Source organism: Electrona antarctica (assembly GCF_951216825.1).
Source record: "Electrona antarctica genome assembly, chromosome: 5".
NCBI lineage: Eukaryota > Metazoa > Chordata > Actinopteri > Myctophiformes > Myctophidae > Electrona > Electrona antarctica.
In genome coordinates, this window is record NC_136810.1 from 27,241,754 (window position 1) to 27,313,842 (window position 72,089).

Sequence of the window (72,089 nt, forward strand, 5' to 3'; positions counted from 1 at the left end):
AAAACACTTGATAAGGGGACTTGGTTGTTTTCAGTCAAAGTAAAAAATAAAGATAGAAAAAAGTACACACCTCTTTGACCTTCTTGCCTGGAAACTGTAAAAGCTGCAACTGTAGCTGCTGTTTCTGGTAAAAGTCCTTTAAATGTTGCTGCACAGAAGAGACATCATACAGGTACAGTATCTCCCAGGGACATTACAGGAGATTTGTGCGCAGCAGTATGGGTTTATGGAAAGGAAGAACACTGAGTGTTGATGGAGAAGTATAGAGAAGGTCAGAAAAGGAGTTATACTCTGTCTTTGTGCACCTAGAAAAGCATTATCGACTCTGTCGGGTGGAAACCTCATATGTCCAAAACTGTTACAGTTCAAGATTAAAAATGAATGCAAAAGTAGATCTACAAGCTCGAAACGCGTCGCTTCGCACTGCGTTTCAAGCTTGCAGATCTGCTACTTTTGATGCTTTTGTGTGACGTTTGTGTAGTTCAGTGTAGTATAGGATCAGCCGGCGTTAATTTACAAAAAAAACACAAAAAGTTAGAATATGGAGATAAGAAATTTCTGCCCGACAGCAACGATATGATTGGGTGCCAAGAGCCTTGAACACAGTTCATGTGGTAAATGTAACGGTACCTGCTGCAGCAGTAGGGCTTGTTGCTGGTGCTGCAACAGAGCCTGCAGTTGAGGAGGAGACAGAAGCTGTTGCATGGCCTGCATGGCCAACACAACCTGAGGGGGGAGGGAGAGGGAGAGAATTGGCATTCAACAGGCATGATTGCTCATTCAGTTTTCTTTTCTTTTGTTAATGAACTTATTCATGATGATGATTAACCTTATATATTTCAACCTTTTAAGTTTGTTTTAGAGCGCTTATGACGTAAATCATTTGCGAGCCAATATATGGACTTTAATATTTGTTTAGGCCACTAAATGACGACGTAAGACGCTGATCTAAATACAGTGGGCGGCTGGGCGTCTCACTTCACACATTATTTATTTGTAATTAATGTCTTGTACAAGTGTCACACAACAGTAGAAAAATAGCCGATATAAAAGCACATAACACCACACTATGGGTTTTATATTGAACCTATGAAAAGTATTAAAAAAAGAGCTTGTGACTAAATAATAACTACATTGGATCCATTGGAACACAGACTGTTCTTTTTTCCATTTCCTGGAAAATAACAATTTTGGACATACATGGTTTCCATCTGACAGCGACGATATGTTCTTAAAATCTCCTGTTTTTGTGCTCTGTGAAATAGTGTTAGTCACAAGCTGCATCGCTATGTCACAGTCATTTTGTTTTATTACTGGATATAATAATGGTTGTTGTGCAGGCGTAGACCGTATTTATATGTGTACTAATGCTCATTCTCTGCATTTATCATAAGCGCACTAAGACAAATTCCTGGCAACCTCACATGGAAAGTAAATTACAGAGTCCCTAGAACAGAAGGCAAGTGTCAAGTATCAAATAATAAGCATCACAATGGGAGTGATTGGGACACAATTACAGCGGTGTGTTGTCATCTTATTGTGAACATCACCATGATAGGCCGTGTCACTGACCCTGAATGAGATGGGAGATAGGTTGAACACTTAATTAGCAACACAATTACATGCTTGTTGTGACTCCTAATGGAAGTTTATGGATATTAATGAAGGCAAACACACACAGAATAATAAAACGACAAATAAGATAGAAGCTAAGGGCAGTCCTACCATGACTGAATTATTCCAAACGTGTCCGTTCAGTATCAAACCGCATCAAATGTGTGACAAAAACCCAAGATGAAATATCTGTGTATTAATTATTAAGTAGAAATATTTTATGAGGACCATATTACTGCTGTCGGGCAGAAACCTTGTATCTCCATGTTTTAACCTTTTTTGTCTAAATTAAACCTGCTATAAGCAATAATATGTCAAATATTTTTTTTCTTCTTTTTTGTTTTTGGTATTCAGACAGCCAGCAATGGTAGAACGCTCCCCCCCAAAAAAATTGTCTCTGTGACACATCTAGGGGCCGCAATCTGCATTCAAAGATTTTCCTAGAAGCTTTGTCATTGGTCGATTTCCCTGTCTACTTCCTGATTGGTTAGTCATTGCGACCGGGGTTTTTTCCGACCAATGACAAAGCTTCTAGGAACATCTTTGAATGCAGATTGCGGCCCCTAGATGTGTCACAGAGACACATTTTTTGGGGAGCGTTCTACCTATTGCTGGCTGTCTGAATACCAAAAAGAAAAAGTCATTAAAATTTGGACATATTATTGCTTATAGCAGCTTTAATGCTTTAATTTAATGCTTTTAATTAAATTTAAATAGCCGATCTACAAGCTGGCGAAGATGGTGAAACTGGTTGAAATGTATCGGTTTCGTAAATATTTACCCAATGAAAAGTAGGCCTATTAACATTACCTTGTGACTAAATAATAGCTACACTTCATTTTTCCAGTTCCAATTCTGTCTTGCTCATTTCTTACTGTCATCACGTCCAATTTAATTTGTTTCTCCTGTATACTGTATGAGTTCTCTCTCCTGATTGGATACCTGAAAATGTATTTTCTGTTTACTGAAGAGCTGGAGAGACGGGAGAACCATATTACTGAACAAACACTCTAATGATACTAATGATTGCTATCATAATATAGAGCTAAAGTAATACTTATTTTAACAAAAAACATAGAATATACTCCACCTTTAATTCATATAAGATAGTAACTTCATGTGAAAAATGCTGTGGAGGAATAGTGTTTTTAAGAAATACAATTAAGTTAAATATACAGTAAGTCTGCCTCCACTGGGACTCCGACAGCTTCTATAAGAAGCATGTTGTACTGCATCACAAACATCTGCACGTGCACGACACGTGTTTGTGCAGGAGTAATATCTCAGCTTCTTTCCAGACGGAGACTTGTGGGACCTGCATGTGGTTTTCCCGTCTTGGTCTTCGCAGTCCTTCAGGAGATCAGGACCATACTGTACCTGTCATGGAACTCCCTATCTGCGACGCAATATAGAACACTGCCATTGTACACTCCAGAATCTAGTCTAAAATGTTCACTGTGGCTCCTAATGTTTATGTTAAAGAACATGCTGTTGTTGAAACTGTTCAAACTACTAAGGGTCATTTCTTAACATATGTTTCATGTCAGCCTTGTACATAAATAAATACATGATGAGATTGTCAAATGTCACTCACAGTGGTTATGTTCATTGAAAATGAATCATGCCAGAATATGCTTGAACTCAATACATCACTTCTAGAACCCTTCACTGTGGGGGGTGGGCGGGCGTACGGTTTTCCGTATTTTGGAAACCTAGCCTGTAGGTGCACAAGATGATGTAAACATGCACGACTTCATAGTGAATCAAGAGAAGAAAGTAGAACAAAACTGCCAAAATGAGTCAAAGGTACTAAACGAGGGCTGGTGACCCTGTGCTGTGTACTGTGGCTTGTTTTAGTAATCTCCTAGATTACATTTCCCTTAGATTGACTTGTGACAGACAACCATAAAATTAGGTTGCGCTTGTGCTTATAGTTATTTGCCTTTCTCTAGCATCTATTTGGCCTGGGTGATCCTGTGGACATTTATTCCTCCTCTTCTGCACCGACCGACTCACCAAACTAATAACGAAGGACAAACAAGAGTTCTGTGTGTCAACTCCCTGGCTGGGTTCAGATCTCATATGAAATCCCTGCCACTGTCAAGGCTCCAACGGGGTTTGCTTGTGTCCTTCCTGCCTATGGAAGTTGAGATATGCCACATTTCTCGTGACATCTGTTTACTTAAAGCTCGTTCTATTCTATTTCCCCACTTAGGATGGATGGGGGAGGAGGAGGAGGTAGGCAACTGAAAGGATGGAGATGAGGGTGCATAGGAGGATGGAAGAGGTGGGTGGATGAAGATTACCTGTTTACACTGGAGTCTCTGCCAGCTTTCTGCGCTCACTCCGCCACAGGAGTCCCCATTAGCCGGTGTCTCTCCCGGAGCGCTGTCTGAGTGACTGAGGAGGCTGCTGGTTGCTGCCGGGGTTTGACGGGCTGAGGTGCTGCTGCGGCTGTGGTTTGGACTGAGCAGAGACTCAGGCATTCCAGCTTCAGGTCCTAACAGAAGACGTACAACCCCCAGGAAAGAGCAGTAAAAGTAGCAATACCACCATGTAGAAATACTCTGTTACAAGTAAGAGACCTGTATTAAAAATGTCACTTAAACGTATACAAAAGTATATTGGCATCAATATGTACTTAAAGTACCATAGTAAAAGTACTCAGATTTGTCCTTATATATATATAATAATAGGAGCTCTAGAAACTCATCGCACACGGGTGTGAAAGTGGTAAAGTGGGTCTGTGGGTTTTATGAATATTGTACCAAGAGCTTGTGACAAAATAATAACTACATTAAATCAAATGGAACACCATTTCCTGGAAATAAATGTTTTATTTTTATTTTTGCACATACAAGGTTTCCACACGACAGAGACGACGAGGAGTGCATGTGGTGAAGTATAAGGTGGGCATAATAAGCTTCGGCTTCAGCCCAAACCTTTTCAGTCAAACTGTAACTTTAAAGTCCACTTCTTAGACTTTGGTAATAACCCAAATCATTCAGCAGATCAATCGTGTGACGTCCGACTTGAAAGAAGAATGCCCTGCTTTTTTATTTCTGTTTTGTATACTCTTGGTATGTGCCATCAGCCAGTACTTGAGTTGGTTTTTATTCATCTCAGTCATTTTTAAACAATACAGTTGAACATTCAGAATGAGGGTTACAAAGTTTGTAACCCTCATTCTGAATGTTCAACTGTATTGTTTAAAAATGACTGAGATGAATAAAAACCAACTCAAGTACTGGCTGATGGCACATACCAAGAGTATACAAAACAGAAATAAAAAAGCAGGGCATTCTTCTTTCAAGTCGGACGTCACACGATTGATCTGCTGAATGATTTGGGTTATTACCAAAGTCTAAGAAGTGGACTTTGGTAAGTAGGACAATGTAGGCCAGGGCATTCATTTAAATACATTTTTGAAATATGGAATTACAGTATTTATATATACCCAACAGCAACAATTTTCAAAACGACATTGCTGTATTTATATTCAAGCTCTTAAGAGCTTTGAGAGCAGAATAAAAAATTAGCTGCGCTACACGTTTGGAAAATCTCAAAATCAAAAAGGACTATTTTATTTAGATTTGGTAAAAAATAAATTAAAGGCACTAACTTCAGTCGATTTCTTACACGTGCAGAATATTTTATTTTTCGGGGGGTTATTATCACGAACAATCTTTTATGCACTTTGACAGCATCTTGGTCTGAAGACCAATCAGTCCAGTCTCTCAGATGCTTTGGATATAAGATTAAAGCCGTGGTTCTCAAATGTTTCGTGTCCTGTATTGATTGGACCCCCAGATAAATATACCCTCATCTGGAAATATTTTATGCCAGGGAGGAACCCCCATACAAGATTGTTGTTAAAATGTTTCAACAATATTTTGTTTTTTAAAGAAAAAAATAAGTTTGATACTATGTCAACCAATTTTGCTTTGGACCCACCGGAACCCCATCAGTTCAACTTCTCATGCCTTAGTGTATCAAAGAAAACATCCATACATGAAAGAATCATTTACACTCCCATATCTGAACTTTTCTGGCAAGTAGGCCTAATACAAAATATTACATAATTATATTCCATTCAATTGAAGAAAACTGGCTATGAGTACAAAAAAAGACAAGATACAACTCGCAACATTCAAATTTGTAATAACATAACATGACAATGAGCGGTTACGTTTTAAACTCTATTTGAATAACTAACCACCAAGTAAAAACTGGTTATTGTTGCTTTCCATTTGAAATCTTGTATATCCAAAACTATCACTATCACAAAAAAAAGAAGGAAAGGAAACACACACACACACAGACACACACGGACACACTCAACGACTTTCACTTTTAAAAATAAATAAAAACTAATAGCAGTAGTATAATGTAAGGCTTAAGTGGTGAACATGTGTTTTGTAATGCTAATCTAAATCTGCAAAGTATAACTTGTTTTTAAGTAATTGTAAAGTATTAAAAAGTACAATACTTGCCTCTGAGATGTAGCGGGTGAAAAATTATAGTACCTCAAAATTGTACTTGTAATTGTAATTCTACTTAGCTTGTAGATTGGCTGTAGTAAGGCATTAATTTACAGAGCAAAAAAGAACACCCATAAAAAGTTGAAACATGGAGATGCCCGACAGCAACATTATGCAAATAAAAAACTGGTTATGCAATAATGAAAGAAACAACAACTTTCTAAGAATAAAGACTAGTACTATTACAGCACCATTCAGTATACAAGACAATATTAAAGGTATACGTACCGTTGTGTAGAATAGTGTGTGTGTGTGTGTGTGAGGCAGCCAGGCATAGATGTACACAGTTTGCTCACAGAGGATGAGAATCCACTGACACAGACTATCTACCTGAGAGGGAGGAGTCAGCCTATCTGTCAGTTAACCAGTGCTGGAAGAAGTACAGTAGCAATAACGTCATGTAGACATACTCTGTTACAAGTAAAGGGCCTGTAACAAAAACACTTCAGTTGTCTATCAAAGGATTATCAAATAAAACTATTTACAGAAGTGCTTGTCTTCTCTTATTTGAAGAGGATGTCTTTGTATCTAATTAAATACACATTAAACTAAGCTATCTATAGCCTAGTATTAATTAGAGGCATGGGCAAAAAGCCTAAATTGTGTGTACATATACCCTACTTCAAATGACTACTTCAAGTGAGGAGGCAGTTGTTGTTTTGTCTTTGTATAATAGCATATTATTATCGTCTCTGTCAGGTGGAAACCTCATATGTCCAAAACGTTTACTTTTCAGGATTCAAATATAAATAAATAGCCGGGGAGCCAGTCACCCAAAATTTGAGATGACCTGTGATGTCATGAAATACTTTTTATTTGTGTTTTTTCTATTAATTTGGTCATTAAGGTCCACCGAATGAGAGGTCTGCTCTGCCGGAACAGTTATGGCCATTTTTGTATACACACCATAGACAACCAATATAAGGCACAATCTTCCATCATGCTTTAAGTAGCATGTGACATGTCAAACTAGAGGATTTTCATGATTCTGAATCCATTCCAAGCATTAGTTTTGCACGAAAAACACTCCTTGGCCTAAAAACGTCTAACGTCTTGGCCTAAAAAGTGGCTATGGCCAAATTTAGGCCAAGGAGTGTTTTTATTTTGCATGTGTGTATGCGACTGTGCGCGCATGTGTGCGACCGACACTGCGTGCGTGCGTGTGTGTGTGTGTGTGTGTGTGTGTGTGTGTGTGTGTGTGTGTGTGTGTGTGTGTGTGTGTGTGTGTGTGTGTGTGTGTGTGTGTGTGTGTGTGTGTGTGTGTGTGTGTTGGCCTTTGGTTTAACTGTGTTGTACTGTACAGTATGTGTTCTACAATGTACAGCGCATATGATAACAGCAACAGGCCTCCAAAGCTGTCAGCAATTCTACTGATCTTACATCCTAACCACACATACATAGGACAGCAGGTTCATTCAATAAATATTAATGGCAGTGTGGACTTTGTAATCATTGCTATGGAGTATTTATTCAGTAAACAAGATCAAGATTTATTTTTCCAACTGTAAGCATCCTTAGAAATTGTTTCTTCTAGTTAAAAAGACAATTTACAATTTAGGCATTTACATCATATACATAAAAAGTAGTTATCATGAAATACATCATGTGTATGATGTATGCAGTTCTGATTGTAATGGGAAGTGCATTCCAAAGTTTTGGAGCCAGAAGGGAGAAGAGTTTGGGACGTGTGGAGAGTTGTCCCATCGTTTTTAGTGAAGGTACTTCCAGCTTCCCTGCGTTGGCTGATCTGAGTGTGTGGGAGGGTTTGTAGGGTTCGATCATACTTTTGGTTGCTATGCTGTTATTATTACAACACATATTAACCAATTAAGCCCTATTGTAGAATTTTACTTGTAACAGAGTATTATTACATTCACGTTGTGATATTGCTACTTTTACTTAAAGGTTTCATGACATAGATTTTCATTTATTTTTATTTTTCGTTTTTCTTTTAGGTTTATAACCTCATTTACACCCACACAACCTGAACATTGAGTGGATTGAGTGTCCTGGAATTTTCTGTGTGTGTTCTGAAGCCTTTTGAGCTGCAATGAAAACGGGCAAAACTGAAATTTGCTGGCAGACTCCTATAATGTCATATATGGGATTTGTGGACTCTTACCTCACAATCCACAGGCAAATCAAAGCACTTGTTTGAGCCAGAAAACATCAGACCACAGAAAATCTACTGAATATTAAAAGTTCAGGTTTTTTGTGTGCAATTTAGCTCAGAAAAATTACAAAAACCTTTTTTTAATGTCATGATCTCTTTACTTAAGTGAACATTCAGAGTACTGAGAGAGACAGTACACAGGCTATAACAAGTTTCTATTGAAGGTCTTTTGTGACTTTCTGCCCCCTAGTGGATCATTTTTACCTATCCTTCTCTTGTGCTGCATGTGAAATAAAGCTGTTCGCTAAAGTTATAAAGAATACAGGAGATATGTTATGCCTCTGCTTTTGCAAATTTCCGACACGATTGCTATATTGTACCTTTCTTTAAGACAAGACCCTAACCATAACATTCCAATATTAATACCCTTTTGTTTTTGGCCTTTTTTCAAGTACAGACCAGTACAGTACAAGGTTAAAAATAAGGTGCAAAAGTGGTCACACATTGGTACTACTACCATGGCCTTGTTGCTGTGCTGTATTACTAAGCAGTTGTGCGGAACAGGTCTCACCAACATTGTGCTGCTTGCAGCCTAGTAAAGTGACAAATAAAACCCTTCTTCATGATTCGTGATAGTTAAATGGTTAAGTGGCAGCGGTGGCCGAACGGATAGCGGCGCGGTCTTGATACCGGAAGGTTCCTAGTTCGAATCAGCCGTCCGACACGTTAAAATTACCACCGCTGAAGTGCCCTTGAACAAGGCATTGAACCACTACGATGAAATGTGTTCTATGAGCAGGGCCTGGCTGGAAACAAGTTCTTGAGCTTAGCCCAGATACCCTGGGTAAATATAGATTTCATTTCATTTCATTTCATTTCAAATATTTAGTGTTGAAATAAATAGTTGACATTATAGGGCCACGGTTTGAGTGTGTCTTTGAAGGTTTGCGTCCCACTCCCACTCCCAGGCAGATAGGTTTGCTGCAATTGTGTAAAGAACAGGCTGTCATGTGAATCCTTTGCGGGTCGGAGCTGGGGGTCATACATGTCCCAGGTATGCAGGCTGGGGTGCCATCTTCCAACTATAGCTCTATCATGTGAGTCTTGGGACCTCTGGGGAGGACGGTCATTTCTCCAGCAGCCAGGAGAATATTCCCAGCCCTCCTTGATTAATCTCCCAGGCTGAGAGTAGCACCCTTCTATCCAGTTCATAGACTTGTTCTGACAACCCTTAGGAGTATTTTAAAAGAATAACTACTTTGTGTAAAAAAGGAAAAGAGAATAAAATGCCGTTGTTTGAAATCTGCTCTGAAATCCAGTATTAATACCCTTTTGTTTTTGGCCTTTTTTCAAGTACACAGCAATAGACCAGTAGATACAGCAAGGTTAAAAATAAGGTGCAAAAGTGGTCACACATTGGTACTACTACCATGGCCTTGTTGCTGTGCTGTATTACTATAAGCGCAGTTGTGTGGAACAGGTCTCACCAACATTTTGCTGCTTGCAGCCTAGTAAATAACCCTTCTTCATGATTTGTGATAGTTAAATATTTACAGAGTTGAAATAAATAGTTGACATTATAGGGCCACGGTTTGAGTGTGTCTTTGAAGGTTTGCGTCCCACTCCCACTCACAGGCAGATAGGTTTGCTGCAATTGTGTAAAGAACAGGCTGTCATGTGAATCCTTCGTGGGTCGGAGCTGGGGGTCATACATGTCCCAGGTATGCAGGCTGGGGTGCCATCTTCCAACTATAGCTCTATCATGTGAGTCTGGGAACCTCTGGGGAGGACAGTCATTTCCCCAGCAGCCAGGAGAATATTCCCAGCCCTCCCTGATTACTCCATGCCCAACCTTGGTCACACAAACCTGTGCTTTCTATTGTTAAAGAGGACCTTCCCTCTAGAAAAAGGTGGCGTAGTATAGTAGGTGTTGTAATCTAAATACTGGACCCTCGTCTGATTCTGACAGACAGGTAGTGTGTGCAGGCTGGGTGGTGTGTGACAATCCAGTTGAAGTATTCCTTTGGTACGGCGACTGCGGCGGCGGCCGGCGGGTACCCGGGAGAACAAATTAACGAGACACGAGACAGTATCACGCTAAGGTTCACAAAGTTTATTACACAAACAGGAAACATATATAGTGCTGGATCATAATGACGTAACAATAAGATATGAGACAAAAGAACGTGCCTACTGCAGCAAGGCTGACCTTGCTGTCGCCTAGATGTCTCTCGTAGCCTATCTATAAAGTATGCTACAGTACCGGCAGTACACAATACATATCACGTACACTGTATCTCAAGTTCAAGTACATAGACTAAGATGTACTGTGCATGGGCTAATATCATAACAGATCATAACAGTAGGCATTAAGTATATTTTATTATTATTCTCTCAAAAGTCCCCGCTGCTACATACAGTTCAGAATATCCTGTTTCAGAGCTCGTCTTGCCTTCATAGATCTTGCTGATATTAGCAGTGAAAAAAGGTTGTCATAGTTTGTCGTTTTATCCTGCTCCTATTCATGCTATGGGAGGGACAACCATTATTTGGTTAAGTATGCTGCTCATACAAAAGGTATTTTATTTGCTCAACAAGATTCCAGCTTAAGGCTTTCATGCCACAGCCTCAGAGGTGTTAGGTAAACACTGCTGCAACAGCAGTGCAAGCCAAATGTATTAACTGTAGATGTAACAGTAAATGTAAACTGAGTAATTCTTGGTCATTCTATTCCTATACGGTAGTTGAATTACAGGAATGAGCTTCTCTGTATGTTATTTTTTTCTCAGTGACTGGCGTAAAGCAACTACCGGGTATGTACATTTACTCTAGTAGGCTACTCCCGTTTGCTATTGCAGAATGTAGATCACAGGTTTTGAAGTTCCCAAGTATAAATTAGCGAGTAATCAAATTACTCATCACTAAAATTGTGTTAATGAGAGATAACTATAGTCCAATGAGTCATTTTTCTTCTGCTACTTTTTATTTAAGTATATTCTTGATGCTGATACTTTTGCGACTTGAGTAAGATTTTGAATGCAGGACTTTTACTTTATAACAAAGTATTTTTACATGTGTGGTATTGTTACTTAAATCTGAGTACTTCCTCTACCACTGAGCTTATGGGGATTTGCTTTTCTCTCTGACTTTATCAAGTGTTATTCTGATTATTTATTGGTATTACACAATCAAGCTTAGTGTCATTGGTGTTAGGTGTTCATTGTTGGCCAACAATAATGTTGGTGAACCTGAAAGTCACAGAGCTTGGACCCATGCAGTGACCCAGTATCAGCCAAAACAAAACATACAAACATAGAGTACTAGCTGAATAAATAGTACGTCTTATGACTCTCTAGGGAGAACCAAGGACCCAAAAGAGAAAAAGGATTAGCTTAGAAAGACAACTTAGAACTTAGAACTTGTAGTTTCTGCTGTATTCTTGAAACAGTATGATGCTTATGAGTTTCACATACATTATAGAACTAAAAAAATGCCATTGTAAAATTACAATGCCATTTTCTTCAGTGTTCAACTGAGCTTAGAGACTTCTGCACATAGTTTAAACAGCCTTTCTGGCCTATTTATAGTGTTGGCCCCGGTTACAGCGTTGTGCTCTGTAACTCGACTCCATCTGCTAAGTCACAGCTTGTTGAATGTCAGTTGCCAGAAACAGGGACACTGCAATTTGTCTCCTCACTCTCTTACAGGGAGCCCAATGGAGATCGTGGGAGAACCGAGGTCCTTCCCCGGGCCATGGAGCCTCTTGGGGGTCCCTGGACCGGAGTTCGGCGCCATAGACGTGGAATATGACGAAGCAGGAGAAGTGGTCATCAGGATCAGACCTAAAACCTCTCCACTCCCGCGGAGAAGGAGTGGAGATCTCTCTGATGGCGACTCGGAGCCCGATATTATGCCGTCCCGCTCCAGAAGGGTGTCCTTCGCGGACGCCAAGGGCCTCAGTTTGGAGCGTGTTAAGGAGTTTGACAAGTGGGACATCCCAAACCTTCCTGGCTTTGCTTCACTGGACAGTGACATCAAAGATCCAGAGGAATTCTGTGTGTCTGCTCCGTTCTCACTGCCGCTGCTCTCCGAGGAGGTGGCCACGAGAGTTCAGGAACGGAAGCTGGGGCTGGAGACCGTCGAGTTCATCCCTGGGACCACAACGCTGCGAGGGGTGATCCGCGTGCTCAACCTGTCCTTTGATAAGACAGTGTACGTACGCACCACCTTGGACGCCTGGGCCAGCCACTTTGACCTGTTGGCTGAGTATGTCCCAGGCTCCAGTGACGGGGTCACGGACTGTTTCGCGTTTAAGCTTACCCTGGTTCCCCCGTTCGAGGAGCACGGGGCCAGAGTGGAATTTTGTCTGCGGTACGAGACTTCAGTGGGGACCTTCTGGGAAAATAACAGAGATAAGAACTACGTGCTGTTCTGTCACCAGAGAGCTAAAGAAACCAAGGAGGAAGTCCCCAAAGAACAACACGTACCGGTATGCAAGAAGAGCTGTCTCAAGACCAGCAGGTGAGGAGCAGTGGGTTTGATTGAAGTCAGAAATGTCATCAGCACATGGTACAGTGAAGGATAACACATAAAGGGGATCTTATAATAAGCAATCAGATTGTTTTATGCTACTTATGTGAAAGTAGCAATACCACAATGTAGAAATACTCTGTTAAGTAAAAGGCCTGTGTTCAAAAAGTAAAAATGTATTGACATAAAAATATAACGTAAGTGAGTCTTTATTATGACCCATGACTTCATTATTACTTACAAAGTTGACGTGCTTGCATTACTAATAGAATGAAGGGACTTTAGATTAGGGTCAGGTCTATATAATCACATTTATAATGCATTAGGATGCACTTATAAGGATTATAACACTTGCTTTAAATGTTTATGATTGTGTATAACAACTTATAACAAGGTTTATGAAGTATTATAACTTTTAATAATCTAATATATAAGTACTATATATAGAGGCCTCTATATAGGAACCTCTTTGAGAAAGGAGACCTGTTTGTCAAGTTTGAGGTTCAGTTCCCTCACAAGAACTGTATTAGCCCTGAAAAACTCACTGAATTTGAGGATTTGCTGCCTGCTCGTGTTGAGGTTCCTGTAATCTCTGCAGATGCTGAGGAGGTTGACATGAAGGATTATTACATTTATGACAGAGGTCAGGGCTCGGTGGCGCCAGGAGAGAGGCATACAATGCATTATAATCACATTTATGGATCATAATGCACTGCACTATGTTATTATAAATGTTTATAATTATACAAAACAACATTAAAAGTCAATTAATTCACAAAACTAACGTCATTTGTATTGTTGACCTATTTCTAAAATATTAGTGCAACTTTCGTTCAACTTTGACCTCTCTATCACATGGAACTATTTTTTGGGCGTAGTGATATGGACACAAAAAACATAGTTCTGTGTGATAGAGGGGTCAAAAATGAACGAAAGTTGCGCTAATATTTTAGAAATAGGTCAACAATACAAATGACGTTAGTGGATTCATTTACTTTGAATGCGTGGGCCCCCTGTGCCCCCCACAAAATGACCGGAACTACTTAATATTTCACCAAAACCAGAGCAGAACTCACACCACGGGACTCGGGCAATCAATTAATACAGTTGCAACCACTATATTAATGGCAAGTATTTCATACAGCTTAGGTTAAAATAATCTGAACAATCCCTTTAAGTGTTACCGAATTTTGAAGCTTCACCACAAGCTGGGCCAGTTGTCCTGCAGAGAGCTTTCCGTAAATGAACCCACTCATTCAAGTGTCGCAAAATGTTTGTGAAAATAGCAATCCTACAAGCTTTTGTGAGTTCGTAAGTGAGTGAGTTCAGCTTTCACTATTTTACTTCTCTTTTTTAATAGTATTAATAATAAAGGATCTTTTTTTGGACATAAAAATCCAGTTTCCACCTGACAGACAGAGAGTCAATGACGTAATGTCATGAACTAAACTAAACTAAACTAACTAAACTATAATATATTCTATCAATTGGTCATTTCACAGTCACATCTTCGCCACTGTGGAACATGACTCATCGCTGGAAAACTCATCACCGGGTGACTATTTTTTTGAACAATGAAGTAGTAAAATATATCAGTCAATCTATGATCACATGATAAATAAGAAACACTTCCGTCTTTATTCTCCAGGTGTATCAACGCACGAGGCAGTCACGTCCAGTGTAACAGCTCAGCAAAGCTCGGATTCTCTGTCAGGAAGTTTGGAAGAAAGTCGTCAGAAATTGCTAGTGAGTAATACCCTCAGAGTATGGTTACTTTATTCAGCTCTGGGGTTGTATTTTCTATTGATGTTTTTATTTTATTGTTTGCCTGTGTCTTTTATGTCTTGCATATTCTAAAATTCAAAAATAAAGAGAAAGAGAAAAATACTTTTGAGAGACACCATGAAGATGTCATGTCAATAACGGAAAGATATATTTAAACAATTATATTGTTTTGAGGAATGGAATACTATCGAAGTAACAATTGACAACAAACTCGTTTGAAAAAGGCTGCTACGTTACCATTCTAATGCCACTAACTTGGTACAACAGGACCAGTGTAGAGGATCTGCTTTCTGCTTCCAATGCTATCCGCATTGGGATGCCAGACCTAAAGTTTAGCCTATAAGTGCAAGTACTGTAAGTATCGACGATCCATCCTGAAGTGGTGCCTCACCCACCTTGTATAGCCGAGTTTTAAACAAACTGCAGTTATGAATTAGTCCTTTTCTGTATTTTATAACAATTTTGATCTGTTTATAAAGACAGATACAATATTTGCCCTTGATTTGGGACTTGACCCCTCAAACATATTTGACCGAAGAGATGGGTCTATACTGGGCCTCCTAATCGTTTTCCCACTACACTACTTGCCCAAAATAGCTGATCTCGGAACGTTCTCCCCAGAATGTGGACACTAGGATTCAAGTGGTTAAACTACGTAGATTTGTAGAAGCATGATGGTGCTGTACAGTATGTCTATATAAGGTGCAGGAGGAACAGGATATTCATCATGCCCTTTCACAGAGAATCTCACACCAGAGTCATGTGAGGGAACACTGACATGACACACTGACATGCAGTCAAGTCAAATGTATTTATAAACATTTCGTCCAACAAGTGTCACATTGTGACGTGTTGTGAGCTTGTAGATTGTCTAGTTTGACAAAAACATTTAAACCGTGTTTTTGTGATTGATTCATACATTTTCTTTGTGTACCGGGAGTCCCTTCCTAGAAACGTAGTCAAAAGTACAATATTTGTGATTACAAAGTCATCAAACTAATGAGAGAAAAAAAAACATGATCAAGTTAAGGTAGGCTACAGATACTGAGAAAATGTACTAAAGTAGGCCTACAGTACTCAAGGTACTGTACTTTGTGACTGTACAGTACGCCAATGGTCACACTATGTATTTCTTTTTTAACAGCAGCAGAGTGAAAGGTCAATTAGAGTAGTTTACTGTACACATAATGTGCTGCTCTGATACTGTGCCATAGTTGTTATAATAACAATTGCCATTCTAATTAAAAATTAATGGAGGGCTATGTTTCATACTACAGTATTTAGTCTGGGCATGTTACGGTTTGGGGTTTCAAATGTCACCCTCTCCATAATGGCAAAGTTGTTGTGTAAGCACATTGACTTGAAACTTTCAGTATTTAGTCTGGGCATGTTATGGTATGGTATGGGTCTTCAGTTCAAATGTCACCCTTTTCTAAATGGCATAGTTATTGTGTAAACAAGCTAACATGAAACTTGTTCCTCTCGTTGATGAACAGGTGGAGAACAGCCGCAACAGCAAACAAAGAAACAGACGGAGGGCAGCGAGACTGGCCCGGGTGAAAGACCACTTTACTCAAAGAGATGGAGAGCCTGGCGACATAGAACATGAAGAATCCCTTCCAGACACAACGGCGACGGCTCAAGGAGAAAAATCACCAGAAACACATTCAAACGAAACATCAATGCAATCGATTCCAGAGGAGCTCGACAAATATAGCCATCCTGAACCCATTACAGACTCTCTGCCAACATCCGGTAACCCAGATGTCCAGTGTAAGACCTCAACAATACAGGCTGACATGTCACACATTGACTCGGGGAGATCTGAGAGCATGGAGTCATTGCAAAACCAGAGACCATCAGAAACCTCAGAAAATGGAGGGAAGCTATCTGCAGAAATCCAGAATCACATGAACAGTAATAGCAGAGTTATGAGTGACAAATCTCATACAGCAGATACTTCATATAGAACTGTCAGTTCAGCAGAGAGAATCGAAGGCTTTTTGAATCAGGCCACTGGCTTTACGTTTGGAACTGTGGTGGCTCCACTGTATCATCAGGTGGTGGGGACAGTAGGAGGGGAGAGTCGGAACTTGGCAGATATGGGAAATCCGGTGAAGGGACGGGTAAATAAAGGCATCTCATCCTTTTATACAGCTCAGACGTGTCTTCACACAGAAAGAAGAAAAGCTAGTGAAAATGTCTCAGCAATTCAATGTGGCAAACCTGCAGGAATTACAGGGGGACTTGGGAATGAAAATCAAGAATCACACCAAGAATTTGTTTGGAGTGAGGATCATTCAAAGTGGTATCGAAATACCTCTCTTAATTATCCTCTCTCCAAAACAATAGAAGCTACTATGAGTGTTTCACCAAATGACAGAAGTGAAGAAATTACAGGGCACCCCATTAATATTCTAGAATCACACCAACAACGTATTGGTCCTGCAAATGTTGCAAATGTTTCAAATGCTGAGGAGTTAAAAATGAACAGCATCCCCAGAGAGAGTTCACATTTCCAAGGAAAAGATCAGGAGGACATTCTGACTAACGATGTGGAAAACAAGGCTCTTGTCCAAACACAAGTGCAACATCCTGATAACAAACATTCACAAATTAAAACAGTACTGGATTCAACACTTTCAAAGGAAATTTCAGATGCAGCCTGTATACAAACCCTTTCCTCACAGCCTCAAGTTTCCCAAGTGTCAGACCATTTCAATGGCTGGGTGGACCAACAGACAACCAGTGATGAACCAATAGACCATGAATATATTCATGAGTCAAAAGAAGATGAAGACATTCATGCCACTGTAACTGCAGGGACACTGTCTGAGCAGGAAACACAAATGGTCTATGTTGAACATTGCAATGGTGACTGCAGAGATGATTTAGCTACAACATCAGCTGAGAATAGCACTACTTGTATTTTGTCTTCGATTGAAACCATCGAGGGACAAGATCTCATGGATATAGCACTTAACTCATCACTGGTGTCGAAGATGGAGACAAACAAGAGAAACGAGGTAACAGACGACTCAAGTAAAGAGGAAACAAAAATGTCACTCGAAAATGTCGACAGTGGAGAGATAGCTGACCTGATGACAAAAGACATGAATAGTACCTGTCACTTATACACTGAGATTACAGACAAAATCACTGTAGATGACAATGCAAATATTATGCCAGGAAAACCAGAATCTACTCCGGTTACAGATGTGGTTACTAAACCGATGGAGGTCAAAGTGGAAACGGGGGGTAAAAACTGGGAGATGATGGTCGAAGAGGAGGAAGTGGACGTATTGAGAGACGACGAGGGACGTGAGACGACAGGGAACCAGCCAGAAAAAGTGACGGAGGCGCTAACCAAAGAAAAAGACGAACAGAAGCAGGAGCTGTCACAAGAAAGAGTGTTAGAGAATGTAGAGTCAGACGTGACAGGGAGAGAGAGACAACATATACAGGAAGAAACAATAGAGGAGATCACAGTTGCAGATGCTGAGGAGAATGTGAAAGAAGAAACAATGGCTGAGGAATTCATCGTTTGGGAGGAAGGGAGGATCGGAGAGGAGGAGCAGACAGGGGAGGTCTCTGTGGAAGAGGATGTCCCAAGGATGCAGGAGGAGGACGTTATTTGGAGAGGGGAGGTTGAAGAAGAGACTGAGGCCGAAGAGAAGGAAGGGGACGTGAACGAGGGAGAGGAGGCGAGACAGATGAAAGCGAACAGAGAAGATATGGAGGAGGTCATCACAGAGGAAGGAGATGGAGAGATTGTGGTTGGGAAGAGAGACGAGGCACCAGCTTTAGACCAGAGCTTATCCACACCGATAAATAAAGTGCACGAGGTTGCAGGTGAGAGAGAAGGTGACACAACAGAAAAGGATGAAATGAACATCGACACAGAGGGATACGATCAGAGCAACACCGTCCCGACAGGCCTATCAAAAGCTGCGTGTCATTCGGAGAGTGGGAGGGACCATCCTGCCGCCACAGACACAGTGTCACCCAACTTAATGGAAGAAACCGAAAGCGACCAAACGGACGGCGAGGATGGTGCTTCTTCAACGGATTCGCAGTCAGACGACGAGGTGGAGCTGTATATGCACTGTCTGCGGGTCACACACAAGCAAAGCCTCAGGACGGCCACGTTGAATCACAGCAAAGAGAAGAGCTTGAGTGCCGGTAAAAGGCCCTCCATTGGGAGGAACAGATCCTTGTCTATGCCGTCTATCAGCGAGTCTGTGGACGAAGAGCAGCCCTCTGGCAGTCTTCAACATCACACAGAAAACACAGAGCAAGAGGAAGCCACGCCTGCAGCCACACCTCTAGGCCTACCTGTGACAGGTGGACTGGAAAGAGCCAACACAACGGTTGCATGGTGGAGGGAAATATTTTCTTGCAGTAATATCTCCAAAGCATTGCTCTACACAGGCATAATAATGTTTTTTTTCTTTGTGGCGTACCACTATAATTTTCTCGCCTATTTCGCTCTGTACTTGCTGTCCGTGATCTGGCTATACGGGCAGAGAGAGAAACAGCCAGTTAAAAAGCAAAGTTTTGTTCAGCAAAATGCGTTGGACAAAAACTGTTGAGTTAATCTGGAAATCGGTTTTGAACCGTTTCTGCAACTATAGATTATTTTCATACCTATGATTCTATCGATTACTTTTTTGATTAATCAAATAATTGTTAGAAGCACTTTTTTTTGGATAATTTGTTAATATATATAAATAAATATATAAACTATTCGACGAGAAAACTACACCTTAGGCGATCTACAAGATCACAACGGGTGGCATTGCTACGCACAACGCATTGTGAGCTTGTCGCTCACCTATTTTAGACATTTTCAGACAAATTTAAAAGAGAGAGAAAAATGATTTTCATTTAAATTGATTATCGATTATGTTGTATTATCAATTGAATTGATTTGTTTGATTAACTGTTGCACTCCTGGTTGATCCGTGTCACAAATAGCTGAAGATAGCTTTCACATGAGGTGACAAAGCACTCACTGAGCGTGTGTGTGTGTAAACAGGATGTAAGAAGACCCCTGCCGACCCCTACAACCATGTGGTCATAGGGCCAGGGGTGAAAAGAACACTAGCTTATTTATATAGAATGACTCACTGTTAATGTTTCTGGACAATAACTAAAAGGAGACGGATGACCATTGATTTGAATGATCTAAAACCGACAGCGATGGTATCACTTTTAAAGTGACTAATGTATTTAAAGCTGCAATGTAACTTTCCTGTTCTACCCCCTTTTTACCACTGAGTTAATAGAGCCTTGCTTGCTCGGGGTAGAAATATAATTTTGACCTTCAGGTCATAATTTGTGTCAAACCAGGATTGTGTCAAATGTCTTGTCTAATCTAGACGCAGGATATAAATGTCTCAATAGAAGAGCAGGGAGACAACCATGCCCCAATACAGATTTTATTCAGTAATAAATGTAGATAGTACAGCTTTAATTATTTGAATAATTTGGGAGTGGTGATGGGCATTACACATACAATGAATTGAAGACATATCCACAATATACTGGTTCTCAGTGTGGACTGGAGTCCTGCAGAGACCTCCAGGGGTCCTTGAGGGGGTTCTAGGGGGTCGGTTATTTTTCAGCCTTTTGAAATTAGCTGATCTACAAACCCACAATGCTTCACATGTTGTGAGTTTATAGATCCGCTGTTGTCAAAACAACATATATATTTTCTTATGGAGGCCCCTGGCACAAAATCTGGGGTCTGTGGCCAAATACATATCAATTTGGGGGTCCATGATGTGAAATGAAAACCTTTGTATTATATATAAGTATTTTGTTCTGTTTGTGCATGCGGTAACTTTCATGTTTAATGGTAAACAGTCTACAAAATCTATCATCAGTTAAACAAAGAACATTTTCTCAAATGACACGTGTTCATGCTATTGAGTTTACCTCTAATGTCAGAGTACATTTCTAGGGCTGCAACAACTATCGTTTTGTTTTGTAGTGAGTATTCTATCAATTACTTTTTCAATTAACGAATACTTGCGAAGCACATTTTGATTAGTTTTTTATTTATTATTTATCAGCAAATCAACGCAGACTACATTAATTAGTCTGATTTAACACTTAAGCCCTGTTAAATCATTTAAAAGTACAGCTATTAAAAATAGTAAAAATATCTATATAGAGCGTGTAGATCTTCAAAAAAGAAATTGAAAGAAAAAAGTGAAATGTTAATTATTCCCTCCCTTATCAATTATATTTTTTTATTAAAATTGATTAAATCGGTTAGTTGGATTAACTATTGCACTCCTACTTATTTCCCTTGTACGCTGTACAAAAAAACCTTGTTTAGTCAAACCAGCAAGGTTGTGGACCATTGCTCAAGCTGATTAGTACTACACTGTTTCATATCATTGATTGATTGTTTGATTGAAGTATTTATTAACAGTTTGCAGAATTACAGTACATTTCAAGCACAACTCAATACAAAAACAATTATTACCGGTATGCAAACCTGTAAGAGACTGTTTGGAACTTTGGATCAATGCCACCAAAAACTTTAATTTGTTGGAATATTTGTGTGCATTACATTTACTTTGATTTGTATCAAATGAGTATCAATAAAATATGACGTATTGTGTTATTGAATTAATATTCACTTTTGGAGTTGGCTTTATTGTGTTGAAGTCTTGATGTTGGTTTCATGTATATAATTATTATTCTATAATAACGATGTGCTGTGATTGAATACAACACACTTTAGTATATTTAACGACGCAATACAAATGTGTTAGTGCCATGACAATTATAGCGAAAATTGCAGATTTACAAGCTCACAACATGTTGCGGCAGGTTGTGAGCTTGTAGATCGGCTATGTTGCTACGTTTTCACAATTTTAGATACTGGTAGTTTTTAAAATATTTTCACATTTTCACCTACTGTATACTGCACATGCCCAATATAAGAAGTAGCCCATCAGTAGAGCACTCACCTTTGGGCCACAAAGGTGTCTGGGTTTGATCTTGGGCACTGCCAACTCAGTGTGGTCTGGGGGTCCTTGAGGGGGTCCCTAGTGACATTAGTTATTACAGTATGAACACCACTAAATACATTTTAACCATACAAATTCATTTGGGGGTCCTTACAATTTACAATTTACAATTTAGGCATTTAGCAGACGCTCTTAATCCAGAGCGACTTACAATAGGCAAGAACAAAAAGCATGGGAATACATCACATATGTAACAAAATGCATTTATCGCGAAACATGCGTAAGCTAAGACCGTGACTAGAACATATCTATATAATGACACTATACATATAAACTATAACTAGAACATATCTATATAATGACACTATACATATAAACTACACATATGTGCTATACTATGCTGTACATATATACTATGAAGTGCTATGACTACATACAATGCACTTATTGTGCTGTCTACATGACATGCTATAAGTCTGTTTCAAATGCTATATAAGTCTAAGAAGTGCTGTCCTTGCCTCTCCGAAGCAAAGTTGAAAGTGGTTTTGGATGCTTGCAGCGCAAACTCTATGACTGAACAGCTACAGTTGCACATCAGTTTGCTACAGTTTATCAGCTCGCTGGACTACAGAAGTGAATGTTATCAGTGGCATGGCAGGTGGTGAGTTACAAATCTAAATCCTTATCTGATGCTTAGCATGTATTTGGTACAATACAGTGTCTGTTCTCTGTTGTATTTCTGATATACACTTGCCAGCTTGAATAATTTGAACATGAACCCAACATTCAAACCAGTTTGTGGTGTTAATGTGGTTTTCAAAGTGAGGTCCACATCCACAAAGTAAATATTTAAATCAGTGGTGAAAAGCATTGAAGTACATTTAATCAAGTACAAGTACAATTTTGAGGACAATTTCAGTACTTTTACTTTGGTACTGCTACTGTACAGTAAGTATATTTTGATGCGAATACGTTTGTGCTTTTACTTAAGCAAAACCATCTTCTTTTGGAGTGCTTCTTTCTCTACTGATTTAAACCTGAACAAACAGGCTTCTTGGTCACCAAATAGTTCTTAGGGATTATGCTAAATCCTGATTTTGCTCTCCCCTTCTGTCCTGTGACTCTCTCAGTCTGTCGTTATTTCTCAGAGAATCAGAGGAAGAGCAAACTCTTGCCAAATGGAGGACAAACCCTGAGACGTGGCCAAAATGCAGGGACATTTCTGACATGGCACTGAACAACTCCTCTATATGTATGTCTCTTCTGACAGCTTGCACTGACCACCTGTTAAGATGACACTGGTGAAGGAAGTAGCCTATGAAACTTTGCCCTATGTTTACATAGCAAAACAATATCGGCCTAAAATTTACTCATCATTTCCCTCTAGTCTAGGGCTCTAGGCTATAGACTAATCCACATAATGGCAATCATAACTGCAGTGTCAAGCGACAATAATAAGTGTGCAACTACAGGGCAGCGCTCTGTGTATTTGTGTATACCAGCAGTTGTCAGCCACTGAAGGTGGTGTTTACTTCTGCAAAGTAAAAAGTAACTAATACATCTAAATAATTGCAGTGGGTTTAATAATAGAAACTGAAAAATAAATGTCAGTATATCCTTTTAATCCTTAATGGACATACTCAAGTAATGTAAATGTACTTAGTTGCTTTCCACCACTGAATTTTAGGCTGCTGAAGAGACTTGATTACAGCTCCAGCCCTCTGGACTGATCCCTTTTGACGTACGTTGACGTACATGGTTTAAGCACTGCACAGCTGCAAGTACTATCCAGGGGATTGTTGGAGTCCTCAGAGGATTATTGACATTTATTGCCTTTTGACACACAACTATGCATACTTTAAGCTTCTAGGAGGAGCACAACAGAATGGTTAGCTGGGCACATATGCACATTGATATTGATACTCGGAGTACCCACTTAAAGAGAAAATGATACTCTACAACAGCAGTTCTAAGTGGGATCCATGCATGGACCCTCAGGGTTCCTCGACAGGGTTCAAAATAGACCCTTAAAAGTCTATAACCCTGACAGTGTACAAATGGACCTTAGCCCCTTTCGGGACCCTCGGTTACCTTTTCTGAATTTTGGACGGTGGTACCCCACCGTAAAATGGACCTATAAGAGCCCAATTTTGGTTCCCTATTTGTACACTCTTACGGGGTCCTTGAAATATGAATGTCTGAGAACCACTGGTCTATACAACACTGATGGTAAAAATCCAGCCTGTTAAATAAATAATGAGTGTATACAGTATCACACTGCCTAAAGTAATTCAGCCGGCCCATTTAAAAACAGTGATAATATAGCCTTCCTTACTTATACTTTCTCCGTCTCCCCTGCCCACCCCAATCCCCTTTCTTCTTCTCAATTTCGGGAAAAACAACAGAAGTGATGGAGCTTTTACAGCTGTAAACCAGTTATTTAAAGTTGTCACATGATTCTGTTTTGTATTATTATTTTCCGTTTCCTCCTCTCCTTTTCAAATGGCCCGCCTGGCATGGTCCTGGCAGCCATATCATTGAAAACCTGTGTACTGGCTCAATATCAGAGCTACTAGCCACCTGACCAATAGTAATAGTTAACTGTGCACTCATTCCATGCATGTGTCCGTGTCACTGATATGTTGGCTGACCCAGGGCTGACATTTTACACACTCCAATAATGACTGTGTGAATCCTGCTCAACATTCCAAATGATTACTGTTTGATGATTGACTTTCTCTTTCTTCAGTGGAGTAGCATGGCATTGCATATCTGTCAACAACACTGTTTCCATCCTCAATATTGTTTAGTAATTATTTGACTACTTTTACAGTTGGGTTTCTTCTACTTGGAAGTTTGAACATATTCTTCTGTTAAGCTGCTTACAAAACTTAGTGTTGAAATTGATGATTCCTTTCAATCCCTTTAAACCTTAGCACCTTTTGGGCTTAATGTTGACTTTGACCTTAGACCATTTAGAGTAGACAAACCTTTTGCATCTTTTTTTTCTGTGAGTACAGTAGGCGATCTACCTCACCTTGCACATCCATCTTTGATACTGTGTTTGATGATACTATAGTGTCTTCATTGTTACTCATGACATTTACTTGTATATATTTTACCTTCTTCAGATCTAGTTGACTTTGTTGGCAAGGAATTGTTTTCATGATCTTTTGTATAATGGTAATTCATGTTGTAATCCTCCTTAATTGTCTGGGAATGTGAGACTGATTTCCTTGGTACCTGGTATAGCTTTTTGTATTTGGGATGATAGACGACGTCCAAATACAAAAAGGCATACTGTGTTCCGAAACGGGCTACATTTTAGCACATTGATTATGTCTCATCATTACCCTTGTTTTTATCCTCATGTTGACTGGTTAGTTGAACCTGTAATTGATTATCTCAGTCACCACTCACCTGTATATTTAAGTGTGACTTGCACGGTGTCCTTAATACCCTGAAGAAGGCAGTTATATCTGTCCAAAACATTAGCCTTTTTATCGCTGCGCATCCTCATGCAAAAGTTGTATATTGTCTTTGGACACTTTTGCAACACTTACATACATCCTAAAGAGAGTTTTATGCCTGACTTCAACGATATTTAGATACTCAGCAGAAGCACACATGATTCTGACTCATCGCAAAAGTATTTCATCAGCATGGTGTAATTACACAGATCTTGTCCCCACAGGGAGTCAGGGACACTTAATCTGAGCAGTGTGTCACTGCACGCTGTAACATCAGAGCTAATATTTCTCCGACCCTAAATCCAGTCAACCTAAATATGCAGAGTGCTGCAGCTACCATCATGTGCTTGTTATTTTTAGGACTGCGAGTAAAGGGATCAGAGGGGAATTTATAACTTTTCTGGTCTGAATGGCAGGGGGTCTCATAGTGGGGTCCGGGGCCCCCAGGGGTAGGGGTTTCAGCTAACTAATTGGACTTGGATAAATTCATCCCCTGGATGTCTACCCATTGTACCCAATCTACCCATGCAGTCCAATTAGTTAGACAACACACTATTTCTGTGTTAAGTCGTTTGTCCTATGTGTGTTCTAAACAGTGGTGGAAAGTAACTAATGTACAATCTTAAGGTATTTGGACTTTATATTATTATTTAAATAAATAGAAATAAATACAATTATTTCTAAATATTATTATGTATTGTATTTAGTTACTAAAGTTATACTTTGTAGATTATTTATTTGATTACAAAACATATTTCAACCCACTTCAGCCCTATATATAGGCTACAGTACATATTTCGACCATTTGAAAATAGCCAATCTACAAGCTCACAATACGCCACATTGGGCATATAATGAGTACTTTCTACTTTTGGTACTTTAAGTACATTATGATGTTGATGGTGAGACTTTTATACTTTACTCAAGTAGTAGGCCTACAATTTGAATTCCAGACTTTTACTTGTAACATATGGCGTAGGCCTAGTTCTACGTATTGGTACAATTGAGTACTTTTCCCACCACTGATTCTAAACAGAACATATTATGATTTATTTGTGTGGTTGCTTGAATAGTCTGTTGAGTGTTGTATTGTGTCATATTGTGGTCTGGACCACAATGGAAAGAATCTTCTGTTTTTTTGTGTCTAATCCACAAATTGGCGTTTTTGAATGGTGACACTGTTGTTTTTTTATTACTTGCCAATAGAGTATTCTAACTAGGTAAATTATTGATAGTTAGGAAACAAATTGACCCAAATGTGTACACTCTGTGTATAGATTATGAAATAAATTAAAATAAAGTTCAGATTGGGGTCTGTGGGCTCTAGGCTGTCCCATTGTTTGGGAAACACGGAGGCCAGATTTCCTGTATTCATTCAAATTTGCTAGATTAGGTGTGAATCTATTTTTAATCCAGATGACTCGTAGTGAGAAATTCATTTGAAAACCTTTTGAAGACCTTTTGAAAACACTAGATGGCACTATGTACATTGATATGATAAAACACTAGATGGCACTATGTACATTGATATGGCTCTCCTGAGGAATGGATAGACATTTTACATGACTCAAATTACCCAGTAACCCAGGGGTCCCAAGCCCAGATTAATTAGAGATAGATAGATAGATAGATAGATAGATAGATAGATAGATAGATAGATAGAGATAGATAGATAGATAGATAGATAGATAGATAGATAGATAGATAGATATAGCGTTGTCCCTGCGGTGTGATATGTCTTGTTGCACGTTGACCCACGTTGACCCTAGTGATTCAACGCATGGAATTCAATGACAATGGCCCAAACCACACCAAAGGGTCGAGCCGGTTCACCTATAACGTCAATGTCCTAATGTAAAATCACTGCTGTTTGTTTATTAGAAGAATATAAAACCCAGAGCCATAGAGTATACTATAGGCTCTGGTTAAACCTATTGATATTTTACTATTAGGCCACGTATTGTTCGGCTCTTACTGAATTTGAATTCCACAAGATGGTTACATATTTGATATTTCGACCTGTTTTCACGGTAACCCCGCCGAAAGGAACAGATCTACAAGCTAACAACATGTTGTATCGCGAGGGGTTGCTAGCTTGTAGATCTGTTCTTATGGCTCTCTGAAGAACCAACCAACCAGCAGCGGCGGTGTTGGCTGGTTGCACCATGGTGCGAGAGTATCGCGTGCCAAAAATAACGGATCTACAAGCTAACAAGTAACAACGAATAGCGATGCCCCAAAAGATCTGTTCTTTTGGGGCATGCAGCGACAGCGTCGTCGACGTGTTATTATGTATCCAGGGTTTGGGCAACCTTGATGATTCAGAGGGCCACTATATATTTCCATACTCCAGAGGGCCGTGTTATGGCAGAAACCTCTTACTGGGATCCCTATTTTAACTTTTTTCGTAATTAATGCCCTACTTTGTCATTCTATGACACAAAAGTAGCAAAAATAGCCAATCTTACATTACAAGCTCAAAACGTTTTTCGTTATTTCAAAAGCATTTACTGTACTTTACTTCTGTTAACTTTTATGAACTTAAATACATATATGAACATAAAAAAGCTACTAATATAGACTGAAGTAATTAAAGCGGGTCATGTTTGCATGTTTGGAATTGTAACATCTGAAATCAATAATATATCAGTATTCCAATATTAACCTGCGGGACAGATTAACAGTGAAGGTGGGGGCCGCATGTGGCCCCCGGGCCGCCAGTCATGCCCATGCATGATGTATCCCAATTCCCAGTATCCCACCAACGTTCTAGGAAAGCCCCGCTGTGATTGACCAGTATAGTCGCTGTGATTGACAGTTCTCATTTTTGCAACTATGCCTAAACCTAACCTCAGTAAAACTATGCCTAAACGGCTAAACCTAACCTTAACCCTGACCCTAACCTCAGTAAAACTATGCCTACCCGGGAGCCAATCAGACACATGTTAAGGCGGGTCTAACCTAGAACGTTGGTGGGATTTATAATCACGCGTCAGGGACACCGTCGCACCAATACTGTGCGTCGGCATTTGTTGCCATGTCCGCTTATTATGAGCGACGTTGGGCTTCTTTTTCTGTAAAGCTGGGGGGGCTGCTTGCTTATAAAGTGTATAGTTGCTATCTGGGCCTGCTTCCTAAATGTTGTTTCAAACATATACAACTTTCATGTCAAGGACCCCCAAGGCCAAATTGTATTTGTCTGTTTGTGTGGACCGGTCCTTACTATTATCATTATTATTATTATTATTATTATTATTATTATTATTATTATTATTATTATTATTATTATTATTATTATACAGCCAACGTATTATCATTTTAAGGGTTCCCATCTTTTGGGCTTGTTTTCATAGACCTGGTCATGGTTGGTTGCTTGTTTTCCTCTCGCAAAACCTGGCAACACTGCCGGTGGTTCCTCTCTCCTCTACCGGTGTGTGAGTGCAGCTGCCTGCGGGGAAAGGGGAAGCAAGCAGCGGCCAGGCGGCAGGCTCGTCGCGGTGCCATGGACCCCACGAACAACGTAGAGACCGGGGAGACAGAAACAACAAGCAGCCCGGAGCCGCTCTTCTACGTGCTCATTCCCAACAAGCAGAACCACCACCACCACCAGAACCCACCGCCGCCGTGTAAGAAGGAGCAGGACAAGCTATCGGGGGTGGTGAAAAACGTCCACAGAAAACTGCGTAGGAAATACAGAGAAGGTGAGGAACAGACTGACTCCTTCCCTAACCCTTCTTCCCAGGCCTTTCACTGGCTGGCTGTGCTGTGGAGCTAAACGAAAGCAGAGTTAACGTTAGCTATAATCAATGGTGTAAAGTAATTAAGTACATTTACTCAAGTATTGTACTTAAGTACATTTTTCAGGTATTTGTTACGGACTATTTCCAGTTTTCAGTAATTTACTACTTTTACTTTTACAATTATTACATTTACAATTATTTGAAGTTTATTTTAGTACTAATACTTTGTACATTTTGTACCCCCCCCTGGTCTGTCTGTCCAAGCACGAAAATAGCGTTATAGCGTTTGTATTGAGTTGTGCTTGAAATGTACTGTAATTCTGCAAACTGTTAATAAATACTTCAATCAATCAATCAATCAATCAATAGATCATGTATTTTATCGATTTTGGCATTTGCATATAAGACAGACTCGATAAATTAAAATACAAACCGGTATAGATATATGATAGTCTTGATGCAAGGCTAGGATGGCTAGGACCCCAACATTTTCCAAATTTCTTCATAGATTTTCAATATTTGTCTTTTTCTAAAATAGCAGATCTACCCACTTTGAGCTTGTAAATGGGCTATTTATTTTCGAATAGCCAAAGTATAAAATGATCCCCAGACCCCACTTCGAGAACCACAGCTATGAAGGCAGACCATTATTTACCTTACAAATGTAGTTATGTTAACAGTATCGGTGATTGATTTAAATTTTTATTTCACAGTATGTAGACTGGGTACACAATGAAATCACAAGTCAATACAAAACCTGTTACTGTGGGTGGAGGTCAACCATCAGTCCACTGTCCACACGTAAAAATCTATAATTGTCTCCACCAGGCCAAAGGCATGGGGAGAGAGTATGTTTTGCACTGTATGTGTGTGTGCCCGTCCGTCCGTCCGTTACCAGCTAATCTCCGGCAGTTGGCCTGGCCGATGCCAAACTCTGCACACACAACAATGAACCTCGCGCCACGCCGCCACCATGAGGCCGATGTTTGCTAAACACATTTGTGACATTTCATTACATTACTCGTACACATTTTATCGATACATCACGGAAATCGTTATACAAAGACTATCTCTATAGTCATGTGATCAACACGGACCTGTCCACTTCCCAATATTCCATCCCCATTGGCTAAGATTGTCTTCCAAAGTTTGCAGGATTGGTCCGTTTTGAACAAAATGCCACAGCGTATGATTTCCGTGAAAATATGCACACACACACATTCCCACTAGGCTGAGGAAGAAATGCCACTTAAAATAATCCAAATCAGCCTCATGGTGGCACTATAACAGGCTAATTCATGTTCTTACCTACCAGTGAGACGCGAGAAGCGACCTTACAGATTTTATCCATACACCACGTAATTCGGTATACACTACCTCTATAGTCAATAGTCATGTGTTTAACACAGATCTGTTTGATTTTTCATATATTACTCTTAAGAATCACATCACAAACGCTATTATCCTGGTGGATACCTGTGCCCCGAGGGGAACTTGTTCTAGTTTGATTTGTGAAGCACATTATCAAATTGGATGCATGGTCAGCAGTCAGCAGAGCAGCAGCCAGTGCAACACATGAAGGCTCATACAGTATAAACAATTTAGGCTGTATCATGCACACCTGGACCTCAGCAGGTTAGTGAATGAGACTCAACTGCAATGGAAGAAAACAAACTAAGGGCTATGATTGGATGGTGGAGTTCAGGTATGCCTGGATTTGGAATACTGAATATGAACTGAAATACCAAGGCAGTGTCTGCTTCTCTTTACATGGAAGAAGGCAAATAGAAATAAGCCTCTTTAAAAAAGAAGAAGAAACAGATTAAGGTAATGTGAGCAGTTTGTATACTTTAGCAGACATGTTGCAGGTTATAATTTCAGGTCTTGTAAAGTAGTTATAAGTTAGTTATAAGTAGGTACAGTCACCTTTGGTAACTATCTTCACTGTACATGTCAGTGGCAGACAGTAATGAAGTATTTTTCCTTTACTTAAGTACACTGTATGAATGAACCACTTATGCCCCATTTCAAAATACAGTGAAAATTGCAGATCCACATCCACAAGCTTGTAAACTAAGCAAGCAAGTACTCCTCTACTTTAACTTCAGGTACAACTTTGACAGAGACAGTGTTGAGTAATACAGTAGTTATGAGTATCTCTATATTATGACTTAAGTACTGGGGTCGAGTACTTTGTTTGTCCACCACTGATACTGTACACAGTGAGTGGTCTTTTGGTCATCGTTAATGGAGAAGGTGATGACAATGTATGCATATGCAATGCATATTGGCGTTTTGGCTGATGCGTTTAGGAGAGACTTGGCAAATGTAATGTACGGCGTACGCTACCTGTGGAGAGGATCACCCAACTCTTATTTTTAGACTTTACTCTATTTATTTATTTCCCCCAAATGCCTAGATCATAAATTAATGAGGAAGAATGACAAGACCTTAAAGCTGCACACTGTAACTTTCATGTTCTACCCTGGATCAGAGTCCGGGTCTCCTGCGCAAGTGCTGACATTTTTACCACTAAGCTCAGCTAATGGACCATGGCCTGTGCTTGGCTTGCTGAGAGGAGAAATATACTAGAGATTGAGAATAGAAATGTACAGGCAATGCCACTTGTCAACCAGTTGTGTCAAACCAGACGGGTTCTAAATTATTAACCCATTTAATCCAGGAAAGCATCTGTCATTTTAGATTTGAGCTAGTATAAATTGTCTGTCGTGTGGAAAACTCAAACAGTTACATTTCAGGATTCAAATTCAAAAGTAGCAAAAGTCTACAAACTCAAAACCTGTTGATTTGCGGCGCGTTTCGAGCTTGTGGATCTGCTACTTTTGATGATTCTGCATGACTGTTGTATGATCAAGTAGGTCATTAAAATATGGAGATACGATGTTTCCAACTTTCTGCCCAACAGCAATGATCTATAATAGCAACATAGATGGGGTGGGGGGGGGGGGGGGGGGGGGGGGGTAGCTCCAGACCCACAGGAACGCACCCAGAGTGCCGGCACGATTCCGGCGAGCCGCCCGCGTCCGAAACGGTTGAGAAATGACATCGTTACCATGTGGGGGTCACTCTACTGTACCCTCTACTGTACTGTACTGTCACTGTACTGGGCAGTTAATATGTGCGTGTGTGTTGGGTTGCGCACAGGTGGTGAAAAACAACCATGCTGTTTTCGTGCTCAGACCCACCCAGCCACCAACCCAGCCAGCCACCCACCCACACACATAGCTCCGTAAGGGAGTGGTTGCACCACTCAAAAATTCTGAACTGCTTGTGTGTGCAGAACTACGGAAATGTCCTAATTGTGACTGCCCGTGTAGATGGGATATGCATGACAGCTTATTCTCTAAAAGACCCACAGAACTATTAGTAGTTGTTTGGTTAATTGGACATCATTAGCAAAATTATTGATATGGCCTAGTAGCTGTAATGCCTCCTCTGTCTTCAGCGTGCCACCATAATGGCATCATTTAGGTGTTCTGGACTGGATGCTAGTTGTTCTTTGTTGTTGTTTTCATGCCGCACCCCTTTAAAAAGCCTTCACAGACTGGTTCATTTTCATTTCATAATACCGCCTTCTAGTAAAAACAAAAACATGCATTTGACTTTTTCCCTGCTCTCAAATCTCAAGAGTAAACAAAAAGATGTGGCAACTGCACTTAACTGCTAACCTGTTTGACCCAAAAGAAATGCAAAAACATAAAGCAAAATATTTCCATGCTGAAGAAACCCATAGGTTTGTGATGTGTACCAAGTGCAGAACTTAATTTATTTCTTTATTTATTTCTTTATTTATCCATCGCTTTGATACAGTAGCTTACAACAGGTAATGTTGAATGTAATCTTGTACTCTGCAGACAAGATCGCGGCCCCTTTGACAGGGCCTCATGATTGGTTAATAAGTAAAGCATGATCTTGTAGGCTTGGCATTGTATCCCAGCAGTCATGCTCGGACCGGGCACTGTGCTGTTTACTCCCACCCCTTTTTGTTTTTGTGCAAATCTGATATAGCTGTTTTCCTTGTGGTCATGGGATTTCTCCCTTATCAGCATGTAGGCCTTCATTTGCAACTCAGAGGCTCAACAACAAACTAGCGAGATGTGGTGGTGAAGGGAATTTTCTTTGTGGATATTTCTGCTAACATGAAATGGCAAAGAGCGGAAATTATTGGACTTCTCTTGCTGCCAGATGATGCATTGTCACTGACGAAATGTTGAAGTAGTGCAGAGACATCAGTAGCCTTTTTGCTTTTTTAGCTGATTACCAGGAGGAGCACTTTAAATTCTTCTACACTAAATTGGATGTCCTGTGACCACGATTAGCAAGTAGGTGTTGTCTTGCTGTATTGTGTGTGTGTGTGTGTGTGTGTGTGTGTGTGTGTGTGTGTGTGTGTGTGTGTGTGTGTGTGTGTGTGTGTGTGTGTGTGTGTGTGTGTGTGTGTGTGTGTGTGTGTGTGTGTGTGTGTGTGTGTGTGTGTGTGTGTGTGTGTGTGTGTGTGTGTGTGTGTGTGTGATAAAGCCTGCTATGGCTTTAAAACGTGATATTCCCCTTATTTTAGATTAGCAGTTCATTTCATAATGTCATTGTTTTCCATAGTGGGTGATTTTGACAAGATATGGCGGGAGCATTGCGAGGATGAGCAGACACTTAGTGAGTATGCCCTGGCCATGAAGAATCTAGCTGACAACCACTGGACCAAAAAATGTGAAGGAGAGGGACGCATTGAATGGTGTCGCAGGTATGACTCACTTCAAAGGAAGAGACTTTTTTATGTACTGCAATTTCAGTGGTGGTGCATTCTTAATCACACATAGCGGTCCGGTAGGCCTGTTATTACATAATCACCACAATTATTTAGCATAATCGTTAGATTAGGTCTTTTCCATTAATCAGTATAAAATCAACTGGATGAAATCATCATTTCCATGTTGTTGTCCATACTCTTAACCACTTTTCAACCTGGCGTCCCTAGTACTTGAGCATCACTTTTTAACATGTTGATGTCAATGTAACGGCGAGGTGTGAGAAATATGTTTTGATTCTTCCACAGTGTTTGTCAGGAATATTTCTTGGACGGCGGGATGAAAAGAATGTTGGAGAAGGATGAGAAAAGTGCCAAGCTTGCCATGGGTTTGGCCACAGCATCTTTGAGCGTCGAGCAACACAGCACCATCCCATGGTAAATAACTGCTAGAGGCTCACTCTGACCCAAGATATTCTGTGTTTTGTTTTGTTGTTGCTGTTCAGTATTACTGCGTGAACACTTAAGGCTCATTCATAGACTGGATTTTCGGTGGTGAGGTGACCACCGGACTACAACATGACGTCACAAACCACCTCCACCGCCCCAGCCCTTCTCTCTGTTTTTACTCACCACCACTCAACGTTATTTCAGCTCCGGTGGTCACCTCACCACCGAAAATCCAGACTATGAATGAGCCTTTAGGGTACTTAAATATGTCAGTAATTTCTTTGTATATTTATATTATTTGTCATATCTGACCTGTGCAACTTCAAACCTAAAAGCCATACAGAAATTGTTTTTGTTATGTTACGGTGTTCAATGCCAAGAACACAATTCAATCAATTTCATAATCGTGACAGCCCTACTAGCTGTGCCATGATCTAACATATTTCACAGGTTCTGGATTTGTTTCCATAGAAGGTAATGTATAGTTCCAGCCCTAATTCTGAGATCATCTTTGTGTTGCAGTTCAATATCCCAGCCTGGGAAAATGCGCCTGCTTGACGTGGGAAGCTGCTTCAACCCCTTCTTGAAGTTCGATGAGTTCCTTACCGTTGGCATTGACATAGTGCCTGCAGTTGAGGTATCCAACATTAATTCAGCCATTTCTTCTGTATTGTAAGGTGCACTTCACAGTTTACCCATTTTCAACTATCTTCATATTATTAATTGGTCCTCACTAATGCTCATTATGAGATGGCACTATGTCTGTCTATTCACTCCTGCCTAACAGTGACATCATCAATGGAAATTCCAAGTTAATAGACTGCTACTACAGCCTTTCTCTGGGATCCGATGGTAATTCCGACGGAGCATTAGTCCGACATCATGTGGGAACAACGGTCGGACTAGCGCTCGAATATGCGCTGCTCCCGTGCTTGCGGTTATGGTTAGGGTTTGAGGTAGGTTGTCGGCCTAATGACTGTCGGACCAATAATAGTGTCGGAACTAAAGCCTGTACCCCCTTTATCTACCTGGAAAATTAACGTGCTAAAATAGAAGCCATTGTTCTTGCATATAAAAACGTTAGAAATTTTGTTTGAAATGACCAAACGCACTGTGAGCTCCTTGGCCTAAATTAGGCCATAGCCTTTTTTTTTTTTGCCCAATGAGTGTTTTTCGTGCAAAACTAATGCTTGGAGTGGATGCATAATCATAAAAACACCTAGTTTGACATGCTACTTAAAGCATAATGAAATTTGGAAAATGTTGCCTTATATAGGATGTTAATGGTATGGTCACAACTAACTGGCGATAACTGGCATTAAGCTACTGAATTGGAATAGTTATCATATCAAAACATACTACATAATACAAAAATGCAAATATTTTACGGTCACCTTAGGTGGTAGCAATTTGTCAAAATATCAGTGTTGGCCCCCCCTGCACTAGCGAGGACCAATTATATGAAGATACGGTAGTTTTAAATTGTTTGATACGGCACGTGTCCGTGTTGTTTCTCTGTGAATATTGCGTGTCTGAGTGAGACACAGACACACACAAACTGTACATTTTGAACGAAGGCAGACAGCGATGTGTCTTTGGCCACTGACTGCGTTGTTTCCAGGTTTTTTTAGAGAGAGAGAGCAATAGAGAGGCGTAGTAGAGCAAGGATAGAGAGAGGTGGGGAAAGTACAGGGAGAGGGAGCATCACCACAGTTCCAGGAAAGCCCCGCTGTGATTGGCCAGTAGCGTAAGAGCCACAGAGCTTGGTTGAAAACGCACGCGGGTGTTTTCACCCCTCAACGGCTTCTGACAGACATACAAGGGGTTGGAACATGCATCAAGCAAGCCCAACCCAGTAGTAGACACCACACAAAGCCACGGGTTAACATGTATTGTATGTCGGACATTACTATCCCAAACCTTAACATAACCGCAAGAATGTCGCAACGCATGTCGAACCAAAGCAAACTTTACTTTATTGCGGTGGACACAAATGAAGGCATGAACAGGATTCAAACCCACTCAACCCAGGAGGTATGGATTGAAAGTCTATTGCCTAACTAGCCATGCTACGAGCTGGCTGCTGGAACACTTTTCCAGATCTACTACATTATAACACGCCCAACTCATGTAAAAGAAAAGGAAAACCCTCACCCAGTAAGGAAAAAACCCACCCAGTAGGGGAGGGGTTTTCCATCCCCTCCCATATTTCTCAGATAAAGCTCAGGGGTGATTTCACCCAACAACACCGTTGAAAACGCAGAGGTAATGGCAGTGGCCTGAACCGGCACACAAAGTTGTGCGCTCCATGGGCACAAATGAATATGCATTGTGGGCGTGGAATTCTCTCAAATAATAATTGATCGAAATCAAGTCATGTGGAGTAAGTCTTTTTTTCCCTTGCAGCCCACCTTTTACACACATGTACACACATGTACACACACACACTCACACACATGGCAAATTTTAGATTTTAGGACCCCCTTACGGGTCCATTTGGTTCCATTTGTACACTCACATTTACAGACCTGTTATGGTCATTCAACACTTTATGCGTTTCTGGTAATATTGTCCACTCGTCTTTTATGTCCGTGGCAATTTTTTTTTTAATCAAAATCCACGGCATAGTTTTTGTGAGATTAATGTTGGGTTTAAAGTTAGGGAAAGGCATATTAAGTGTGGTCCCCCAGGATAAATCCCAACAGTAGCTGAGTTTAATGTGTGTTTCCTGTCACCCCCCCCCCCCCCCCCCCCCCCCCCCCCCCACCAGAGCGTGTACAAATGTGACTTCCTCAACCTCCAGCTGCAGCAGCCCGTCCAGCTGGCGGAGGATGCGGTGGAGGCCTTCCTCCGCCACCTGCACAGCCCCATCGACACTCTGCCTGCACAGCTCTTCCATGTGGTGGTCTTCTCCCTGCTGCTGTCCTACTTCCCCTCGCCCTACCAGCGCTGGATCTGCTGCAAGAAGGCCCACGAGCTGCTGGCGCTGCACGGCCTGCTGCTCATCATCACGCCCGACTCCTCCCACCAGAACCGCCACGCGCTCATGATGCGGAGCTGGCGCGTGGCAGTGGAGTCGTTGGGCTTCAAGCGCTACAAGTACGTGAAGTTCTCCCACATGCACCTGGTGGCCTTCCGCAAGGTGTCGGCAGCCACCACCGGCGACCTGGTGTCGCGCAACTACCCCGAGATGCTCTACATCCCGCAGGACTTCCGCTCCAACGAGGAGGAGGAGGACTACAGTGACGTGCCCGTGCAACCGCCGCTGCCGCGCTCCGACTTGGAGGACGACCAGGTGGCGTGGGGCTTCGCCGAGCTGCCCGAAATGCCCTTTGACGACTCCGACTCCGGCGAGAGCCAGAGCAGCTCGGTGCCCGGCTTCCACGAGCTGGAGGACCCCGTCCTCCTTCAGAGCTAGGCAAAAGAATAAGAAAAACAAGAATATCCAACTAGTTAAACTGTACCCCGCTAGCTCTCGTCCATAGTGTTGAAAAGTTCTCTCTAACGCTCTGACTGTATTTTTGCTTTGACCACGCTATCGACATCTTAACTGTAGTACAAAATATAATTTCGCTACTCCCAGAAACAATGGCGATTTTGATGTGTTGAAAGCAATTTGTTCGTGGTGGGATGCCTCTCACATCCACACCTTTGTGTAAAATCTACTTTTTGGCTATACAATTTAATTAAGACGTTATACTGACCACCAACACAACTGCCATTTATTTCGGTTGAGTAGCAAAATTATATTCTTTATTCTTATTACAGTTTGGACATCAGTAGACATAGAAAACCGTGGGGAAATACATAGTCAGTGGGGAAATACATAGTCCCTGGCAGAGAGATAGCGAGAACTCCCAATCCACCCTCCAAACTGTTGCGCTGCCAAATTTAACCTGCTGCATTTCTTTCCCCCCCCCCCCCATTTCTCACCCCGCTACCCCTTAAATCAATGCAGTTTGCACAGAGTGAAAGAGAAGTTTACAGATGTCAATTATTTTCTCATATCCACACAAATACACAAGACAGACAACATGCGCACAGACAGACACACACACACACACACACACACACACACACACAAAGATAGATATATTTTAATAAATAGCTATGTTTTTTACGAGTTGGAAAACAAAATGTGCTCCAGAGGTTTGAGACGACCCTACTTACTCCTTGGATTTCCATCATATTTCCTAATCAGCTCGATTACATTCGATAACAAGTAAAGTGGTCTCTGTACTCATTCAATGGTGAATAAGCTAGATTGTTAGGATGTTTCTTAGCATACAAATAAGCCAAAATACAAAATCCTGATTAGTCTGTCAAGAGTTAGCCTGGCCTAGCCAGCGTGCTTTCTGGTCTAGAGGGGCGGGTAGCGCATGGAGCAACCACTGAAGAATATTGGTTCACCGATCTGAGCCCCCACCCCTCCCCTCCCTGGTAGAAATCAGCGGAGGAAAGCGACGCCCCTCTGCACTGTAGTTTACTCCCACTCTCCTAGACCAGGAAATGTGTCCCGTTCCCCCAGGCTTTCATTTTTTGAGCCAAACACGAACGAAAATACAGAGGCTAGTCAAGAGTTTGATCACAGTGGAGAGAGGAAGATGGAAAGACTGGCATTAATAGACCTCTTCATGCCTCTTTGACACCTGAGTTTCCCCTCTTGGATGATTAAAGGTCTATTTCACAGTTTCTCAACGTCTGGAGACCACTAGTGATCCAAATGGAGCCTTACAGGGCTGTAACTCTGGAGTGTACAAGTGGAACCATTGTACACTCTTGAGTTGAACATTGAAGATTTTACAGTGTAGATTGGAGATAAAGTATAGTTTAGTATACCGTTCTAAACCTTTTGAGCCCCATTGGATAATTATTATTTTAATCTCTGACCCTAATGTGAATCAGTCAATGATGATATGATGTAAACAAATGGTTATTATGGGTCCATCAGGTTCCATTTTACACTCTCCAAGTTATAGACCCATAATGGTCCATTTTGGACTCCTGATGGTACCCCGTACCTTACGTTAAGAACCAGTTTATAAACATTCTAAATGGGTCCAAGTTTATTTTCCGTTGCAGTAAATGTGAATATCAACAGCTGACAGCCAATAAACTGTCAAATATGTTCACTAGCAACAAAGTCCCACTGACAACGTCTATAGGCTTGCTTCTGTCTGCCTTGCAGTTCTCCTGAACCTTTTCTGTTTTGTTTTCTGTTGCACTAGGCCTACAGATGTTTTAGTTTTTCGTTTTTTTACTTTTTTGGCACTGTTACAAGTGCTTTAGTGTTATTCTGTGAAAAATAAATAAACCGTTTCTAAAAGTTGCTAAAAGTCTTTGTTATGAAGTATATTCTCAAACAGTCAAGACAATGGTGTTCTCAATGTCAAGTATCAATATGTGACAATGCCATTTTAATGCCTCTATACTTAGTAAAACAGACTTGAGTTGCAACTGTATTTGGTACGCTCTTGTTTACATCAAATCCCTTGACCAAAAACAGCAGATCTTGTAGATCTGCTACTTTTGGCAAAGGTTTTCCCCAGAATAGAGGGGGCTTTGGAGGTCAAGTGGTCAAACTAGCCATCTTAAGGATGATGTGTGTCTTTTACAATTATGTCATATTTGTAGCATTTTCATATCCATACAGTAGGTAGAAGTTTGTACTAGGTTTACTAATCTGAAGTCGTTAACCGTTCTGTACTCATAGCATAACACGGTACGTGTTAAGATTCAAACTAGATTTCACTCCCTGTAAAACTATTTACCACCCAAAGAAATATCCTATTTTTGTCATACTCAAAAGATGAGTAAGTTGTTAGCAATAGCAAGCAAGAGCTGGTCTGAATGTACCCTGTATTTTTGTGGTAGGTTTGACCTTAATGACACGAGCGCAAGTGTGTATGTAATGGGTTGTAGTTAGTTATTTGTGGCTGGAAGTGTATGATGTGTGCTTGCTTTTTCCAGTGGCACTTTTCTCAACAATACTTAATTAGACAGGGTCCCACAATTAAAACGGTTAAGGTTGTACTTACTCCACTACTTAACCTCCACTACTCCTAGGAAGGGACAGGTACATTATTAACCAACTACTTGGGCTACATTTAAAAAAATGTGAAAATAGCAGATCTACAAGCCCACAAGATCTGCTATTTTCACTATTAATATTGAAGATTTCTGGCAAATCTTAGCTTTTTATTTTTTAAATGTCTAAGTGTCTACATTTCAGCAATGCTTTGATATTAAAAAGAAAATCTACTTTGTAATTTGTTCTTTTGAATATTTAAGTATGCTATTTTTCAAATAAAAACGTTATATTTGAATACTTAGTTATTTCTAAATGCAAGTAATCCAGTAACTCAAGTACATGTTTGACAGAGTATATATTTTTGACTATAGGGCAGTGGTTCCCAAACTGGTGTGATGTGAAAAGGGTAGAGTTTACTGTGTCCACCACCCTGGCATGCCCAGGCATAAAAAAAGAGAACTCAGACCTTGAAGAATACAAAAAGAGCTTCCTTTGCCAAATTGTGTGTGCAACTGTTCAAATCCTCCTTTTGTAGCAGTATTAGTCGACAAGACAAGAACACACGTGCAATATTACCTTGCTTTCCCATTTAAAAAAAATCTTTCACCACTTTTCAACCTGCCTTCATATAATTGGTCCTCACTAATGTTCATGATAAAATGCTACAAATGTTTTTCTACTCAGTCTGTCTCATAGGAACCAGTTCAGAAACCTGTCCACCAGTGACATTATCGATGGGGAATCCAAGCTAATAGAAACTGCAGGCTTTCTATTAGACTATTCCTGAAAAGTTGCAATGCGAAAATGGAAGCCATCGTTCTCGCGATAATAAAAGTCGAAATATATATTATATATCTGCCTAACGATGATGTCACTGGTGGACGGGTTTCTGAACTGCCCACAGCCCTCCTATGAGAGACAGACTGAGTAGATATTTTTTATTTTATTTTATAATGAACTAGTGAATTAGTGAGGACCAATTATATGAAGATAGGTTGAAAATTGGTGAAGTGGTCCTTTAACGTTTATATCATATTTTATCCACTAATACTACAGTACGTATAGACTTATCACCTTTAAGGAAGCATATTTTGTGACATGACTATGAGTGGTACTGGGTACATTTGTCTTCCAGTGTTTTATTGTTGTTTTTTGGTCCATTTGTATGCATACGGTAGTTTCATTTCCACTGAGTACTTTTGACAATGCAGAACAATGTGTGCTTATTAGTATGGTTGTATTTCTCTTTTTATAATGGGTGTAAATCTAATATAAATCTCTTCTGCATGTTTGTGTGTGTGCTTTCTTTCAGTTTTTTGTGGATATGTAGATGAGAATATTTTATTTAGTCAATATATTTATATATTTTACAGCAACCAAAAGATATAACGTTGCTATCAGGAGGAAACCTTGTATGTCCATATTATTACAAATATGGACATATAGACAAAATATCATTGGAAAAAAAAATATATAGGCCTATATTGAAAAAAATATAGACAAAGTTGTGAAAAATAGCTGATCTACAAGCTCACAACGTGTCGCACCGTGCCGTGAGCTTGTACCTATAGATGTAGATCTTCTATTTTCACTACTTTTTTGTAGGACACTAACTGACAGTAGGCCTACTTGTGATTTAACCACGCACGGGCACACACGTGCACGTACGCGTGCACACACACAACACTTACAATTATATTTTTTGGTATACGGTATTCATTAGGCCAGGAGATCCCAAACTACTTGTAATTTTTAATTATTTCCCAATTCCATGATAATTAAGATTCACATCATCCCTTTTTTTTACAAGATTACTTTGAAATACCTCAGGATACATCACTGAGGATACGTCCCAGGTGCCTCCATGCAATGTATTTTTAGTTATAGTTAATCTATTTATAGTGACTCATCATAGGAATAGACTATGTGACAACTGGCCCAACCGGGTATAGTCTGGTGACCACCGGAGAGACGGGTGACAGCCAGAATGTAGACGGCACCCGGGTGAGCAGTATGGGTTAGCTCCCCAGCCTGTGTCCTCCCAAGGAGGAAGCCTTATAGGCGGGCTCGTTACGAGCTACAAATTGGTCCATCAAGGCCGCAAAAAGGCTATACTCAAAGAAACTTTAGAGCTGCTATCTGGATAACAACACACAGTATGTGGCAGGGGATACAAGCTGTCACTAACTATAAGAGAAGCACGAATGGGACGGAGATCCATGACAACATGCCGGATAACTTAAACAGCTTCTATGCGAGATTTGATAGACAAAATGGAGACATCCCTTCAAAACCTCCCCACAACCCTGGGGAGACGGCACTTCAGGTGACAAACACAGGTCCAGCGAGCATTTGGGCAGGTCAACCCAAGAAAAGCAGCAGTTCCTGACGGAGTATCACCAAGAGTCCTGAAGGCCTGTACTGGGCAGCTGGCGGAGGTGTATACAGACATTTTTAACACCTCCCTTGCACAGGAAGTTGTCCCCCGGTCTTTCAAGTCTTCTGTCATAATACCAGTCCCAAAAAAAGCCAACACAGTCACAATGAATGATTTTAGACCAGTGGCACTGACCTCAGTGGCAATTATGAAGTGCATGGAAAAGCTGGTTCTACAGTCTGTGAACTCTGCTATCCCTGAGGCACTGTACCCCCTACAGTTTGCCTACTGCAAAAATAGGTCTGTGGATGACGCAGTGGCACTGGCACTTCTTTCCACACTGGAACACCTGGACAAAAGCAAGACATATGCACGTATGCTCTTTCTGGATTACAGCTCGGCTTTTAACACAATATGGCCTATGAAGCTAACTGTGAAATAAAGTATGCTGATGACACGACCATCCTGGGCCTTATTAAGGGTGGAAACGAGTCAGCGTACAGGGAACAGGTGAACAACATCATCAGCTACAGAGAGGACAATGACCTCGTCCTCAACGTGGACAAAAGTAATTCTGGACTTTAGGAAGGGACCTCACACACTGGAACCCCTCACCATCAAGGGGACAGAGGTGGAGCAGGCAGACAGCTTCAAGTTCCTTGGCCTTCATGTGTCAAAACATCTGGGCTGGAAGGAAAACACTGTTGCTACAGTGAAAAAAGCACAGCAGCGGCTGTACTTTATTAGGATGCTGAAGAAGGCCGGACTTGGTCCTCAGCCCCTTAGTCTGGCCTACAGAGGACTCGTTGAAAGCATCCTCACCAGCGGCATCACGGTGTGGTTTGGAAACACTACCCAAGCTGAGAGGAAATCGCTGCAACGAGTTGTCAAAAGTGCGGAGAGAATTATTGGATTAAATTCTACACACAGCGCTGTAGGAGAAGAGCACAGAGAATCCTTAAGGATCCACACCATCCTGCTCACTCACACACCGGCCAGAAAGCATCTCCACCCACACAACACGCTTCTCTTAACAGTTTTTTCCCTGCTACTGTGTGACTAGTAGCCAAGGACATTAGGGACGGAAATCAATATGATAGATGAACTGAATCATGAAAGATGAATTGAATTATGCACTGTTTTTAGGCAGATTATGAAGCACTTTATTTGATTGACGAACTGAATATGCATTGTTTTTAGGTAGACTAAGACTATGAAGCACTTATTTATTCAGGGGGGCAAAAAAAATAATAAAATATAAAACTACCTTTTGTGCTGGATATTTGGCAGTGATATTCACTAGCAGCACTGGTTATAACAACTCGAAACATGCTGCTACAAACAAAAACAGTTAAAAAAAAAATCATATTGTGTTGCTAAATCAAGCAGACAGTGTCAGTTCTATGTCTCAGCTGGTCATATGCAATATTGGAATGATAGCACTGCCCCACCAGGGGGGGTCCGGGGGGGCTTGCCCCCCTTGGCTCCAGATTTGTTTTTAAAATTTGCGATGAAAATGCTTCAATCTGGTGCACTTTGAGATAAAAAGGAAGAGGCTAGATCTATAAAGAACTACACACATCATATTAGATTATTATCATCTTTACTGTGCTATTATTGCCATTTGCCAACATCACAGTAGGCTACAAAACAACATTGGATAGGGCAGGGGTGGGCAACTTTGATGATGGAGAGGGCCACTATATTTCAAACTCACTCCAGAGGGCCACAATGCATATAGTCAAAAGTAGCTGATCTACAAGCTCAAAACATGTCGCAGTGCGATGCATTTTGAGCTTGTAGATCTGCTTTTTGCTATTTTTTAAATTGGAATCCTGAATTATTTTCACCTGTTTTGTTATTGGAATCCGGAAAAGTAATATTTTTTATTTAATTTCAAATACATGTATATGTTATGTTAACTTGATTATGTCATGATTATGAACTGAAATGCAAATATTGGACATAAAAAAGGCTAGTACTAGTCATTAAGCTACTAATATAGACTGAAGTAATTAAAGTGGGTCATGTTTGCATGTTTGGAATTGTAACAGCTGAAATCTGTAACATATCAGTATTCTGATATTAACCTGCAAGACCGCATTAAGTGAACTGAGTCTGTGCTCAGAGAATACATTCTCCACAATAGTCCACAGCCCACTTTGCCACTTTCTCTGATCCACTGCATCAATAGCACCCCTCTCCCCCAATGGCAGACAATCATATGTCAGACACATACTGTTCAGCAAAGTTCATCACAGCCCCAGCATTGTAGACCACCACTGTAGTAGCACCACACTGACGAGGGAAATCAAATAAATGTAGACGGACACAGACAGCTCAGATTCACAGCTCCACAGGACGCTGTCCTCACAGCAAGTGAGGCTTTTTATTGAACACATGACACACCCATAATCACATACCACCGTAGGTGGCACTGATCGGTGTTCAATTACGCATAAACATGCATCAAAACAATAATAGTTTGCCTCTGTACATAATAAAAGATACAATTAAGAGCACTTCTTATGCCTTTTATTGGTTTTTGAAGGGACAGACAGTAGGCTGACAGGAAACGGGAGAGAGATGGGGGAAGACATGCAGTAAAGGCCGTGTCGGGCTCGGGAGTCGAACCCGCGGCACACTGCGACTGGATTACCAGTCGGGTGCCCAGACGGTTACGCCACCGCCTGGGCCAATTAAGAGCACTTCTTAACACCCCCACTTGCTCTTAGATTGTCACCTTACTTTTCTTTAGTTCTTCACTTTCCAAACATAAAGTCAGCAAACTTAATCAACTTGAATTTAGTAGCAGGTTTAGTCATAACATCTGCTACATTTTCATTAGATGGACAATAATGCAACACAACATTACCATCAGACACATGTGATCTAATAAAATGGTATTTTGTGTCGATGTGCTTACATCTTTGTCGGCTTACAGGATTTGTTGCCAAAGCAATTGTTCCCTGGTTGTCCTCATAAACCATAGATGTACCATAATCATATTTGTCAAGGTCTTTCAAAAGCAATTTTAGATATAGACAGTCTTGGATTGTTGCAGCTAGTGCCATATATTCTGCTTCACAAGTGGACAGTGCGACAGTGGGCTGCTTTTTGGTTTTCCAAGAAACCAGACTGCCATTTGGATAGGCCAATACAATAACCAGTAGTACTTCGTCTGTCATTATCAGCCGCCCAGTCTGCATCACTGTACCCTTGAATACCTAGAGTTTCACACTTTCTGTAACACAACTCTTTCTCAACTGTACCTTTAAGATACCTCAGAACATGTTTTACTGTAACCCATTGCTCATCAGTTGGCTCTGCAAAGTATTGTGACAGTTTGCTTACAATGTAACTTAAATCAGGTCTTGTACAAACGGTCAGATAAATGAGGCTACCGACTGCCTCTCTGTATAATCTGACATCAGTCATCAAGTCAGTATTATCAGTATAGTTTAGTTTTTGTTCACTAGGTGTTGACCTGGGCTTGCAATCTTGCATGTCAAACCTTTCTATGATTCTTTCCACATACTTAGCTTGAGACATTTTTACACAGTCATCAATCTGGTTAAAATCAATGCCTAGAAAATGTCACTGTCTGCCCAAATCCTTCATTTTGAACCTTGATGCAAGCTTGTTCTTTACATCTCTCAGAACATTTTCATCACTTGCAGCAATGATCAAGTCATCAACCCATATTACCATTAACACCTTTTCATTTTCTGTTTCTCTGGTGTAAACACAATGATCGGCTTGATTTTGTACAAATCAAATCCTCCGAAACCGTGAAAAATGCCACCCTATAGCATGTGCTCCGAGACCATGGACTATAGCCTGTCGCTTTTCAGTGATTTTCACCTTTTTTTCAAATCCTCCGACCCTCCGACACCATGGACTATAGCCTTTTGCTTTTCCGTGATTTTCACCTTTTTTTCAAATCCTCCGAAATCGTAAAAAACGACATACTATAGTATGCCCTCAGAGACCATGGACTATAGCCTTTCGCTTTTCCACGATTTCACCTTTTTTCAAATCCTCAACAATGATGAAGAATTGCGCACTATAGCGCGCCGCTCAATGACCTTGACCAATATCAATGACCTTGAGTAGTATAAATGACCTTCATAAGACTAGTAAATGACCATGACCAGTATGAATGACCATGACCAGTATAAATGACCTTGACCAGTATAAATGACCTTGACCAGTATAAATGACCTTCATAAGACTATTAAATGACCTTCAGAAGACTAGTAAATGACCTTGACCAGTATAAATGACCTTGACAAGTATAAATTACCTTGACCAGTATAAATGACCTTCATAAGACTAGTAAATGACCTTGACCAGTATAAATGACCTTGACTAGTATGCGGTCCGTGACCATGGACTAGCCTGTTGCTTTTCCGCGATTTTCACATTTTTTTTTAATCCTCAACAATGATGAAGAATCGCGCACTATAGCGCACCGCTCAATGACCTTGACCAATATCAATGACCTTGAGCAGTATAAATGACCTTCATAAGACTAGTAAATTACCTTGACCAGTATAAATGACCTTGACCAGTATGCGGTCAGTGACCATGGACTATAGCCTTTCGCTTTTCCGTGATTTTCACCTTTTTTTTCAAATCCTCCAAAATCGTAAAAAAAAGACATACTATAGTATGCCCTCCGAGACCATGGACTTTCGCTTTTCCTTGATTTTCACCTTTTTTCAAATCCTCAATGATGAAGCTCTGGTCCATAGCTCTAATGCGTTGCATTTACACATTAGACCTATGGACCAGAGCTAAGACTCAATGTGCTATTGTAGGCTATATAGGCTGCCTATAACATCATACCGTATGATGTTGGTAGACCCGAAACCGACCTCAGGATACATCACTGAGGATACGTCCCATGCATCCATGCAATGTATTTTGTACTCATTTGTAGTTATAGTTATATTTATATTTTCACATATTTTATCATTTTAAAATCTAAAATTGCTGATATTTGCGCCGCCCTCGTTGAAAATAATGTATTTCAAACTCCAGCTTAATTATCACTCGCTCGAGCGCTCAGTTTTCTGCCCCATCCATCAATGTCGTAACTGAGTCACTCTGCACGCTGCGATGGGCGAGGCATAATGACGTAATTTTCAAAACAGGAAGTGAACAACACATGTGACATGATCCACATTGTGTGTACTGTTCGCTGTAGTGGATGTGAAGTGAACACGCGTGGAGTTCCACATGAAAACAGCTTCTTCTTGTCCATTATTAACCACACACCGTTTACTACATGTCGGTGAGTTTTATTTACTGCCAGGTACACCAGATATATCCCCACATTTAAGGAAGATGTGGTACTAGTAGTAGTATTTCTATTGTTAGGTCATCTCAGTGAACGACTGTGGAGTAAGCTAACGTTAGCATAGCACAGTGAGTGGTTCTCAGACTTGTTCATTTGAAGTATAGCCTACTTGCAGTGGTGCAACTTGTCACACTTGTCAGGCCAGTTGAGCACAGTAATGCCATGGTCAGTACACCAAGTACTAGTAGTTTTGATAGCCTGTAGGCAGGTGCCAAATCCAGTTGGAAAGGAAAATCAGCATCTGGTAAATGGCTGTGTGAAGTTTTCACTGTCGGTGATTATTGTCGGTGCCATGTGTCATCTGCTGGTGTTGACCACTGTGTCAAGTCCAGAGTCAACACAGCAATCTATCTGGATATTTTAGAGCACTTTGTGCTTCAGTAACTATTGTTGACAAGCTTGCTTTGGAGATGCTGATTTTCCTTTCCACTGGATTTGGCACTGCCTACAGTGCCAAAACTACTAGTTCAGTCAGATAAGTGTGCATATACCGTTAAATTTTATCTTGGCGTTCTGCTCTGCTACATTTTTCTCCCTGCTCGGCACATTATTATACAACCATTAAGAGCAGGGAGATAGATATACAACCAGTAAGATGCCCTGAGCGTGAGAAGCGACCTCGCCCTAAAGGCATAGTCTTGAGTGTACAGGGTTTGATGAGGGCCCAGGTAGGGCCGGGCCTTAATTTTCAGGCCTGTTGAGAATTCTAGTTAGTGCGGCTGCACTAATAACTTTAGGGCGGGCCCGTCTAGAGTTTGAATGGACAGGTATCAGTCAAAAGGGAGACATAGAAGAGGAAGGACGGTTGCTGGCCGGCTCCAATCCATATATGCAGATCTAGTTGATGATCGAGTCTTCTACATGTATGTCTATCCAGGGTTTGATGAGGTCAGTGTTGTGATCTCCATATATGGAGATGGCCATATATGGTGGCATGACGTGTCACGAGGCGTGATGTCATGAGGCGTGACGTATAAAGAAATATATCCGGGTCTTGCAGGGTTAAGTGAAATCACTGAATATACCTTTAATATACTTTTCAGATGGTCAACATTTCTGACAACAAAAAACAAAAAAAATACGCAATGAACCGAGAAGCGAGAATATATGAAAGTTTCACTTTTTGAATTATATATATATTTTTTTGCGGCTTACGTCTTTTATTGGTTTTTGAAGGGACAGACAGTAGGCTGACAGGAAACGGGAGAGAGATGGGGGAAGACATGCAGTAAAGGCCGTGTCGGGCTCGGGAGTCGAACCCGCGGCACACTGCGACTGGATCACCAGTCGGGTGCCCAGACGGTTACGCCACCGCCAGGGCCACTTTTTGAATTATATTGCTGAAGAAAATGATATTAATTTTCTTTGAGAAGAATCTGTGTATGAAGGTTTTCACCTAGAGCTCCATATATGAGGACGACGGCGACATCCAGCGCTGACATCAGGCTAATGTAGAAACCTCATATATGGGTATACTGTATACACGTTTGGCATCGTCATCATGACACGCATCCAGTAAAACCTTTTAATAAGAAGTATCCAAAGAGGTTTAGGGGAAATAGCAGCATTTGCTGTATGCTCCTCCTGAGAGTTTCCATCGCCTTCTGTACGAGACAGGATATTTGGTCTTACAACCCAGATGTCCTCAGTGATGTCTGGTCTTACAACCCAGATGTCCTCAGCGATGTCTGGCCTTACAACCCCGATATCATTGTGTAAGAAGTTTCGGCATCCCATTTAAGACAAGTTCTAATCGGACACCACTGCGGCGCCGTGCGGCGGGTATTTTATAAGCTGTATACCTTTTTATTTATCTATTTATCGACTGCTTTTTGGATACGAGTATTTATTTTGCAGTTTGCTTTAAAGACATGTTTTCAGCATATTAGGATCAGTGGCATTCCAAGGAGTTTTTCCATCTGCTGAAAATTGCACATCTACAACCCGTCAATATCCAATTTGTTGATGCTGATTGTTGCATTTTATTAGGAGAACGAACCAACCATGACATCGGGTACAGTAGGGAGACTGTGTTTCAAAAACATCACAGCCCTGGCTCCGATGGTTCGTGTCGGGACCCTGCCCATGAGGTTGCTGGCTCTGGATTATGGGGCCGACATAGTCTACTGTGAGGTGAGTAGCACAAGGCTATAATAATAATGAGTGAAGCTGAACATTTTATGTCTTAATTCAAACCTTGGTCTCCCCAGTTACAGCTTCTGATTGGCCGACCGCGTACATGCTGGATGTTTTTAGTACTGCTGTTGTGTCGTGTCGTGGGTCTATTTAATAACTTGCCCAATCTTAGCTTTGGTTAATTTCAAAATAAGAAGACAGGTTTCCTCTTTAACCCATTTAGACCTGAGGCCGATTCTACAAATGTCTTATAGTTATAAATCATGACAGTTTTCTGAAAAACCCATGTTTCTATGTCAGTGGTTCTCAGACTATGTCATGTCAAGGACCCCCAGAATTATCTGTATTTGTCCGCCGACTCCCATCTGAAAATATGTTGTTCTAGTGACCTCTCCAGAAGCAAAGATTTGAGTTGAAAACGTTCGCTCTGAAAGAATATATATTCAAAGATCTGCGCCACATTTTCACAATTTTTCAAACAAAATAAAAATAAAAATAGCAGACACAAGCTCGTAGCGCGGCACTCGGTGCCGCGCTATGAGCTTGTAGATCTGCTATTTTTCAATGGCTAAAGTAACATAATGCTCAAAACACGAAAAGGGGTTCAGAATGGGTTGAAACGGTGTTCCGAATGTCTGAGCGCAGATACAGCAACGTGCAGCTAGCCAATCGCGGTGCGGGAGGCGGGAAATGGGAAGTGAGGAAGAGAGAATTTCAGAGAAGTCAAAACTTAGATTAACACAGTTTTGCACACGTTTTCGCAGTCTCCTACTGCTACTTTATGCATGTTTGAAACATCTCATCAACACTCAAGCGACGCTGCATGTGTCCATGAGCAGACAGTGGTACAGCTGCGTCTATTGGAGAGTGGATTCACTTTCAAGGGACCCTAGTCCCTAGGGTATCGCCGTCCAAAATACAGAAAAGGTAACCGAGGGCCCCGAAAGGGGCTAGAGTCCTCGCAGGCTTGGCTCTTGAGTGTCCAAATGTAACCAAATGAACCCCCCTAATATATATATATATATATATATATATATATAAGGGGGGTCCACACCCATGTTTTTACAGTAGGGAAATGTGATTAGAGTACTGCGAGTTACTACAGAGTTGTTGTTTGTTCAACTGTTGTTCAACTAAATTAATTGTCATCCATGTCATTGCAGGAACTCATTGATATAAAAATGGCTCAGTGTCAGAGGGTGGTAAATGGTTAGTATATTATTCTCTCCTTTATTTTATCTTTTGAATCTATAAGGCTGCCCATTATGCCCAGTGACGTGTGTCTGTGTCTTTGTCTTTGACAGAGCTGCTGGACACGGTGGATTTTGTAGCTCCAGATGACAGAGTCATGTTTAGGACCTGTGAGAGGGAGAGGGACAGAGTTGTCTTTCAAATGGTGAGAGAGTCCTGATCCAGTGTGGTTTTGCTTCTATGTTGGTTCAGAGTTGACAGGTTTTCTGCAATAAGTTCTTTCTTTTATGTTTTTGCAGGGAACTGCTAATCCAGAGAGAGCGCTAGCTGTGGCACAGCTTGTGTGAGTCCACGTTATTAGACTTGAACCCTCAACCTCATTCCTCAAACTCTTAAAGGAGAATTCCATGCTAGAAGGCTTTCTTACCTTTATTTGTAGTTGTTACGTCCCCACCAAAGAGGTCCAGGTGTTATTTTGTGCAAAAGTGCATTATTGGCTATTTCCCCTAATATAAGCCCTCAACACCCCAATGCCCCATTCAATGCAATTCAATTCACTGATGGCTTATGGTAGGGAAATAGCCAATAATGCGCTTTTGCACAAAATAACACCTGGACCTCTTTGGTGGGGATGTAACTACTACAAATAAAGGTAAGATAGCCTTCTAGCATGGAATTCTCCTTTAAGTGCAACACCCAAAACCGTAAAATCATGTCTTAAGTTATAACTAACTATACGAGCTGTACAAAAGACTCTATAAATCAAAATGATAACCAAATGTGTCAGCAGACACCAACTCCATCAATCACTCACTGCGACTACAACAATGTCACCGAATGTATAGCAACTTCTGATTGCTTTACCTTAAATTCATGAGCATGATATTTCAGTATTTTACTAGAAAGGTTTTGTGTATTTCGTCTTATGTGCAGGGAGAAGGATGTAGCTGCTATTGATGTGAATATGGGTTGTCCAAAAGAATACTCCACTAAGGTGAGTTGAGCTCTTGCAGTTAATACTTACCTGTGATATATTTATATCATTTATTTGGATTATTGTTTGGAGCCATTATCGTTATCTCTGTCACTCTTTGTCTCTCTCTCTCTCTCTCGCTCTCTCTCGCTCTCTCTCGCTCTCTCTCGCTCTCTCTCTCTCTCTCTCTCTCTCTATTTAATTTTATATTTAAGCTTAACAATAAACTTTATTGTACAAAAACATACACAAATAGAATAATCTTTTTAGCATATTTTTCTGCCATATAAAAAGTTTGGACAACATACATATACCTGTGATAGGCCAATACCAGCTGAGTAGATTTGATCTATCGGTGGGCTCTGCTCTCTGCTTTGTAGGGAGGAATGGGGGCTGCACTTCTTTCAGAACCTGATAAGATTGAGGCTGTGAGTATGTCTTCTTTCCACTGATTGGTTCCCAACCTGTGGTCCGGCCCCCCTATGAGGGCATAGGGGATTGCGTGATGCCATGTCTATTTGGAGATAGTTCAACATCCTTCCTTTCATCTACTTAATGTTTCACAAATATCTAAAATAGCTGACCTACAAGCTTGTAGCCCTATTTTTTGTCAGTTTCCCTTACCTGTATCCCTAAACTTCTTTGCCTTTTATTTTGAAAAACATTTTAAAATTGTTCAACTAGCCAATCTATATTGACACGTGAGCTTGTAGATCGTCCATTTGAACAATTCAAAAATGTTTTTCAAAATGGTAAAAAAGGCAAAGACGTTTAGGCATAAGGGGTAAGGCACTGGTGAAAATAGGGCCCATTATTATTTCAGATTTTTGCCTCGATTGCACAACAAATTATAAGACAGGAGTATGAGGTTAATCAGGCTAATCGATTTAATCAATTATTAAAACATGATTTGAAAGTCAGTTGGGAACTACTGGATTATTCAATCGTTTGTTCAGAGCTATCCAATCTATCTAACTGAGTTGAATAGAAAGAACATTGATCAGATGTATTCCTTTTCTCAACTGTAGATCCTCAGGACACTTGTCAAAGGAGTGTCCAAACCAGTGACATGTAAAATCAGAATCCTATCTACTGTAAGTGCTGGATGGTGCAGTGTTATTATAGTTAAATCAAACTAAATATAATGAAATCCAGAACCCCTGGGCGTCCTTGGGCCACTCTAATGAAAGCTGACGTGAATGATTTTAGGTGGAGGAGACGGTGACTTTGGTCAAAAGGATTGAGAAGACGGGCGTAGCTGCTATTGCGGTTCATGGCAGGTAACCTTTTCATGCAATCATTCTACATCCCCATTTTAGCGCATTTATCAGATAATCTGTCTGGTGGAATCTTTTTATGTCCAAAATAATACATTTTCAGGAAATGGGTAAAAAAAACCTGTGTTCAATGGATCCAATGTTGTTATTTAGTCAGAGTCTGGCTGTGGGTTTTATAGATCCAACCAGTTAAAAGTATTACTGTAATGAGCTTGTGACTAATGACTACATGGAATCCTTTGGAACACATGTTATTTAAAAAAATATCATGTTTTAGACATGCTATGGTTTCCACCTGTCAGCAACAATATATATCCTATCCACTCTATGGCTACATGTCCATCTACTATTTGTAATCTTTCTACATTATGTCTATGTGCATGATATTGTCAAATGTTAAGCATTTCTCACTGGTGTTTAGGTTTAAAGATGAGCGTCCGAGGCACCCTGTTCACTGTGACTTCATACAGGCTGTGGCTCACAGTGTGTCTGTCCCTGTCATCGCTAAGTAAGACTCCAACTGTTCTCCTGGCATATCCGTTGACATATTTTAAAATAGCAGATCTCCATGCTTACAACGCATCACATCACAATGGCTGTGAGAGAGTATTTTCACCATTTGTCGTATGACAAGGTATATAGGTTAATTTGTTCAGTCAGGCTGTCAAAATCTTCATATCCAGTCATGAAATAAAGGCCTGTAGGAACCGCTTTAGTCAGAGCTATGAAATATATGGATATTATATGGATACCAATCAAGTGGTTAAACAGATGATGACGATGGTGAAAACAATAGAGGGTATGCGCGTGACATCATCATCATACCCGGAAGTTATGCGGGAGTGCCAAAAAAACACTTTTCTGACCTTGACAGCCCATACATCCAAACGGAAAGGTCCTATCTGATTGCATTAAACGACGTTAAACGACATTAAACTCACTTTACCACTCGATTTGCCACTCTATTTCCCATTCACTTTATGCATGCGCATACCCTCTATATATTTGACTGTCCATCAGCAGCCCTAAACCGTGTCTGTGTCCATGGCTGTGTGTTGTTAACAGTGGAGGCTCTTTGGACCTGGTGAAGAGTCAGTGTGACATCGAGGAGTTCCGTCAGGCCACAGGGGCGTCGTCGGTCATGCTGGCCCGGGCCGCCATGTGGAACGCCTCTGTGTTCCGCAGCCACGGCCTGCTGCCTGTGGAAGAAGTGATGGAGGAGTACCTCAAATATGTGAGTAGTGAGCACACAATGTCTTCTGGGCATGATTCACTAAGCAATTTACGCTCGTATATATTTTGAGCATACCAGCATTGTATATATATGTGTGTGTGTTTTATCTATGTCCTTTAATATGAAATACATTTCACTGTAAAGAATTGATGTTTAATCAGATTATTTGACTATAGCATGAAATGAGCTGCTATCTACGTTCATAAACGTAGCTAGGCTATCAGTACCTACTGATGCTATCTACACGTATGTTCGTAGACAACCGTATACTCCATATATGAAAGCAGCGACCTTCAGTTTACCCTTTTAGCTATGGGACTTTTAAATCCAGCTCCATTGAGCCTCCATTATAACAGGATTTTCAAAGTGCTGTATCTCAAAAGGTTCGAGTGCTGTCCATGGTGAGTCGCCGCGCACCCGACGATCGTAAATCATTTGTGAGTTTGTACCGCATCGCTGAGCACATGTAACTGGTTGTAATGATAGCTAAGGGTCTGAGTTAATGCGAGTGATCACTGTGCTCATAACAAAAGCCCCCACCTTCCTGAATAACCCGAAACGGACGGGTGGCATTCCTTAGGTGTGTGTATGCTGCCACCTAGTGGCACAGAAAACGTGAAGGGACTTCGAAAAGTCACCTGAAATAAATTCAACACAACAACCACCATAAAACTTCTTCTATGACATTTGTTCCCAAACATTTTCATGTCAAGGACCCCCAAATTGACACTAATTAGCCTGCGGACCCCCATTTGAAAAGATATGCCAGGGAACCCCATAAGAGAAGAGTTTGAGTCTAGCAGTGATTCTCAACCTGTTTAGTTTCAAGGACCCCCGGGTTTGACCTGAATTAGACTTCGGAGCCCCATTTAATGGCATTTCTATTTCTGAGACCCCCAATTTATATTGTAAAATCAATGTTAATTTAACTCCGAGTGTACACATGGAACCAAATGGACCCGTTGGGGTCCATTTTGTTCCATGTGTACACTTAGAGTTACAGACCCATAGGGGTCCATTTGGTTCCAAACTATAATTTAGCTGGGGACCCCCTGGAACTCCCTCAAGGACCCCTGGCGGTCCCCGGACCCCACTTTGAGAACCACTGTACTATGGGTACCTTCTAACCAAACAAGGTTGTCAGCTTGTACCCAAAGATGTTAGCAAAAATCATTTCTGAAGTGCTTTCCAGTTGTGGCCCCCTGACTATTCATTGGTTAAGACTAGTAATATGTTCTCCTTTTCTCAGGCAATACAATACGACAACAATGTGTTCAACAGTAAGTACTGTCTGTGTCAGATGCTGAGGGACAAAGTGGAATCTCCAATGGGAAAACAAGTCCAATCATCCCAGACCAATAAAGAGCTCTGGTGAGTCCTGCTTCATTTATACTTTCTTACGTCATTTGCTAATTGCGAGTGTTGTGAGTTTGTAGCTATTTTCAGGCTTGCCACTTCACTTTTACAGTCTGAGATCTTGAAACGGACTGGTATCTCAATACAAGAATATTCAACATTATATCGATACACTATGTGTTACACCATTTGTACCCCACGTATACTCTGTTCAGAACTGATCTGTAAGTATTCAGTGCACAAGTGGCATTGATCAAATATTTCCCTCACATACTTAACGTCTAAATGAAGGTTCAGCAAAGTTGACAGAAATGCCACTCACACCAGTCCTGTCTGTGGTGCCGACCCACAGCAAAAGATCATTAAAACATCAAAGTGGTCGGACGCACGCACGCACGCAGGCATGCACATGCACCATGCGTAAGCCTCGCCATAAGGCCCATAGCCCAAGTACCAAAGTTTGAGGATGCAGAGAGGTTCAACCCTTTCATCCACTAGAGGGCAGGATTGGGCAACATTTTCTGGAAGACTTGCTTTGTGCCTCCTTGGATATGGTGTTTAGGTATACATTCTGGGGGGAGGTGTTTGCAGATGCTGAATATTTGGCAGGCTTTACTCTAGCCTCTAGCTCAGTCGGTAGACCGCAAGGTCATGGGTTCGATCCCAGGCACCGCCAACTCAGTGTATGAGGAGCACGGCTTGATGTTGTGCGGTACTTGTACTGGGAGCTGATGGTAGGTAGGTGTTGCGCTCCACCTCAGACCCAGATGTCTAGTGCATTGAAACTGGGATAGACTCCCGCAACCTGGCTGATACCGACATTAACTCTTTGAGAGTTTCAAGGATTTCTATATAGTTTTTAGACTTCTCTATGGCAGAATGGCGTTTTTGAATGATTTATTGAAAATTCTCTGTTGTGAATGTGTGACAACGAAAGACCTTCAGAGAAAGCTTGGCTTGTCTGCTTCCAGGAAAAAAATGAACTGAGTTGATAAAATGTTTAGTTTTTGTGTTGGAAGCCATTTAAAAGAGCCTGCATTTACACTGGGTAGTGTTTCTAGGACAACAAAAAAAGTTATGCCCGGTTGAAGTTTTATTTTCTAAATAACTTTTTTTCTGCTGGGCGTACATAGCCATGCAATATCTCATTTTAAAGGGTGAGTTGTCTAGTTCAATTAAAATAAAATAAAAAGTTTCTCACATGTACCACTGTAGATATTTTGCCATCTATAAATAGCATGGTCAGTCATGATCAATCTGACCTATCCAGCTAAAAGTCCCCCTAGCTCTGAAATGGAACATCATATAAACTCAATTCTTTTTTGGGGTAAAATTAGACATTCTAACGCACATTTTGATATATACCATGTTTACATAGTCTTACCAGTACCTTGTCTATTCATGCATGTATCTCAAAAACCTGTTGTGAAGAAACAGTTTTGATAAAAAAACACATCCAAGGACATTGTTTTGATATGACTTTGTGCCCATGATATGTATCAAAATATAGACTTGAATGTATACTGTATTATAACAAAAAATTGGGTTCTTACCATCTACCGTTACAGAGTAAATCACAGTTGAAACTCGCTTAGTCAAACCATAAACCTCAGAATAGTGAACAAAATAGCCATGACAGGTCTAACTCATTGTAAAAGCGTCTTTTATTTTTTATGACTACTAACATAATACAATTATAATAAATATTACAGAAAATAAATAGGCCTACATACAAAACAGTTGTCCCCAAACTCCCCAGTGTCCCCAAACCACTGCATTCCAGTTGTTCTTGACGGTGTGTGTGTGTGTGTAGGCTAAATTAAAAAAAAACAACAACTGAAATGAATGAATGCATCCGGTTCAGTGTCGGAGAACTCCATCGCAGTCTTGACTCTTCGTCTTCATCATCATCATCATCATCATCATCCTCCTCCTCTGATGCCAGTTCTAAATATATAAAAATAAACATTTAGCTGTAGTCAGCCCGGCCAATAGCCAGTTGGGGGTGGGGGGGACGTAGGCTATCTGACATCATCGTCATCATCATCATCACACGGAGACACACTAAACAATGTACAATCATGATAGTATACAATATTCAATTAATGCGATTATCATGCAAGCTCAGACGTCAATGAAACGTCATACAGATCTTATATAATACGCTACTGTTAGCTTCACTCCCCGTCCCCCCTCCGATCCTTGTAGCAAGGTCATCATATTCACGCGTTGCTTCAGTAAACGATGCATGTTTGTTCTCCGTCTTTGTAGACAGTAAATAAAAGGAGCGAACATTACTCTAAAGATCAGATCGCCTATAAGGCACGCTACAATATAAAATACTTGTACTGCCATGCGTGCATGCCTGCTACGATACATTTGTACTGCACCGACCAACCGATCGACACAATTAGCCAGCACCTTTGGTGCTGGCTAATGGCTGGGGGCCATCGTGGTGAGTCATTCTGGCGTCATGATCTGACTAGTAGTAGTAATTATCCAAGCATCTATTTGTAGCGATCATCTTATGATGTCTGATCACTATAGAAGGGCATTTTCTACAATAAGATTACCTCAAAACATTCCGGGTTGATCGTCTTCTTCAATGGTTTCCCGGTATAGCTCATCGGACGACGATGGGGAGACAATGAAAAAAGGAGGGAGGGAGCAGCGAGTCTCGCTGTAAGCACTGGACCAGGGCTACTCCGCCTGGAGAAGGCGACTGGGACGCGTATGGATCAATACTACTACCACAAAACTCGCTCAAATAAATAGTACTGCTTTCAACTTTTTCTGCTAGAAAATCGCTCGGGCGAGACGGGTAAACAGGCAAAACAATGAAAACTATGAAGACTCCCTCTGCCCCCACTGTTTACAGGGGGTGGGACCAGCTTCCAATGGCAACACGTACACGTGTGTCACGTGACACGGGTTTTCTGGGTAATGTAGTTGGAATATAAGCTCAGGAATTTAAACAGCGCTTCGGAGCATATTAATATGTTTAGATTAATCAAAAACGGCGAAGACGCCAATTGGCGTCATTGATCATTTACGGAATTCTGATGAAGACGCCAATTGGCGTCTTTCACCTTCTAAGGGTTAAGCCTCTCTGACTCAAGGGCCTTGCAAACGGGGAGCGATAAAACGCGCATACAGTTCATTTTCAATGAGACCTGCGTTATTGCTCGGAGAAGTCGCGGTGCGACAACGCAAGTGTATACTCTGACTTACTTAAGTAAGTCAAAGTAAAGTATCATTTTGAGGTACTTTTAAAAATAGCCGGTCTACATGCTCACTATTTGTAAGCCTGTAGATTGGCTTGTAGATTATTGAATGAATAAATACACACATCACATTCATTAAATTAAGTAGATTTTAAAAAGTAAGTCCTATGCGCATTAGAAGGAACATATCATGGCTTTTATGTGTACAGACTGTAAAGCAACAAAAAAAACCTAAACCACCCTGTAAGTGAAACCATGTGTGTTGCAGTGACGCCTACGGGATGCAGGAGTTTTATGAGAAGATGGAGACCCAAATGCAAACCAAGAGAGAGGCCATCCAGGTCCATAGCCACCCTGAGCACCCCGTCATGGATGGAGATGTCACTACCATGTACGTCAGGTTTGAAAGGTACGTTGGTTGGTTGTTTGGTTAGTTACAGTCTGCCTCCTGTTGGTACTGATGTGGAACATTTTCCTTGGCCTCCAGGGAGTCTGCATGCAAAGTTTCACGCCGATCTGTCCAATGGTGCCGGGGATTAGCTGCTCACACACGGACAGCAAAAACATTGTCTCGGCCACGGCTTCAGTCTGTCGGAGACAATAAGAAAAGGAATTGTAGTCTATTGTAACAGTATTTAAATTGTGATATTGCAAATTGAAGTTACAAAATCTTGAGTACTTCTTCTACCACTGTGTGTTTTCTAGGAGGGAGTACCCGCCGCAGATCACTCCTAAGATGTATCTGCTGGAATGGACCCGCAAGGAGAAGCTGGAGCAGCCATTATATGAAATTGTAAGATGGATTCAAGTTTGCAGTCGCCACTACTGATTTCAGTCATTTAGATGCCAAAGAAGCAAGCATGTCTTCTATTGAAGCATGTTGCGCAATAGAAGCCAGCATAACGTAATATATTCTATGGGAGACAGGAAGTATGTTGTGCGATAGAAACCAGCATTTATTCTACGGAAGCATGTTCGCGAAAATAGCCATTCTACAAACTCTCAATTGAGAGCTTGTAGACTAGTTAATATTATAAAATGAGAGCATTTGAAGTGGCCATAAACAACATTTTTCAGCTGTGAGATTGTATTTGGCTTTAATCCATGCAGATTACACACTGCATTGTGTCTCTTTACATAGCAACACATTCATGTTTTGTCTACAGGCCGCTGAGGCTGCTTTAACGACCAATATTGTATGACAAAGAGTGGTGTCGCTGTTTTTAGTCTATACTGTTCTCAGCTGAAAGTCTCTTGTTGTACGATGCTGAGCTCATCCAACAAACGGTTGCTCAAGTTTCTGGTCGAGTATGCACTCACTATGCCAGTGGTTCCCAAACTATTTTATGTCAAGGTCCCCCAAATGGACCCCAATTAGCCTACGGACCCCATTAGAAAAGTATATGCCAAGGACCCCCATAAGAGAAGATTCTATGGCTCTAGCAGTGATAATCAACCAGTTTAATTTCAAATACCCATGTGTACATAATTAGTGTAATGAAGAATATAGATACTAGATTACCTTCTGTGTACATGCAGCAAGAAATAAAGGATAAGATAAGATAGACTTTATTGTACCGATGAAAGTTTGTCTTGGACGCAACGTTATTTGCTGTTGAGCAATTACAGTGCATACACAGACTGTAATCAGTCCACGCACGCACGCGCCACACACACACACACACACACACACACACACACACACACACACACACACACACACACACACACACACAGTGCCTAGAGTACATGATACACAGACTGCCTACAAATTGCACACTGCCTCTCATACACGGCTGTAGTTAGGATAGTGTACATAATATGTGCAGTAAAATTTAGATGGTCTCATCAATATAGAATCATTGTTAAATGTAAATTGTTTTTAACAGCTGGTAGGGTTTAAGTGGATAAAGTGGATATATATACACAGTATCTCTATAGTTGTAACTTGTGTTCAAGACGGATCTGTCCGATATTTCATATTCCATCGTAATTTGGTAACATTGGCTTTCAAAGTTTGCAGGATTGGCCTGTTTTGAACAAAAAGCCTCTAATCATGAAAGCAGCGTGCAATTTATGTGCAATCTTTCGCATACTTTCCTACTAGGTTGAGGAATATATCCCAACCTTTTCACATTGGCCTGTTATAGCGCCACCAACAGGTGGATTTTTGCAAAACACATTTTTGGAACAAAATGCCTCAAATCATCCAATTGCCATCAAAGGCATAAGAAGAAGTGGAACCCTTTTCACATTGGCCTATTATAGCGCCACCAGGAGGCCACAACCTGACCTTGCCTGGTGGAGACCTGTGCCCCGAGGGGCACTTTTTCTAGTTTTCCTTTCTTTCCCTTCTAATTCATTGAAATGCATCAACTTCACTGATGTATATGGGTTCTTTCTGATTCTTGTGTTCAGGTACAACGCTCACAAGACAGAGCTTTCCAATCAACGGTAACGGTAGCAGATAAGAAATACAGATCGACCTTGTGGTAAGGAAATAGAAAATCACTGCAAATATGCCAATGTTTTTGTCATGTTTTTCTTGTGTTTCTTTTCTTTTTCACAACGGCCAGATTTATTGTTGCTAACGGGCAGAAACCTCCCATCTCCATATTTCCATTTTGTGTTTTTTCATAAATGAATGCCCTACGACGTGATCATACTACAGTGTCACACGGAAGCATCAAAAGTAGCAGATCCACAAGCATGAAACACGGCGTGAAGCGACACATTTTCAGCTTGTAGATCGGCTGCTTTTGAATTTGAATCCTGAAAAGTAACAGTTTTTAACATGTTTCCACCTGACAGATCTCTGCTGTCGGGAGGAAACCACCTAACTCCAAAATGTTCATTTTTCAGGAAATGAAAAATATACATTTTTCAGGAAATTAAGAAAACCGTATATTTTTAAAACAAAGCAATACTGCCGCCTCAAAGTTGGTGTTGTGACTTTATTTATTGTCAATTACTTCCATGAGAGGGAGAGAGGTGGTGGAGTTAGTTGCTTTAGCAGACAGTTTGAGGGTCCAATGGAGTTAATAGGTTTTGTCCAAAGCACTTTTTACTACTTTCCATTGGTTCAATATTTTCGAAACAACACACAGACGTAAAGGGTGTTCAATAGCACTGATCTATGCTAAAAAATAAAAAACCTCAAAAATTGAGTTATGAGGTTTCCTCCCGACAGCAACGAGATTATGTGTGTTCAAACTAGAGACGAAAATATTTTTAGTGTGATTTTGGTTGCTGTATTCTTTCGTGTCTTCACCCATTTTCCTATGCATGCACGACACGTTGTCAATCACTGTACCAATAACAAAGTTTTAATCTAGCACCTAAAATAAAAATAAGCAGTGAGCTACATGTTCCATTTCATGTCTAAAATGTATCGACCTTTTACAATCAGGGTGTCAAAGGCACACAGCGAGTGTGTTTTTCCCATGTGAGTTGCAGTTTCATTATTGGTGTGACAAAATCAATAAATATAGCTGTCGAGATGACAACAGTGAAGCAAAACTTTGAAGCGAATAGGCAAAATTCATTCATTCATTTGCATTGACCCGTTATACAGTACATATGTATATTTTCAGAGGTACCGTTGCAATCTAACCCTCCCCTGCTTTGCACGTAAAACCGGCAAACAAAAAGTCTTGATTTCATTGCACACAGGGAGAAGTCGAAGAAGTTCGCGGAGCAGGCAGCAGCTGTAGTGTGCCTCCGTATTCTGGGAGTTCCAGAGGGAAAAATTGGCGAAGAGAACTCTGGCCTGGTCTGTAAGAGGAAGAGGGAGGCCAAGACCAACGGCACCATGGAGGACGATGTGACCAAGAAAAGACACTTGTCTGATTCTGATTCACAGCCACAGGTAGACAAAGAGGCCAGGGGGACCGCTGCAGTAGCACACAATGGGAACCATCGTAAGCCGGACACGGGAACAACTTTGGATCAACATGACTGATAGAATAAAACGTTTAAAAAAACAACTCATAAATGTGGATGAAAGACCACAAGATGACATGCTGCTTTGGTTTCCAACGGAGGTGGGCATGACATGCCCCGACTGCTATTGACAAGGAAAATGTACTCAAACATTTTCACTTCTAGGACCTTCAGATCGATGTGTATTTAGCCACTGAACACCCATCTGAAAATATTTTGTGCCAGGGACCCCCATACGAGAAGAGTTGTGTTAAAACGTTTTCAAAAGATTTTTATTGTTTTTCTTTTCTTTTTTTATTAGACTATATGCAAGCTTTGCGATGCGTTGTGAGCTTGTAGATGAGCCATTATCAAATCAGAACCAGCTTCCAGAATCAGAAATACCCCAAGCATAAAATACAAGTGGTTAAATTTTGTTTAAACTCTGGACACATGCACAGCACAGATCACATGTGTTTGGCATCAGTTTCACAGTTTGTGTTCTTTTCTCCAGAGGATGTGGTCATGTTTTATGTTTCTTTTACATTTATTAAGAACATTGAGATTATGCAAGTACAAACTACTACAAACAATCTTGATTTAAGCTTTCAGCGTTGCCTTGAAGAGGAGGAGAGTTCACGTGAGGCTCGATCTGTTCATGCCCACAGTAACCAAGTCTTATTTTTATTTTTTATTTTTTTAACAGACGGGTCAGTTACAATGTTTATTAGCGCCATAAAAGCGGTGGTAACTTCCCCCAACCACTAGAGGGCAATGCCGAAGGGATATAGGTCTACAATGTTTGTTTTTTTATTTCATTTTATTTTATTAAAGTTTTCATGTAGCAAACATCACTTCGGGGAAGTTGGGGCCTTACAAGAGACTGTGTTTTATTTATTTTTTATATCGGCGCAAATTCTCCACGTCAATTGAAACCCCCTCATCTATTTGTTTTGTTCGTTTCAAGAAATTAAAGAAAATAACAGTTAATTTGCATTATAAGTTTGGTGTTGGATAAAAACAAATATCGACTTTAATTAAAGTATTTAATTATGAATGCGTAGTTTTGGTAATTAAATAATACTTTATGATCCTCCCCACTCCCTCCCAGGCAGTCTGTCTAGTTTGCTGACGTCACGGGCAGGAGGACTGCTGCTGCTTTGTTTGTAACGTGGAAGTTACAGTGTATATCCTCTCCGCGGATTACTTTTAATCAACTTAATAACCCGTCATTAATTAATAACTTAACGCATAACGCATCGATTACATTCAACATCATAGAAATGCTGATGTCGCACGTGTAAGGCTACCAGATCGGGCTCGAAGCCGTCGTGTTGTGTGTTGGGTGTCATTTAACAACTTTGCTCCGGTGGATGGCCGCCAGATCGGACTTGTTGCGTCCGTGATCGTGACAAAAGTGTCCCGTATGGGTGTTGTGTTGGCCGGCTTGAGACGCGCGGCTGTCCCGGTGCTGTCGTCCTAGCAGCCACTATATAGTCCCATGACTACTGTAAACTGTAGCGGCAACGAGGAGCTGGACTTCAGACTCATTTTTGGAGAAGACGCGGCTCGACAGCCGCTAGTTGAGGCTGCGCCAGGCCCCAATGCTGCAGGTGAGGGAGACAGATCTGTTTATGTATGGGTTATTATTCATCTGTTGTATTTATACACTGTTCATTATTATCAGTGGTGGTAAGTACTCAGATGTTTTGCTTTAAGTAAAGGTAGCAATACCACAAACACTTACAAGTTAGTAAAAGGCCTGTGTTCCAAATGTTACTTGAGCCAAAGTACAAAAGTATTCGCATCAAAATATGTACAAGTGCCTGAGATGTAGTGGAGTAGAAGTAAAAGTACTGAACATTTGAAATACGATCCAGCAAAGTACGAAATTAAAATGCCTCAAATTCGAAGAACCGTAGGCTACTAGTTACTTTACACATGGAGACAGATCTGGATTATTAATCTGTTTTATTTATAGACTAGTTATATCCCTTCTGACGAGGTCGCCATCAGATTAATTGCGTTTCTCTCCTAAAGTTATTTTCTTCAGCGGTTAAAGTGCCATAAACTGAACTAAATACGTCTTATACAATTGCCATATCCATTGTAATTAAGTAAGTATTTATTAACAGTTTACAGAATTACAGTACATTTCAAGCACAATTCAATACAAAAACTGTTAACTGTGAGTGGACGACACCATAAACTACACTTGTTTACAAGAGGGTCTACCGCCTTTAAACTATAAACTAAATTCCTAAGTCATAGTTAAACTTCAAGTTAAGTTTAAATGGGGTGAGTGTTCAGGTGAATACGTGTTGCATTATAGATTGCAGAAGTGTCTTCTGCATGGTCCAGCGGCTCTATAGTAGGCTAAGGCTAGCTGGGTGGTTGTGCACAAATGAGAAACAAACCGAATGAAAGTTGACACCCAGCCTGTCAAAGCAGGGAAGTGTGGCTTTTACAAGTGTTGCTTCCTTGTTTTGTACCCGCCCTAACAGAACGGCCACAGTGCCCGACAGCAGCTGGCACTGTGGCTACAGTGCACTGGCTCTGACAGCACTCTAGTGCCCATTCGACCTGTATACAGGACAGGTCGAATGGGCACCTTACCTCAATGTTAAATTTCTTTACCCCAAAATGTAAAAAAAGAATGAATATAATAAATAAATGTATGCTTTGGAAAATGCAGGTCAGAAATAATTATAAAATAATATAAAGGTATCTACATGATTTGAATGTGCACAGTTACATCATTATCTTGTTTATGTCCATAATGGCTAGCTATCCACAGGTTTTGCAACAATTGAAGACCTTCATTAAAATGTCATTACAATTATGCATCCCCTCCTTTTATAAAATAAATGCATATATTACAAAAATTTACTCAGGTGCCCGCTATTCCTGATAGTTACCCTGGCAGCTGGCACGACCGCACTAGTGGCACTGCCCCCCAGGGACACACTGTTGCATCAGATAACACATTGACATTCATTACATTCATGGGTTTTTGCATACAAGTAAAGAGACCCATTTCATGTTCCCGTATCAAGGCACAATCAGCCGTCTCTCTGGGCCTTTTTGCATTTGGCATTCAGAGCAGGTGGGTGGGTGTCTGTGTTATGTGAACTGTGGTATTCATAGTGGGGTAGCTCTGCGGACAGCGGCCAGCATGTTGGCTACACAGTTTCTCAACCTGTGGGTTGGGGCTCACACGTAGGTCCTGTCACTCCTGTGAGAACATGGCCAGTTGGCCCCCAAATAATGGGTGAAACACTAAGATTTACTGATATGTTTTTACAAGCTAGAACACGATTGATTGATCATTAAAATAAACATGCTCTGAAAATGCATGCGGCCCACCTATCTGACCATGGCATCCTTCATATCAAGGACCCCCAAATGTAAATGGATTTGGCCTTGTGGAATGGACCTCATCTGATTATATGTTGTGCCAGGCAGTGCAGGGACCCTCGTACAAGATACAATGTGTTAAAAATGTCTCAAAGATTTTCCAAAAATGCCACTTGTTTTGTCCAGGGTATATCTTTTTAAAATGGCCAATGTGCTTGTACGTGCTATTTTCAAATAGCTGAAGTGATTTTGCTAGGGTGGTGGTGTTGGGCGGACCCTCTGAACCACTTGGACCCCCCCTGGGTGTCCCCGGAACTCATTTTGACAAACCACAGGGCTGCAGCAGCGATAGTGAGCTTGCTGAGTAGTTGTAGATATTCTGTTACGAAGGCAAGCCGATCCCCAGTCCGCCTACAGAAAGAATATACTGATGGATTCTTGTGGCATATGTTGGCACACAAAACAAATGACTGAGGACAATAGATGGCATTGATGTCGTGCCTATTTGTTTTCATGTTACTACTGTCTCAGCTGTCTGTTGGCTAATGGAACTTAAGGTCCAGGCCATGCAGGAACCCCAGGGGGTCCTCAGGGGGTTTCCAGCAGAATAGTGGTGTTTAGCTGTAGAAACACACGGCCCTCTTGCTCTATTTTGGTGTTTTCACTGTTTATTTTGGTAGACGGGAATGTTTTTCGACTTGTCTACAATAAACAGTAAAAACACCAAAATACAGCCAGAAGGCGGTGTGTTTCTGCAAGCTAAACACCACCTCACTACTCCACTGGCTGATAACTGCTGGCATACAGGGAAATGAGGGGTAAAACAAATATTTAATGTTATGTGAACACAGGGGAAAGTTACACTGTGCTATGCCTTTACGTGCAGTACTGAAGTAAATGTACTTAGTTACTTTCCACCACTGCTCATAAAGCTGCTGCAACCTGTGTAACCACAAATGAAAGTTTGCATTGCAAATGTTCGGCCCTCATAGGTTGTTTAATGGTTCACTTCTACTAGTACTGCAACATTAATTTAATGATTGTGAAGCGTCTTTTCTTTTTCTCTTCGACGCAGTAAAAAAAGTCCTTTTGCACACCTACGTCAAGGGACAGGTGCGTAAGAGTAGTCAACATGAGAAAAGCAATGCCAAATGCACACTGTCTTCACTTTGAGCAGAAATTGAATGATACTTTTATTCCATCAGACATTCATCCCAAGTTCTGAGTGACCGAAATGTATCATTAAACTTTCTGCGGACTCCTTTGCTTTTGTCAAACGAATCAACGCAAATAAAATGGAATGGATTTACTTCATAATCGGCTAAATATATTGGCATGATAAACCACTAGCCCTAGTTTTTACTTAATCTTGTGATGTAGTTGTAGCAAAAAAATCACACCTGTGTGAAGTGAGGGGTGCTCTTATCATACATCATATACATCACATTCCGTGCTCAACCAATCAAATCATCACAAATGTCATTCCGACCAATTACAATTTGCGTCTTCACTTTTGTCTTCAATGTTTTGTTACACAAAAAGCTGCGCATAGAAAGCATAGACATATAAAGGTAGACATAGAAAGGGACATAGAAAGCGTAGACATATAAAGGTAGACGCCTCGTCCAGCTCTGGAGGCGTCTCTCAACGGATGGCAACATGGAGGCAACGGGAGGCGATAGCGATGTGTGATTAATTGGCAAGCTTTCCTGAGATTCCTTGCGAAGCATAGCGGAAGCAAAACGAAAGAACGGTAGGGGACGTTGGGTAGACCAATCAGTAGCGCGTGCCTTCAAGATTCGGCTTGACTTCCTTCTCCCGTTGGATACGGGTCGCTTCAACAAACTGCAGCGGCCAATGAGGCATCTATACTTTTTTAATAACTATGATAGAAAGGGGCCAGCGCCCCTCAAAACTAGGACAACTACACAAACTGCGAAAATAGCCAATCTACACACTTGTGTTGTGAACCTTCTATTTTCACTATTTTTAAACATTTGAACATTTTGATTTATAGATTTGTTATTTAAATCAATTATTTTTTAATCATAAGCGATTAAATCAGTATGTTTTATTAACTGTTGCACTCCTGAACTCTTCTCAAAAAGCACAAGATGGTTATGAAGTCATAACATTTCACGAGTTCTACTCCCTGATCAGTAAGCCCATTAGCCAGGACCTACCTTACTACAACAAGGTCAGCATGTCACTCCAGCTCTGCTCCCAAACCCCGATAACTACCCCCACCCAGGTAGCAGGCCTGTCCCAAACCGCAATAACTACCCCCACCCAGGTAGTAGGCCTGTCCCAAACCACAATAACTACCCCTATCCATCCAGGTAGTAGGCCTGTCACAATTATTGCATCATCGCAATGATCGCAACTATGTGACATAATCAGTTTTGGTCGACTCGTCGTCAGTATCATCTCTCATCAATTAATATGTTGAACAACAGCGGAAATAGCCAATCTACAAGCTCACAATGAATGCAATGTGATGTAACTGCGTTGTGAGTTTGTAGGTCAGCGATTTCCACTACTGTTTGAAAGTTTAAGATTATTAAATGGATGGCCTGTTTTGGCCATAGTAGATTATTTGTTATGATATCAGTTTAGTGGAATTTCTGTTCTACAAAACCTATAAGGCAAACAGAAATGTAACTCTGATCAATATGCTCCAACATTCAATGCCCAAAGCACGATTAATCCCAATTATTTGTATGACATTAATCACCTAACTGAAATGACATGATCGTGACTTCTCTCTGCATCCAGGATATGGCGAAGTACAAGGGCCCCGGTACGTCTCTGTGGGGAACCTCAGATCATTTGATTGCCCCAGTATTCACATCACCAACAGCCATCCAGACACGGGCAGCTGCCAGGATGCCAAGGCGTCCGGCGGGGCAGAAAGCCAGGGCACCGAGCAGCAGACTTGGAACAGAGATAACCTCTATCTGTCTCTGGACCCCTACTACAGGGATGCTAATCTCAACCCAAGGTTAGCATAGTTTATTTTTTTTATTTTTTTATTTAATCTTGTTTTCATTTTTATTTATTTTATTTTCAATTTCAAGTTCATTTTTTTTTTGCTTTTTATGCAGATACATTTTTTGAATCTTTTGAAAAGGTGGTTTTAGGCACGTAGTTGGCACAGTTCTAGCCTAAATGTCTGTCCAGTGTCCACTGCCCACCACCGCAGAGGCTGGGGGTTCGAACATCTATTACGAACACAATTGGCCAGTGTTCGGGGGAGGGGTGTATTTGTCACTGCACGTACTCCTACGGGCTTGGGCGGCACCTGTCAGCAGGACTAAGGCTTTATGTCCTCTCGGTGCGGGCTCCTCACTGGCAGGTAGTAGGATACAAAAGCAGTGACAACACACAAATGTGTTGGGGAGAAAAGGGGGTGAAAAGAAAAGGTGGTTTAGTTTAGTTTTTATTACTTTTAATTGTAATATGGTCAGGTCAGGGGCGAGATTCGGCGAAGATTTTATTTAGTTGAAGTTACTCTTGTGAATTATACATAATACAGTATCGGTGAGTTATCGTCTTTTTGTAAAACCTAGTTATTCTTTACTTATTTCATTAGTTTGAGTTAATATCCCCGTCTCAACCCACAGCCCGGGCAGCAGCCTGTCGTCGCGTAGCTGGCTGTCGGACATCTCGTCCTGCGAGTCCTTCTCCCACGTGTACGACGACGTTGACGGGGAGCTGAACGAGGCGGCGGCTCGCTTCACGCTGTGCTCCTCGCACGGGACCATCCCCTCTCCTCTGCCCTCGCCGGGCTGCGGCGGAGGGGCGTTTGGCGTGGAGATCTGGCAGCAGCAGTACCAGCACACACTGGCCTTCACCCAGGTTATTATAGTTTTCAATTTGGGAAATATTTTGATAACGGGGCTTAAGTAGCAGAGCTAAATATTATGTATGAAAAAAAACTACGGATATTTTCTCTATGATTTCAGTCAGTTTGAGTTAGTTTTGTAAACACTATATAGTTTCAGTTACTGTAGTTATAGTTTGTCTTTTTTGTAAAGCCCTGTTTATTTTTATTTTTTCCCTTCATTCTTTTTAGCCAGTTCTAGTTTTTGTTAGATTTAGTTAAGTATAATAACCCTGGCGTTTACCTAGGCCCTCTCACCTCACCAGTCTCCCCGCCAGTCGCCCTGCCCGTCCCCACGCCACTCGCCACGCAACAGCGTCACCGAAGACAACTGGCTCAACCCACGGCCTACATCCAGGTCGGTGGTGGAAGGAGTACTCTGATTTCTCTTCTTAAAGTTGCATCATATAACTTGTTTTAGTGATCAAAATGTAATTTTGTCCAATCTGTATGGTAGAGTATACAGTACATACAGTAACAGTACATGTATGTATAACTGATAGGGGTGGGATGATTCACTTACGTCCCGATTCGATATCGATACCTAGAGTGCCCATTCCATTTATATTTCTATTCTTAACCCTTTTAGCGCCATCGCCGTAGATGTACGGCAAATGGAATTAATACGGCCCCCTGCCATTGGCGTAGATGTACGGCAATTGATCTTTTATAGTGGTTATGATAGATCGAGTCGTAATGGTAAATGGTGCATTTATATAGCGCTTGATTTCCAAAGCGCTTTACATAGATTGTAAAGTCCAGTTACTTTCCACCACTGGTCCAGGTCCAACTCCAGGCCTGCGTCCCCTTGTGGTAAGAGACGGCATTCCAGCGCTGACGGACGAGCACGCTCCCCCTCCCCTCACCACTCACCCAGCCCTACTCCAGGTGAGCACCGGCACTATTATTATACATATGGCAATTATTTGACGTACGGTAATCACTATTATTGTTGCTTTATTAGTCAGAATCATTTCCATTAATCTGTATTTTATCGTCACTAATTATATTGTGTTTTTCCGAAAATAAATGTATTCTACTTTATCATACTCCACGAAAGCATCAAAAGTCATGATGCATTTGAGCGTGTAGATCTGCTACTTTTTATTTTTTAACCCATTCTGGGCGGGAACCCCTTTGTGCCGCGCTACGAGCTTGTAGGTCTGCTATTTTTGAAAAATCATGAAAATGTGGCACAAATCCTCGAATATATATTTATATATAGAGCCAGTGTTTTTAACTCAAATCTTTGCTTCTGGGGCGTCCCTGGAACAACATATTTTCAGATGGGGGTCGGCGGCCAATTACATATGATCTTGGGGTGTCCTTGACATGGAAACATAGGTTTTTCAGAAAACTGTCAGGATTTAGAAGACATTTGTAGAATCGTTCCCAGGTCTAAATGGGTTAATATATATATAATTCCGTCATGATGAGGACAGGCCTGTCTCCAGGTCACTCTCCCAGAGGCAGCGTGACCGAGGACTCCTGGATCGGAAGCCCCACCCTGGGCCCCGTTCTCTATGGCTGCTATCCTGAGCTGGACGTTCCCTCCAAAACCAGGAGGACCACTAGTACTCAGCTGGCAGCGTTGTGTGGCCAGGGAGAGGAGCTGGGAGCGTCGCTGCCTTTCCTGGACTCACCGGGAGGAGGAGGAGGAGGAGGAGAGGCGTGTGTCCAACAGGATGCCGGTCTGGCTGAGCTGTTTATCCCGGTTCCCTCGTTCAGCTGGAACAAGCCCACACCTGGCACCACTCCCCTGTTCAGGTTGGTGGT

The 72,089-nt window shown here is 41.0% G+C and overlaps 4 protein-coding genes across 6 annotated transcripts in view; all 4 read left to right on the forward strand.

Annotated features, from left to right (window-relative positions):
* Positions 1 to 11,537: 11,537 nt before the first annotated feature.
* On the forward strand, positions 11,538 to 20,202 carry ppp1r3ab (protein phosphatase 1, regulatory subunit 3Ab). Its single transcript, XM_079501131.1, has 4 exons — positions 11,538 to 12,789; positions 14,301 to 14,353; positions 14,447 to 14,544; positions 16,080 to 20,202. The coding sequence occupies exons 1-4, from the start codon at positions 11,984 to 11,986 to the stop codon at positions 19,173 to 19,175; spliced, it is 4,053 nt and encodes a 1,350-aa protein (XP_079357257.1). The 5' UTR covers positions 11,538 to 11,983; the 3' UTR covers positions 19,176 to 20,202.
* Positions 20,203 to 28,437: 8,235 nt separating this feature from the next.
* Positions 28,438 to 41,310, forward strand: samtor (S-adenosylmethionine sensor upstream of mTORC1). Its single transcript, XM_079501766.1, has 5 exons — positions 28,438 to 28,740; positions 33,394 to 33,535; positions 33,848 to 33,976; positions 34,511 to 34,625; positions 36,759 to 41,310. The coding sequence occupies exons 1-5, from the start codon at positions 28,542 to 28,544 to the stop codon at positions 37,404 to 37,406; spliced, it is 1,233 nt and encodes a 410-aa protein (XP_079357892.1). The 5' UTR covers positions 28,438 to 28,541; the 3' UTR covers positions 37,407 to 41,310.
* A 6,281-nt stretch (positions 41,311 to 47,591) lies between these two features.
* Positions 47,592 to 64,075, forward strand: dus2 (dihydrouridine synthase 2). The gene is made up of 16 exons (XM_079501660.1): positions 47,592 to 47,695; positions 49,751 to 49,894; positions 51,061 to 51,106; positions 51,202 to 51,293; positions 51,388 to 51,431; positions 52,022 to 52,082; positions 52,442 to 52,489; positions 53,090 to 53,155; positions 53,271 to 53,341; positions 53,760 to 53,846; positions 54,404 to 54,572; positions 55,822 to 55,943; positions 59,421 to 59,561; positions 59,858 to 59,945; positions 61,571 to 61,644; positions 62,825 to 64,075. The coding sequence occupies exons 1-16, from the start codon at positions 47,690 to 47,692 to the stop codon at positions 63,111 to 63,113; spliced, it is 1,548 nt and encodes a 515-aa protein (XP_079357786.1). The 5' UTR covers positions 47,592 to 47,689; the 3' UTR covers positions 63,114 to 64,075.
* Positions 64,076 to 64,206: 131 nt separating this feature from the next.
* Positions 64,207 to 72,089, forward strand: part of LOC306923507 (nuclear factor of activated T-cells, cytoplasmic 3-like) — a 25,090-nt gene continuing 17,207 nt past the window's right edge. Inside the window, exons 1-6 of one of the 3 annotated variants that reach the window (XM_079501657.1) lie at positions 64,207 to 64,686; positions 69,206 to 69,431; positions 70,054 to 70,288; positions 70,562 to 70,671; positions 71,098 to 71,201; positions 71,756 to 72,080. In XM_079501657.1, coding sequence (XP_079357783.1) covers positions 64,575 to 64,686; positions 69,206 to 69,431; positions 70,054 to 70,288; positions 70,562 to 70,671; positions 71,098 to 71,201; positions 71,756 to 72,080 — 1,112 coding nt within the window. In that variant the 5' untranslated portion in view covers positions 64,207 to 64,574. The remainder of the gene's footprint in view (positions 64,687 to 69,205; positions 69,432 to 70,053; positions 70,289 to 70,561; positions 70,672 to 71,097; positions 71,202 to 71,755; positions 72,081 to 72,089) is intronic. The other 2 variants (XM_079501658.1, XM_079501659.1) reach the window with 2 other exon arrangements.

Coding starts and splice junctions, on each gene's coding strand:
- samtor (XM_079501766.1), top strand. CDS start 28,542: ATGGACCCCACGAACAACGTAGAGACCGGGGAGACAGAAACAACAAGC. Junction 28,741..33,393: donor GCGTAGGAAATACAGAGAAG/GTGAGGAACAGA, acceptor TGTTTTCCATAG/TGGGTGATTTTGACAAGATA. Junction 34,626..36,758: donor ACATAGTGCCTGCAGTTGAG/GTATCCAACATT, acceptor CCCCCCCACCAG/AGCGTGTACAAATGTGACTT.
- dus2 (XM_079501660.1), top strand. Junction 53,156..53,270: donor AAATCAGAATCCTATCTACT/GTAAGTGCTGGA, acceptor GAATGATTTTAG/GTGGAGGAGACGGTGACTTT. Junction 59,562..59,857: donor ATGTACGTCAGGTTTGAAAG/GTACGTTGGTTG, acceptor TGTGTTTTCTAG/GAGGGAGTACCCGCCGCAGA.
- ppp1r3ab (XM_079501131.1), top strand. CDS start 11,984: ATGGAGATCGTGGGAGAACCGAGGTCCTTCCCCGGGCCATGGAGCCTC. Junction 12,790..14,300: donor AGCTGTCTCAAGACCAGCAG/GTGAGGAGCAGT, acceptor GTCATTTCACAG/TCACATCTTCGCCACTGTGG. Junction 14,545..16,079: donor AAAGTCGTCAGAAATTGCTA/GTGAGTAATACC, acceptor GTTGATGAACAG/GTGGAGAACAGCCGCAACAG.